Raw genomic sequence first — 58231 nt, 5'->3', positions numbered from 1 at the left:
GGGGGGGGGGGGGGGGGGGGGGGGGGTGTGCCTCGGTCCCAGGACCCCCGAGATCATGACCTGAGCGGAAGGCAGAGGCTTTAACCCACTGAACCACCCAGGCACCCCAATAAATAAATTTAAAAAAAAAAGAAATGAGGGGCTCTCTGCTCAGCAGGGAGCCTGCTTCCCTTCCTCTCTCTCTGCCTGCCTCTCTGCCTACTTGTGATCTCTGTCAAATGAATAAATAAAATCTTAAAAAATAAATAAATAAAAATAAAATTAAAAAAGAAATGAAAAGGTAAACTTCACTACCAAATTTAAGGACATTAAAAACAAGAGGATATTATGAATAAATTTATGCCAAAATTTTAAAATTTTCTATAAAATGGACAAAGTCTTAGAAAATTATGACTTAAAGAAAAGAAAATTGGGGCATCTGGGTGGCTCAGTGGGTTGAGCCTCTGCCTTCCGCTCAGGTCATAATCTCAGGGTCCTGGGATCGAGCCTCATGCCTGGCTTTCTGCTTGGCAGGGAGCCTGCTTTCCCCCCACCCCCTGCCTACTTGTGTTCTTTGTCAAATAAATAAATGGAATCTTTAAAAAAAATAAAAATAAAGAAAAGAAAATTATGACTTCAACCAACTCAAGAATAGAAAAGGGAATTCTATCTCATCCTGATGGAGTTAGAAAGATTAGGCTTGCTGTCTTGCTGTAAACAACTAGAAAACTAGAAAAGATATATGAGACAACAGTTTTAGAGACTTATGCTAGGCAGTGCAGGGCCAGATCTCTAGAAGAATGGGGAAAAACAAATGAGCCCTGTGATTGTCCCAGTTTCTGCCTGGGGGCACTGTCGAGACCACAGTGCTGGGACGTTGTCCTAAAGTTGAGATGAGAGATCAGAGCTTGGGGAAGCTGTAACAACTGGAATTTGCAGAATGGAATACTAAAGAAAAAAGGAGCTATGCATGGAAAGAGCTCCAGAAATATGCATCAGATTACCCTAGAGACTGCTGTTGAATACTAAGCCATGAATATGAGGGTAAAATTCCTTACATCTGAGACAGTGAGTGGCCAGCTGTAAGCTAAGACTTCAGTAATTACAGAAGACTAGGATATAGTTAAGTTCTGGCCACCCAGAGTGGAGAATCCTTGTTAAAAACACTCAAGACACTCAGTAGAAACTCCAGAAAGGTAACAAACACTTTAGTAGTAGGGTCATTTTAACCTTAGAGTAAAGGCAAATTTAGACCTTCCCTGACATCTTAAAAATATGCTTCAAGGGGCGCCTGGGTGGCTCAGTGGATTAAAGCCTCTGCCTTCAGCTCAGGTCATGATCCCAGGGTCATGGGATCGAGCCCCGCATCATTGGGCTCTCTGCTCGGCAGGGAGCCTGCTTCCTCCTCTCTCCTCTCTCTCTGCCTGCCTCTCTGCCTACTTGTGATCTCTGTCTGTCAAATAAATAAATAAAATCTTAAAAAAAATACGCTTCAAAAGAATTAAGTTTATCATGAATAAGTTAATTAATTGCCTATTAGAACCAAGTCCAGCATTTTGGAAAACAAAAAAATCCAGCCCCTTGAGAAACGCAATAGGTCATGGTCTGAGAGAAAATGTTTGCAACATAGGTATCTGACAAAAGGCTTGTATATAGACTATGTAAAGAGCTCCTGCAACTCAATAATGAAAAAGGCAAACAACTCAGTGAAAAACATTGGCAAAAGACTTGAACAGATACATCATACATGCATAGAAATAAATGGCTAATAAGCTCATGAAAATCTCAACATCATGAGTCATCAGAGAAATGAAAATTAAGTCCACAATGAGATATCACTACATACTCACTTAAATGGCTAAAACACGAAGAGATCGACAGCACCAAGTATTGGAAAGGAGGTGGAGTATTGGACAGCTTACACTTTTATACATTGTACAAACTGTACAACCACTCTGGAAAACAGTTTGGCAGTTTCTTTAAAAGTTAATCATAGATTTATCTTATGATTCATTTATTCACTCCTAGATATTTATCCAAGAAGATACGAAATACATGTTCACAAAAACCTTGAATGAGAACATTCATCGAAGATTCGTTCATAACAACTGGAAAACTAGAAACAGTTCAAACGTCTATCAACAGGAGAATGATTAGACAAACTGCGGTATACTTCTCATCAATAAAAATAAACAACTGCCTCCCCAGCTTCGACATCGGTGAATTGCAAAAGCATCACACTGAATGAAAACAGCCAGTGTCAAAGAGTATTTATTTATTGTATGATTCCATTTATATAAGGTTCTAGAATAGGCAGAATTAATCTATGGTTCTAGAAATCAGTAGTTGCTTCTGTGGTAGTGGGGATTAACTGGGACAAAGCACAGGGGAATGTTCTTGGGGTTATGGAAATGTTCTGGGTTCTTAACTGGTATGTGGGATACTTGACTGCATCTACCTATTAAATTAGTGAATGGCGTGCTCAAAATCTAAACATTTTGCTATCTACAAATTACACCTCAATAAAGAAGAACCATGGTGGGGTACCACCGCCCACTTACCAGATTGGCTAAAATGAAAAAGGATATAAATACGAAATCTTGGCTATATGAAGCAAGTGGACCTCTTACACATTGATGATGGGGATGTAAAAAATGGTACAATCACTTCGGAAATTTCTTATAAAGTTAAGCACATACTTCCCCTATGATCTAGCAACTCCATTCCTAGGTTATACCCAAGAGAAACAAAAAACTTAATTACAAGTATTGAAAGTTTATACAATACTATTTGTAGTAGTGTTAGCCAAAATATTAAAAAAGAATCAAAATAATCCCAGGGGCGCCTGGGTGGCTCAGTGGGTTAAGCCTCTGCCTTCAGCTCAGGTCATGATCTCAGGGTCCTGGGATCAAGCCCCTGCATCGGGCTCTGCTCAGCGGGGAGCCTGCTTCCTCCCCTCTCTCTCTGCCTGCCTCTCTGCCTACTTGTGATCTCTGTCAAATGAATAAATAAAATCTTAAAAACAAACAAACAAACAAACAAAATAATCCCAATGTCCCAATCCCAAGTGAGCAGACAAATAAATTGTGTTACAGCCATACAGTGGAATAATACACATTACCCACTATATTTATCCATCGATCTCCACCAGCAATAATGAGGGCTGAGTTAATGATACTTGCAACAACATGAATGAATTTCCAAAATGTTACACTAAGTGAGAGAAGCTAGACACAAAATCTTGTCTCCTATATGATTCCATTTAAATGAAATTCTAAACAAAAATAAAAACTAGTCTACAGTGACAGAAAGTAGATAAATGGCTGCTTGAGGTGAGGTGTGATTCAGAGGATTGACAGGGAAGAGGCACAAAGAAATCTTTTTGGTTAAAAAAAAAACTTTCTGGTGATGGAAATATTCCGTATTTTTTGCTGTGGGTGTATATATCTGTCAAAACTCACTGACTTGTAAAATTAACATGGGCACATTTATTGTGTGTAAATTATTCTTCGGTGATGTTGATTTTTAAAAATGGAGACACCAAGTGACAAAGTCAAAATAAAACACTAAAGAGAATAGACAGAGTACCCAAATTATCCACAACAATTAAAGAAATTGGATCAGCAGTCAAAGACAGTTCCACGACCAGATAGTTTCATCACCAAATTCAGCCACATAGTCAAGAAGCAAATATTTCCGAAGATTCACAAATTGTTCCACAAAGCATAAAAAATAAGAGGGTATGTCTTTACTCATTTAACAGCATAATCTTAATACCTAAACCTGGCATGCATAGCACAAGGAAGGAAAATAACAGATCAATCTTACACATTAACATAAATTTTTATGGAATATATATTATATATGGAATATATAATATATATATATAAGATAATACACCATGACCAAATTGGCTTATCCTATAAATGGAATTTATAACATTAGAAAAATCAGTTAATGTAAATTGCCACATGAATATGAAAGTATGAAAACCATATATTCATCTCAGAAACAAAACGAATTTGATAAAATTTGCCATCCATTAATGATTAACACTTTGAGCAAACTAAGAATAGAAGGGAACTTCTGTAACCTGATAAGGAATATCTATAAAAAACCTATAGCAGGGATGCCTGGGTGGTTCTGTTGGTTGAGCGACTGCCTTCGGCTCAGGTCATGATCCTGGAGTCCTGGGATCGAGTCCCACATAGGGCTCCCTGCTTGGCGGGGTGTCTGCTTCTCCCACTGACCTCTCTCCTTCATGCTCTCTCTCTCTCTCTCTCAAATAAATAATTAAAACCTTTAAAAAAAAAAACCTATAGCAAACATTACACTTAATAACAAAATCTTTCCTTTTGAGCTCGGAAACAGGGCAAAGATGCTTGTTACTTAGTGAGGAAAAAACAAACCTGTTTTTGCAAATGACCTAATTGTGTCTAGACAATCCAAAAGAAGCTACAGGTCAATTATTTCAGCTTATAGAATTTTTTAGTAAATTAGCAGCATCAGCTTAAAAAGGAATTGCACGAAGACAACTCAATTTAAAAATTGTCAAAGGACTTGAATAGTGAAGATCTACAAATGGTCAATAAAAATATGAAAAAATATTCAACATCATTAGTCATTAGGAAAATGCAAATCAGAACCACTATGAGATACCACTTCATACCTGCTAGGATGACTATTATAAAAAATGAAAAGTAGCAAGTGTCAGTGGAGAAATTGGAACCCTCATATATGACTGGTGGGGATATAAAATGGTTCAGCCACTGTGGAAATGGTTTGGCTGTTCCTCAAAAAGTTAAACATAGAATAACCATATGACACAACAATGCAAAAGAATTGAAAATAGGGACTCACAAGAGATCCCAGATGGCCACTTTGGTCTTTCTGTCCATTACAGTAATTATGTCCACCTTGACTCTGGTGGTTAAGGGCCATCACTTGGCCTCTGTTCTGGGCTCCTGTTGTACCTGTTGACTCTCGGAAGCCCACTTCCACAGCAGTTTCCACTACCATCAACTTTCGCCTGGAGAGCAGAGCCACTACTGAGCTACAAATGGTGCCAGTACCCCACAACACCTAGCCCATTTCTCATCACTCTACTGAAGTTAGTATCTCTGAACCTTCATGAGGAGCACAGGAGGCTGGAGGGTTCTCTGGTCACATACGATAATAATTTCATTCCGGTGTGCCCACCTCTCTGTGCCTTTGAACCCCTTCCCCAGTACTCTGCCAAGGAAGTTCCAGCATCTCCTACTCATTTGCTGTAGTGCATAGATTTCCTAAACTTTGAAGATCTATGCCAGTAGCATATTGCAACTGGCTTTGGATGTCTTTGCCAAGCCTTTAAAATGTTGAAGTCTCAGTCATGGTAGCATATCCCAGATCAATAAACTCTCCATTATCCAGACTTATTTATATTCCACCCCCTGGCCCCAGTCCAGCACCCTCAAGATCCATTCCCAAGCATGTTCTCTCAATTTCTGCTGCTACAGGTTAGCCAGATCCTATAGTCTTTTGATGAATAATCCCTTTCTTCCCATTGCTGGGACAGTGCTTCCCCACTTGGTTCATGGTGACGCTTGACCACAGTTATTGGTTTAGAATCACAGAAGGGGTCAGGGTCCAATCTTGAAGAGGGCATGTATCATCTTGCAAGGCATTTGCCTCAGGGGAGAACTCTGCATGGTATCCAAGCAAGAAGAGGTTGCTCTTTCCACAAACGAGAAGAGGCCACTTCTGTTGGCCCAAAGGGTTCAGGAAAACCTGGGGCTTCCTAGACGGATGATCCCATACCAGGTCTGAGGATCCTACTCTTCCTCTACGAGGGTCATGTCTTGCTGCATCTTTAAACATATCATTCTGCTGTTCTCACATTCAGATTATGGGATTGATTCTCAGCACAGTCTGACCAGCACAAGCTGCAGATGAGAGTTCCCTTAAATGCTGCCATAAAGGCTTTCTGGCTCTTACACTGTACCGTGAGTTGATAGTTGGCTGAAGTGAGTCTCTCATTGTTGTCTTTTAGCACTTTGATGGCATTTAACAAATGCATTAACTGGCCAGTTCCACAATCATCGTAATCATCATTTCTCTCTTACATCTCAAATACTAGTAGTGCATCCCTACATTCACCATGGTGGCAGTGATGTGTGGCACTCTAGTGGATGTCAGGGCTCTGCTTACCTCAGCAATGGAATCCTTATTGCCATCTGGAAGGTGAGTGGTCCAATTCCAGAATCCTATTCTGGAGATCTGCTTCCTGGGACCACCTCAGACAACAGCTCTATTTTAGAGTTTGCCCTAGAAGTCTAACCTAAATCAAAGATTCAAAAGCAAGTATTTGAGAAACAATGCTAAGAACCACCAGGAAGCAGTTGGGAAAGTAACACTGGGAAGGAGAGGATGTCAATAAAGGGTACACTGTCAAGCAAGGCAAGCATGTGAACCACAAGAGCTTAAAATCCTGTTGGGAAACTCAAGGAACCAGTAATCATTGAGCCTCAGGACCTTCCCTCATGAAGGCTGAGGGAGGTGAGGTATTTATTCACTGATCCCCATCCAGTATTCCCTGAAGTTTGCTCTGGATGGGAGACCATTCCCCAGGACTTTCAGCCTGCCCAGTGTTAGTAAGGCAGGCTTCAGTGGCCAGAGAAAAGCCCTTAGGGAAAGAACTGCAGTTTTTCTGGCAGTTGGAGTTTCTTCCAGTGTACCCAAGGGCCTGGGGAATGGGGAAGGAGCATGGAGAACACTAACTACACCAAGGGAAGAATCCTTTTAAGAGATGAAACAATGGTTCCACTCAGCTGGAGATTAAGGTTTGCTTGGGGCTCAGCGCACAGAAGGAGGTTACCTTCTGGGGTAACTATCCCAATACCAAGGGTTATTGAGTTGTCGCTACACAATGAAGGTAGGGAGGACTATGTCTAGAACTCATGTGATTCTCTAGCATGGCTCTTTCTTCTTCCAAGTCCAATACCGAAAGTTAAAGAAAACAAACAAACAAACATAGGAACTCAATTCTGAGGACTTAGATTCATGAAGAAGGAAGGTTTGGTCACCTGACCTGGTTAAAAAACAGTAATAACAAACTGAGGTTTTGGCTAAGGGCAAAGTGAAAATGAAATGAGTAATGAGGGAAGAGAAGAGTTATAAAGATCAACTTATGACAAGTTAAGGAAATAAGGATTATAGAAGCTACTGGTATTTTCTTTTCCTTTTAAGATTTATTTGAGAGGAGCACCTGGGTGGCTCAGTTGGTTAAGCATCTGCCTTTGGCTCAGGTTATGATCACACGGTCCTGGGATCAAGCCCCTGCTCAGCGGGGAGTTTGCCAGTCTCCCTCTCCCTCTGCTTGCTCTCTGTCTCTCTCAAATAATCTTTTTTTAATAGGAGACACTAGAGAGAGATGGAACGTAGGAAGAAGGGAGAAGAAACTGTTTCCCCATTTTTCTGGTTTTGTTCAAAGTTGCTCTCTCTCTTTTTTTAAAAAAGATTTTATTTATTTATTTGACACAGAGAGAGATCACAAGTAGGCAGAGAGGCAGGCAGAGAGAGGGAGGGGGGAAGCAGGCTCCCTGCTGAGTAGAGAGCCCAATGCGGGGCTCGATCCCAGGACCCTGGGACCATGACCTGAGCTGAAGGCAGAGGCTTTAACCCACTGAGCCACCCAGGCACCCCTCAAAGTTGCTCCCTTGTTGGAAGTAGGCTCCAGCCTTCGGCTTCTTCCTGCATGCCAAGAATCAGCTTTGTAGATGGCTTCTTTGAGGACTAAGCAGCAGACCACTGATGACACTGCCTGAGTAGAGTCCTACCTGTGGTCTTCTTGGGTGTAGTAATCCCACCTCTTCTCTTTTGTTCCCTCAGCCCTTGTTGCTTCATCTAGTTACTAGTTCTTGTAACTAGTAGTCTCAGTGTTCTCTTTCTCTTTTTGCTTTTAGTCTTCTAACTCCTGTATAACCAATTCCCTGTATTAAATCTCCTCTATCTGAAATACATGATATAGTTTCTATTTTTCCTACTAGGCTCCAGCTGATACACAAAGTTACCCTCAATGGTAGAATGATAAACTGTAGTATTGACATGCATTGGAATAGTATACAAGGAAAATAACATGGAAAGAATAGAAAGAATAAAAAGAGAGAAATTTATTTTAATAAAGAAACATTAAACTATATTTTTATTGATGGACACATAGGTGATAACACTATTAAGAAAAGCAAGGAAACGATTATCGCAAAGGTAAGGGTCACGGTTATCTCTTGGGAGTACGGATGAAGACAAGATCTGGGAGAAGTACATGGGAAATCCTGAGTTCTTGACAACTTTCTATTTCTTGATCTTTAAGATGATGACACGGATGTTTGTTATGTAAATTTAAACTTTAAATTTTTAAATCTCTAAACCGAACCTATGTATTTTATGTGCTCTTACGTGCATATAACATATCCTGCAATTGAAAAACAGAAGACCATCCTGATTGGCATTGGCTCTGTATCTGGAGGCAGGAAGATGATAAGAGGGGCTTCTAGAAGTGAAGTAAGAGGGGAAAGGCAAAGGGGGAATGGAAAAGACCAAGTCTAAGGTCCCAGAAGCCAAGAATTGAGGCTGAGGTTGAGTGGGTATGAGATTTGTGCCGGAAGCCAGGACTTTTTGCCCTGCCCCCAGGGAGTCAGACCAGGGTTGTGAACTTGTACAGGCCTTTTATGTCTTCCTTCTCTGATCATGCCAACAGAGGGTCTCTGCCTGCTGATCGTATTCAGATGTTGGTGCACATCTGAATCAATGTGGAGACATAAGAAAATACGCTAGGAAAGTGGGGTAAATCTAGCATATGGGTAGAGTTGGTGATTAGGTATCAGCTGAGCCCTAGGATGGACATTCCTAAAGCCAGGTGGGGAAACTGGGTGGACCCCCTCTTAAACAACACAGAAAGATTTCTGTAGGAGCTGGGGATTTCAGTGTATGAAAGAGAACAGGTTGAGTAGAGGAATGGAGCAGGTGAGACCAGGGAAGAGAGAGCAACCGGGGGACAAGAAAGCCAGACCATGCATCCATCTCCTTCACCTTCCCCTAAAAGATGCAATCAGGTTTGGGGGCCCTCCTAGCCTTGCAGGGATTTGATGGCACCATGCAGCAATGCTGGCAGCCATGGGGTTAAACCTCAAGCCAGCTGCCCTGGGGTGATGTGAGGGGGTAGGACTCCAAGAGAAAGCAATGCCTTGGCACCACTATGGGTACCAGCCCTACTGCTGGGAATCGCCACAGAACCCAGGGCCGTAGCTGCCAGTCTAGTTTCATTGTCCTGAGTGGTTCCAGGCCCTGGGCTCCTACAGCTTGTTCGGGATTCCCATCCCCCACCCCAGGAGCAGTTGAATCCATCCGTTGGTGCTGACCAGTGAAACATTAGATATGCAGTCTCTCCGACTACCCCTTGGGCCACCTGCGCTCTCTGGACGTAGACCTGGCCCGGGCCTCGCTGAGATACACATACAGAACGGTTGGAGAGGCAGGGCTGGGATGAAGGTGAGGACCTCCTTTCTCCGGCCGCAGGAGAAAAACTGAGACACCACCGATCACAGGTCAGAAACAGGAGGGTTTCGTCGTCGGAACTCAGAGACGCGAGGCGAGGGGTCCCCCGCCCTAAGTGTGGGAGTGGAGAACAGGCCAGGTGCCCCCTCTTTCTCCTTCCAATCGCTGCCTCTTCCGGGGACCCCCTCCACCCTCCCTCGGGCCCCAGCCCCCACCCCCAAATTCTGCATCCTCTGCGGATTGGTGCCCGGCCTGCCAGGGGCGGGGCCCGAGGGCCCTGACGTCACCGGCCGAGGGGGGCGGGCAGTTAAGGGAGGGGGTGACGGGCCCCGGCTCAGCACCTCGGAGAGCTCCCTCCCCGGCCTTGTTTTGCTCTGGAATCGCCGCCGGGGGAGGGTGCCAGGGGGCCGGGCAGCGGGAGCAGCGGCAGGGGGATGGCCGTGCAGGGATCGAGGGGCCCCGGCGGGCAGAGGGCCCAGCTGTGATCCGGCGGGGGAGGGGGCCGGGGCTCCAGGCGGGGTTGGGGGGTCAGCTGGTGGCGGCAGCAGTGGCCGCACATCTGGATGGAAGCGAGCTTTGTCCAGACCACCATGGCTCTGGGGCTGTCCTCCAAGAAAGCGTCTTCCCGCAATGTGGCCGTGGAACGTAGGAACCTGATCACCGTGTGCAGGTGGGCGCCGCTGGCGGGGGGGTGGTCAGGGAGAGGCGTCGGGGCGGGCTGCGGAGATACAGACTGAGCCTGCCGGCGGGAGGACGCACGGCAGCCGCGGATAAAAGGGAGGAAGCACAGAGTTAAGATAAGCGCTTCCACTGCCCCTCAGGCCCAGACCAGGAGGGGCTTTGGAGGTCTAGTCCCTACCCTTCTAGGCCAAGTCAGGCCTATGCCCAGCCCGCGGCCTGGGGGGGTGAGGGGTGTTTAATTGGCACTGCAGCTTCCTGTGAAAACCAGGAAGTGACATTGTGTGTGAGGGGGAGGGGTGGGATGGCTGGCTCCCTTGTTGGGGGCGGGGGCGAGGTGGGCAGGGAAGCACTGAGGAGTAGCAGCGTGAGCGCCCTCGCCCTCCAAGCGTACCCTGACTCCCATCCGTGTCAGACTGGCCTCTCTGGGGTGGGGCTTCCTGAGAGATTTTCCCATGCTCCAATCCGGGAGCAGAGATCGGTGCCCTCCTCCATCTCTGGGCAGCTGCAGCCTGTGGCAGGGTCAACTGGGGATGTGGGCAAAGCCCCTGAATCCACCCAGTGAGGGGTAAGGGGCACTGGGCCTGCCATGGGAAGGACTGAGGGTCTGACTGTAGAAGCCTGGGTCTCCTGGGTTCAAGGGAGGAGACTGGGAGGGCAGGGCCATTGGTCCCTGAGGGTGGGGCTGTCGCAGTGTTGGGAAAGATTCATCTGCTTTTTGGGGGGCCCAGGAAGTGAACCTTCACACATCAGCCCTGCAGTGACTCACCCTCACTGCCCTGCCCTTAGCCACCAGTGGCCAGCTGCTCAGCCCCTGTCCCTCAGCTTCACCTGCCCTCCTTTCTCCCTCTAGGACCACTCCCGCCACCCCCATCCCCCTACCAGCTGCCTCTCCATCTGCAACCTCTCCACCCCCTGACATGCCACCTCTGAGGGCAGGGTGCTCCAAGTGCAGGGCTCAGCTGTCCTGCTTTGCCACCCCACCTGCCTACACACAGGCCTGGGCCCTGCTGCTTCCCCCAGGAATCAGCGCTCACCTGATGCCCTGGCTCCTGCCTCCCATAACTCCTTCCCAGGTTCCTGAGCCCACACCCAGCCATCCTGCCTCTGTCTCACATATATCCTAGTCCCTAGAACGGTGCTATGCACATCAAACCTCTATAAAAATGCCTGGAATGTTATAGAAGGAGTGAGTGCAGCAATGGCCCGCCCAGACCAAAGTACAGGCCAACGCTTCCATCCTCACCCCTCAAACCCTGCCAGTGTGGCATAAAACAAAGCTTTCTGCCTTTGGAGCCAGAGGATCCTAAAGTCAAGTTCTTACTTCATCCGTTATTAGCTGTGCAACTATGGGGAAGTTTCCTAACCACTCTGGGCTTTGGGTGCCTCATCTTCCCCACATTCCAGCCATGCTGGAATAGTAATGGCATAATTCTGGTAGGAGCCTAGCCCAGTGCCTGGCATATGGAAATAGCCCGGCCCTGATGATGTCCTTTCTGTCCCTGAGAAGAAGATACTTCTTTCTCTTGCCTGCCTTCCCCAGTGTCAGGGAAGTGGGGATCTCCCTTTGGCGTACCCCAGAGCACCAGAGGTTCTGGTGGATTGGAAGTGGGCTTAGAGCTGCAGTGGGAGGGATAGTTTAAGAGGTGATTGGGGGCACGGTAAAGGCTCAGAAACCCCTTGGGCCTCTGCCACCTCATCGCCATCATGTGGTTCGCCTCCAGCTCCCAGAACAGTTCCCTTTAGCAGGCCAAGGGCTCCCCTGGGCCCTGGCCTCCCTGTCTCCATGGTAACCTGCAGCAGCCGCTGCACCTCCTAACAGGGAACACACCATGGGGCTCCTGGGGGCGATGGCCAGTTCTACAGCACCCCTGATGAGGGATGGCAGATGGCCGCCGTGCTGAAACCAGCCCCAGGCCCCCACTGAGGGCTGACCCAGATGACCAGAAAATACCACGATAGGGGGGTGATGTGTGCTACACAATGAGGCCCAGCTAATGTCCCAAACACAGCCTCTTTCTGGTGGGGCCAACCTTCCCATTAATGGCCCTGCTCCTCGACACCCCTGCCCAATGGACTATACACATGCTCCTTCTCCCAGTCCTTCCTGGAGCCTGGGGCAGGTATTATTATTCCCATTTGGGTCTCGGAGAGGTTAAATGACTTGTCCAAGGCACAAGGGTATCACAAGGGAACAGGATCTGAGCCCAGCAGTCCGCCTCCCCCCTACTACAACCCCACACTTGATCTGGCTCTGATTTCAGGCCGGACCAGCTCTAAGCCCAAAGAGAAGGGAAGGAGGTCCATTGCCTCAAGTCTGCCATTGGCCTGAGAGACTCAGAGGCCACTGCAGAGTGGAAGGCAGAGGAGGCAGGGGCTTCTCCCAGACCTCTGTGATCGTGACAGCCAGCAGGAGGCCCCAGGATGTAGCGGAAGGAGCAAGGGCTTTGAGGTCAGACATCCATACTTGACTCCTCACAAGCCCTATGACTCTGAACAGATCAGTAAACCTCTTGAACCCTTGGTCACCTTATCTGTAACATGGGGAGGATGCTAAGAGGACCTACCCTAGAGCTGTTGTAAGGCTGGGTGAGGAGTACATGCTGTGCTTGGCACGTCACAGGGCTTGATAAGCTTCCAGGGGAAAGGGCAGTTCCAAGCAGCCCCCGTATCCCTGGGTACCCCACTCCAGCTCTGCCGCCCACAATAGGGCAATAATGGGAGGTTGGGAGCCGCGTCCTCATTCCAGCCCCACCCACTGCAGGGATGGCAGGTGGAGATCGCAGAGGGAGGGACTGCAGAGGTAGCTGAGGCTCCAAGCAGGACTGCAGAGAGGGATAAGGGGTACTGGTCTCCATTGCCTTCCTTTGTTCCCCTCCTCTCTGAGAAGCCAGGTGTCTGGGCCCCTAAAACCCCTCCCAGAGATTTGCTGCCAATGCCCCCTCCCACCCAGTGTGTGTGTCAGACCTACACCCTGCACACACACACACGCACACACACACACACACCCCGCTCCAGCCCAGCTCTGCACCGCCCGGTTCTGGGCAGCTGGTGTGTGGGCGACCAAGTTGGGAAGGAGAAGGGGGGGAAGGGGGGCATCCGTGTGCTAAGAGCCCACCTGGCCACCCCTGCAGGCCCACGCCCCATGTGCTCAGCTTCAACTCACATGCCCTGGCCCAAGTGACCCCCCCCAGGGAGGGACAGGAATTTATTCCAGCAATAGCAGAAGATAGCTCCAGGCAGGGGTACGAGCCCACTTTCTAACTCCTAGCTGACCCCCAACACACACCCATCAAAAACGCAACTCCAAAGCAAGGGCAGGAAAGAAGGGGGTCTGGGACAGTCCCCTGACTCCAAGGGCCTCCTCTGCCTACCTACTGTTCTGTCCCCTCTTGTACCTTATTCCTGAAGCTTCCTTTCTCTGGCTGTCAGCTCTCCTGTCACCTGTTTGTCCATCGGTCTCCCGCCTGCCACTCTATCACTCCCATGTCATAGCACCTCTGTGGTCACTGTGTACCTCCCCTGCCTCTCACCTCCCTTTCCTGTGCCTCCCCACATGACCTCCCTCTTCATGACCTCTCCTCTGCCCTTCTCTCCCTCTCTTCGCCTAACACCCCTCCTCTAAAAATCCATTACTCTGTCTTCTCACTGGACACGCCGCTGTCCCCTTTCCCGACCTCCTGCCAGGTTCTCTGTGAAAACGCTGCTGGAGAAATACACAGCGGAGCCCATCGATGACTCATCCGAGGAGTTTGTGAATTTTGCAGCCATCTTAGAGCAGATCCTCAGCCACCGCTTCAAAGGTGGGCCCAGCTCCCTGTCTCCCCTTGTCCAGCCCTCCCATCTCCCAGGCTTTAGCTTCCAGCCACCCACTCTGATCTTTCTCGTGGCTTTCTGAACCCCATCATTGATCCTGGCCCCAGTTCTGGCTAGGCCATGCACACAGCTGGGAAAAGGGGAGGGGGTCTTCTGGCCACATAGGTGGGTGCACACAAGCCCCATCAGTGGGCGTGCTGGTACATGCTAGCGTGCCTTCTGTGTACAGGTATGTGGGCGCATGTGTTTGGGATAGGAGCTTTGTGCAGGTGGGGCTGTTAATACTTAGCATGTGTGTACCCCATCACACGGACCCTCTACAAACTCCCTGGTTTTGCTGAGCCCCCTCCCTGCCCTGGCTCAGCCTGTGCCCCAGCAGGTCCGGTGAGCTGGTTCAGCTCAGACGGGCAGCGGGGCTTCTGGGACTATATCCGGCTGGCCTGCAGCAAAGTGCCCAACAATTGTGTAAGCAGCATCGAGAACATGGAGAACATCAGCACAGCCCGAGCCAAGGTGAGGGGCCTTGATGGGCGGGGCCGGGCCAGCTGTTGCTTGCAGGGGATACAGGTGGGAATTGTCTGCTCCTTGTTCCTCAACTCTGCCTACAGTCACTGGGTGGAAGAACCACAGGAGGTCTAGACCCAATGGTGCACCCCTGGGTCCCTTCAGGGCAACAAGTAAAGTTGAATGTGCTTTCCAGGGCCGGGCGTGGATCCGGGTGGCACTGATGGAGAAACGAATGTCAGAATATATCACCACAGCTCTGCGGGACACCCGGACCACCAGGTCAGACCCTCTCCATCGGCTCAGACCACAGGTCCCAGTGAGCGTGCTCGAGGCCTAAACATACTTGATCCTTAAGTTTCTGGAGCAAACTTCAGTTTGCAAACTTCCCAGCATGCCCTGCTAGCTTCCCTCTCCCAGACTATCCTCTGGCTGAGGAGCTTGCAGTCCCAGACAGCCTTTAGCATCACCACCATTTCTTCCAAGTCACATTCATTCTTCTCTATCACTCCACAGTACTGATCTCATGCACAGCTCTAACCTCGACATGCCTCTGAACAAGCCTCAACTATGCATCATTTTATCTGTTGGCCTTGTTCCATGACCTGTGACACAGAGCCCTACCTACTTCCCAAACAGTAGCAGCAGTCTGTACTTGCCGCCTGTGGACTAAAGTCCTGGTGTGCAGAGCCTGAGTCCCTGCACTGTGGGTTTGCAGAGAGATTGGGTCTCAGGGGCAGGGGTCACAGGCAGGATGAGTGTTTGCAACTGAGTACAGTCCGCAGTATGCGTCTCCCCGCCCTGCCCCGCCACCCAGTGGTCACGTGTAACCTGATGGTTTTACTCCGTTCTATCTCTAGTCTGACCTCACATTTCAGAGTTCACAACAACACGCTTTTGAGCACCTTCTGTATGTCAAGCACTAACGATGAGAACTTGTTTCCTGACTGTATGGATCTGAATGATCCCATAACTGGTGGAAAAGGGGTAGTTCAGAGGATGGGGGAGAGTCTTCTCGGGGAGCACACGTTCTAGTACACAGGAGACACAGTGGGCGCCACTCTGAGGGAGAGCCGAGATCCACACTGAAGGGTGAGCAGGAGAGACATACCTCCTTCCTCTAGGAAAGGTTTGTAGTGAGCCAACAGGAGAAGTCCTGAGGACTGGGGCCTCCCTGGGCGGATGAGGCTGCGGCACCGACAGTCCCTCGATACCCAGCCTTCCCCCACCCCCAACCCTCTACCCCCGCAGACGTTTCTATGACTCGGGAGCCATCATGCTGCGGGAGGAAGCCACCGTCCTCACCGGGATGCTGATCGGACTGAGCGCCATAGACTTCAGGTGGGGTCTCGGGGTCGGGGGCTGAGGGAGTTGAGCCGAGGATGTCCACCATACTCGCATTCCGTCATGCCCGCCCCCCACCCTGTGGTTCTCTCGCCCCCAGCTTCTGTCTCAAGGGCGAAGTGCTGGACGGGAAGAGCCCCGTGGTGATCGATTACACACCCTACCTAAAGTTCACCCAGAGGTGAGCCGCGCGTGGGTGCGGGGCTGACGGAGGGCGGGGAGGGGCAGGCAGGGCGGGCCGTGCCCACTGCGCCTTCCCCCCCAAGCTACGACTACCTGACGGACGAGGAGGAGCGGCACAGCGCCGAGAGCAGTACGAGCGAGGACAACTCGCCCGAGCACCCGTACCTGCCGCTCGTCACCGACGAGGACAGCTGGTACAGCAAATGGCACAAGATGGAACAGAAGTTCCGCATCGTCTACGCGCAGAAGGTGCGTGCCGCGCGCCGGGGGAGCAGGGTGGGGGGGCCGGCGGGCGGGCGGGCGGCGTCCGCGGGGACACCCGCGTCCCGCCGCCGGCGCTGAACCCGCGTCCCGCAGGGTTACCTGGAGGAGCTGGTGCGCCTGCGCGAGTCCCAACTGAAGGACCTGGAGGCGGAGAACCGGCGGCTGCAGCTGCAGCTGGAGGAGGCGGCGGCGCAGAACCAGCGCGAGAAGCGGGAGCTGGAAGGCGTGATCCTGGAGCTGCAAGAGCAGCTGTGAGCGCCGCCGCCGCCCAACCCCTGTCCTCCCGCCCGCCCCCCAACCTTGCCGCGTCCCGGCCACCCCGACCACATCGCCCCCGCTTTCTTGGTAACAGCAGCCAGCGCCACCCACCGCCAGCATCAAACCACTGATCCCCTCACCTCCACCCCAAGAACCCCTCCCCGGTGAACTAAATTGCCCTCAACATAAGATCCAGCGACCCGACCCCCCAAAAACCGGCTCCCCACTTACTCCATCAGCTAGCATGGCTACAGAACGTTACTCAGAAAGACCCCATTTGTTACTCAGAAACTGTGGACATGATCGCTTTCCCTCTGTTCAGCACCCCTCTGATCTGCAACCACTATCATCCCCACAGTGCCCCCCCGCCGGGGACTTCACTGTTATTCATCCTTCTGATAGCTTCTACCTGAAACTTTTCATCACCGTGTGACCTCCCAGCATGATCCCCAGAGATGCTCCGTTACCTTTCAGGATTCCCACTCTATTTTCAACCCACTCCATCTCCCTAACTTGAGTCCCACAGCACCCCATCATTCCCTCCAGCTCCCATCATGAGCATGAGCGCACTAGATCCCCATCTCCTCCCTGACCTCAGTACCCTCCACTGACTCCCAGGAACTGCCCTACTGGTCCACAACATTCTGTCCCCATTTCCGCTGCCCAGATTTCATTCGTAACTACCCACCCCCGTTGAGCCCCCTTTCCCCACTTCTGTGCCCTCTCCTAGTCAGGCCTGACCCCTCCTCCCCATCCCAGGACAGGTCTGATCCCCGGTGACCACGTTCCCCTGGCCCAGGGTTCCAAAGACCTCACCACGCCTCTGGTCAACCAATGGCCATCCCTGGGAACGCTCAGTGGGGCAGAGGGCACCAACAATCCCAAGCTGTACCGGAGGTAAGCCTCAGCAGGGCTCAGCTTGGGTCTCAGTGCTGGTCCTTACTGGGGAAGTGGGGCTGGTAGGGGGGCTGGGGCGGGCTGCAGGCCTCTGCCTGCACATCGGCCCTCTGCTCTGCTGCAGACACAGTTTCATGAGCACGGAGCCACTGTCAGCTGAAGCCAGCCTGAGCTCGGACTCCCAGCGCCTGGGAGAGGGCAAACGGGACGAGGAGCCCTGGGGCCCCATCGGTGAGCCCCCTAATCCAGCACCCAACATTCTTCCAAGACGGGCTGAGGCCAGGCCTTGGGGCCTGCGGTGACCCTGGCCGAGTCCCTCCTTCACTGAGCCCTTCCAGAGAGCTTAGCATCGCATTTAAGAGCTTGCTTTGGGGTGTCGGGCAGACCCTGCTGCAAACCCCAGGCAGCGCCTCTTCCAGTTGTTGGAGCTTGGGTCCCTGGCCCAGCACTTCCGGTGCTGGTTAATCCCCAGGGTAGCATTGTTGGGGGCTCCGTGGCTCACAGGTTCTCGGGGAAATTCTTTGCCTAACTAATTTGCTCTTATCTCACGTGCTCTGTGAACCGCTTGCCTGACCCTTGTTTCCCCCTTTTCTTTGGCTGCCAGGAAGCTCAGAGCCAAATTAGTGGCTCCCTTCAAGCGAATGTCCGGGACTTCAACGCATGCATTTTGTGTTGCCCTCCCCTGGCTTCACCTTGGTTCCCCACCCTAGTTTCCCTGGGGCCTGGACTCCTGCCTTTTCTTTCCCAACACCACACTGTTCTGGATGACTTTAGATCTTCTTTGAGACAAGGCAGGCTGTGGACGTGGAACCCCGCCACACTGTGTTTGTGATTGTCTGTGTGTCTGTCTCCCCCACCAGACTGTGAGCTCCATGAGGGCAGGGACCGTGTCTCGTCCGTTCTCTGTATCCCCAGTGCTTGGAACGGAACAAGTGCTCACCGTGTGTTTAATAAACAGACAGAGAGGATGAACCTCAGGGGGAGACAGAGACATAAACTGACGATTACAATACAGTGTCCCGGCACTGGGCATGGCATGGCCAGCTGCTTACCCCGGTTTACTCGAAAATGCCAGATCCTCCAGAAATGAGGAAAATCTCCAGGGGGAGTTGGGGGGGGTGCTGACCTGAGGGCTACCCTTCCCTCACCTTCGCCTGCACCCCGCTTCCCCAGCTCACACACAGGCAGACCGGTTGGCTCGGCCTCACCCGCCCTCTCTCCTCAGGGAAGGACCCCACGCCCTCCATGCTGGGCCTCTGCGGCTCCCTGGCCTCCATCCCCAGCTGCAAGTCCCTGGCGAGCTTCAAATCCAACGAGTGCCTGGTGAGCGACAGTCCAGAGGGCAGCCCGGCACTGAGTCCCAGCTGAGGAGCGGCGTGGGCAGTGCTGGCCCCCTCTTCCGGGGGCACAGGCACAAAGTCCCCCAATCCAGGCCACTTTTCCAGAGAACTCTGGCCACCCAGCCATGGGTCTCTTGCCAAAGGCACCCTTTGCTTCTTGCCCGTTTTAACTTTCTGCCCAAGGGAGCAGGAGCTGCAAAGGGGAAGCTGCCTGGGCCGGGACGCAGGGGCACCACAGGCCACAGGGTGCCCTGGGGAAAGCTTGTATCATTCTTCTGGTGACCCTGGCACCTGGCTGGCTTCCTACCGGACTCTTCGCTCATCCCTACCGCCCTCCTCAGGAGCTGATGGCCCAGCCTCAGCACCCCACCCCCCTGCCTCTCCAGTCTGACCCTGTGTATACCCCAGAGTCACTCCGTCCTCGGCCCCAGGGAAGGGGCTCTGAGGGGATCCGGCAAATAAAAATCAGAAGACTGAGGGCAACTTTGTCTGTGGGGGGTTGGGACTGGGAGCTGACCTAAGGTGGCACAATTCAGTAGAGCCCATGCTGGGTCCATAACTGGGGTGATGGTAGACCAGACACCACGGGGGTGTGCCCCACGGGAGCAAACCAGTCAGAACGATTGAGGAAGTGGGGTGCTTTTGTCCTGTCTGTCCAGGGAAAGACCAGGGAAAGACCAATGACTGTCCCATTCAACCTGACACTCTTAGTAATTTGATTAGCCCCCAGCAGGGAAGACATTGAACAGCCCAAGGGCGGGACAGAGGAGGCCAGCCCTGGCAGGGCCCTGTTCTCTGAGACTTTACTCATCTTGAAGGATTCAGCTTTGGCCCAAAGTTGCACCCCCAGTGAAGCATCCTCCCTCTGTTGTCACTTGGAAGGTATCCGTGGGGAGAGGTCTTGCCACCCTCCCCCGTGGCTCTAACACTACCCGTCACCCCCTCAACTCTGGGTCCTCACCCTGACCCAGCTCTAAGTTGGCAGGGTGTCCTCTCTATGGATAGCACCTGGGTTGTCAGAGCCAACCTCCAGGTCCCTTCCAGGCCTCCTCTGTGCAAGCCACTCACCAAGTTCTCCTACTCTCCACCCCTCCCCATCCCTCCCCACCCCACAGTCACAGGCGCTAGTGAGAGGTTCATCGTCTTTAGATTCAAGGAATTCACAGGGACAGGGGCAGACTACACCAGGCCCAGGGTTTGGTGGCTCCCAGGAGCAGACCCCACTACAGCAAACACACAGGGAAACGGAAAGGGAGGGGACAAATAGCAGATTTGGTCTTGAACTTGGGGTAGGGGTGGTGGTGGTGGAAAAGTGATTATCCTTGGGGCTTGGGAATGAGAAACAGCAGGAAGAAAGCTGTTTTTGGGAAGGTGCCTGGGCAGGCCTCGAAGGGCAAGCCCCTACCCCTAGGACTCATAGTTGAGGGGGATGGGAAATGAGGCCCCTCCCCTCAGTGCTGAGGACAAGGCACTTGGCTCAGTCTCCTTCGGCACCCCCCAGCCACGGAAGAGATGGGGTCCTTGTCCCCTGGCTCCTTCTAAGAGCCCAGAGGCTGTTCTCTGTTGAGCCTCTGGAAGAAGCCTTTGCCAAACTCGTAGGTGCTGATCATGATGGCACAGGAGGGAGCAGCCTTGATGATCCTTGGGAGAAATCCTGCAATGGGAGTGGGGGTTAGGGTCAGAAGTCAGGACTCCAGGGGGCCCCAATCCGTCCTGAGCTTGGACACATACACACACACACTCACCTGCAAAGAGGCCCCTGGTGCCCGACTCAGCCTGGATCCTCCGCAGCAGCAGCCACGTGGAGTCGGCGCGTGGGGGCGTCACTGCAAACGTGAGGCACAGCCAGGTCAGGACCCCACCTGGGTCCCCACCCGCGCGGCCCCGCACCAGCCAGAACCTTCACCTCTCACAGCCTCCACCGCTCCCAGCGCGACCTGGCGCTGAGTCTTCACCACGTCGAAGGGTAGAGTCAGGATGGCCGCCACCTGGTGGGGTGGGGAGAGGGCTGGTCTCCGGTTCCAGGACCCCCTCCCTCGTGTCCAGCCGAGCTCTGCCAGCCTTAGCTAGGGCTTCATTAGGCAGGGCAAGCTTGCTCCTCAAGAGGGAGCTACCCGAGCCCATCTCCCTGGAGCGCCTCCCACAGCTCTCCCACACGCACTGGCTCTGTCCGGGCCCAATCAACTCACCGTCCCTGAGATGCCGCCAGCCACAAAGCTGATGCCCACAGACGGCTGGTCTTTTGGTCTGAGCCCACTCAACCAGCTCTTCACCAACTCATAGTTGAACCAGTACAGGGCTTGGGGATGTTGGGGAAACACTCATTAGAGTCAGGAAGGGCAGCAAGGTGGCCTCAAACCTCCCATTTTTCACCCCCGCACAATGCAACGAGCCCTTCCTCTGGAGAATGAGGACTGTCTGTGGCGGGCCGGTCTCTGTGACAGATCCTCCGTGAGAATTTTCTCCTGGAAACCTGGGTGACTACCCCACCCGCTGAACCCATTTCGCAGATGAGATATTCAAGGTCCAGAAAAGCAACTTCAAAGTCACTGCACTGTAGACCACTTGTATGTCATCCGGAGGCTCCCTTACCCCACCCCCCGCACCCGACTCCTACCTGAAAAGGGCACATCCCGAAGGGCAGTGGGGCCCCAGCCTAGCCACAGTGAGCGCCAGCCACCCTGGGCCATGGCGGCTCGAACACAGGATCCCAGCTCCCGGTAGGACACGTGCTGAGCCTGCAGCTTTGTCCGCACCAGCTCCAAGGGGCTGATCACAGTCACGGTGCCCACTGCGGGGGAACAGGAGGGAGGGGTCAGCTCACAGCCCGACAGACACCACCTCTCCCGGGATCTAGGGGCCCAAGAGATCCCTCCACCCCTAAGCTGCCGGACACTAGAGCTGGAAGCCAGGACCGGGCTCCGGCAGAGCGGTGGGTCAGAGAGAGATCAAGGGCCCCGGACTGTCCTCACAGCGGGCTAGTGCGCCAGCCACCATGGGGGCGTAGAGATCAGAAGTCAGGGCTCGACCACAGAGGAAGGTCTTGAGTTGGTCATACGCGGTGAAGTAGATGGCAGTGGCCGGCACAGTCATAACCCTGGGAGCGTGAACAGACGTTAGCTGGGACTCCCAAAGGCTCCCAACCTCCCGGGTGCCCCCGCCCCAGCCACCATGACAGGAGAGCAGGAGAGCAGGGAAAAGCAATGTGCGGGACCAGGAGACTCACAAGGTGGCTGGAAGGCCGCTCCACAGGGTCCTGGTGCCCTCGTGTCTCACGATCTTCACAAAGGCGTCCTGGCCACACAGATACCAGAATGAACCCTGTGATGGGGCCCACCTGGACTCGGCCCCAGCCTGATGCCCTCTCCTCTGCCCGCAGCCCTGGGTCCTGCTGGGAGGCAAGAGCCCCTCAGGCCAGCACACGTGCAATCGCCCGTTTAGCTCCCAACAGACTCCTGCTCACCCTTCAAACCGCAGAGAGGCACCACCTCCGCCGGAGAGCCCTTCCCAAGCCGACCCGGCTACTGCTACTTGCTTTTCACCACCCACTCCTCCTTGGGTCTCCCACCCGACCGATGTGAATCCCTCCAGAGCACCCAGATTCCAGGCGGGGGCCCAGCCGCTCCTCACCACAGTGCCAGTGAAGCGGGTGGGGTCCTGAAACCAGGTGGCACAGCGGGTGCCGTTCGGGCACAAGTAGAGGGGCTCCAAGACCCCATTGCAGTACAGGAGGCACTTCCCTGTGGATCGGAGAGAGGAGGGCACTGGGGAAGGGAAGAGGGTATTAGGAGGACATTGCCCTGGAACCCCGCAGGGAGGGGGGGTGAGTCCCATCCCTTGGAGGCCAGCACAGGCCATGGTCCCCGGGTGGACATTCTTGTCCAGGACACAGGGCTCGCTGGTAGGACCTGGAAGAGTATGGTAGGGCTGTGGGCACTCAAATCCCCTGGGCCACTCTATCCCCTGGACCTTCACAAGCTCCCTGTGGTTCGGGGAACTCACATTTCACGTAGGGGAGGCTCCAGAGTCTGGAGGGAGGCATCAGCTCTAAAACACAAGGCAGTCCTTTAAGTCAGAAGGGCCCCCACTCTGACCTGTCCCGGGGACCCCATCTCTGGAAGATCTTGGTTTTGCCCAGGCCCCTTCTGGGCTCCATGGCTAGGCACTCACCACTGGCCGTCGAGGGGCGCTGAGACTGCAGGCGAACTTTCACCACGTCCAGGGGTGTCACTGGAGGAGGAGGGCAGGTCTGAAGGCTCCTTTCAGGACCCCTCCCCTTGACCCCACCACAGGACCAAGTCGCCTCCAATCTCTGGCCTGCCCCAGTCCCCAGCTGCCCCCTCTCCACCTCCCCAGATCTTACTGAAAAGGGAGGTGACCACAGCCCCAGTGCCCGAGGCCACCATTTGTTGGAGGGGGCTAATGCCCCCAGGGTCCTGGTCAGCCATCTTGTAGCTTCAATTCTGAAAAACAAACAAGTCCATTGGAACCGCCACTCACAAAACAAAAACCACTGGGAAGAGGAGACACGAGGCAGGGCACTTTGGGATCTGACCCAGCCCTTTACCTAAATTCACCCACTAAATATGAACTCAGACAATCCTCACAATTACCTTTTATTTTTATTTTTGAAGACTATTCATTTGAGAGAAAGAGACAGCACCAGCGGGGAGGAAAGTGAGAACCAGGATCAGGGAGCCCAATCGGGGCGGGATCCCAGGACCCTGGAATCATGACCTGAGCGGAAGGCAGAAGTTTAACAGACTTAGCCACCCAGGCCCCCTCACAATTACCTTTTAAAGCAATTTAGTCAGCTCTACTTTGCCAGTGGAGAAACAGATTCAGAGAGGTGAAACGACCTGAACAAGGTCACTCTGGGAGTAGATAGGAAGGAAACTTGCGTAGTTACTCATTGGTTAAGAAACAACAACGGTCCACTGTCATTCCCCCTTGTGAGTAATACGGAATTACTGTGCCCCCTCATTGGGGAAGGCGCCCCGTCTGGCCCTGAGAACCCAAAGATCGATCAAACGCCTGAGCCATCCTTCTAAGCCCCCCACTCCCGAGGCGGGCACTTCTGTGCCCCGTCACCGGGAGTGGAAGGTGGGGCCGAGCGATGGGGGAAACATGTAAACAAATCTGATGGCCGCGAAAAGACCGCCCGCTCTCCGCTCTCGGAACTGAAGGCTGGGTTCCCGGCCCTCCCTCCCGCACCCTCCCGAGGCCGGAAGGGCCAGTCCCTCAGGCCTGGAGGGGAAGGACAATCTCTGCTCTCTCTCCCCAAGACAGAGGCCGGAGGTTCGGCCACGAGAGCAGGAAAAAGGTGTGCGAAGACAGGATCTCCCCTTGCTCCTCGGAGCAATCCCGGCCCCGCGCGCAGCGGACGCCCGATAGGACGACCAGGTCTGCCTGACGTCTCGAGAGTCTGGGACCCCAGCCCAACACCGGGTCAGGTTCCCCGGGTCCTCCGGAGGCCCATCTCCGCCCCCGCCCCCTGCCAGGCCCTCAACCCCGGTCCAGCTCCGCCCACCTGACTCCAGGCCAGTGCTCGCGCCGCACGGCGCCCGGGGCCCAGCGGGCCCATGGCGGCTCCGCGGCCGGTGTGCGGTCCGCGTGCGCTCGCCCCGCACCAAGGCAGTCTCTGAAAGCGCCCAAGCCCTCCCCGCTCCCCGGACAGCGCCGCGAGGCTCCGCCCTCATCGGCCGACCAGCTACATGCCCGGAGTTCCACCGGCCCCGCCCACCAGCCGCGGCTCCCGGACCCGCCGCGCCCCCCTCCCAGCGCTGCTGCTGCGCCGCGGGTACCCGGCCCGGCCAGCGCTCCAAGCAAGGTCGTGGGTCTCCAATTTGCGCGTGACCGGCGGTAGCACCGCAGTTAACAGTGTATTCTCACAAACTCCATCCCACCAGTGCCCTGGTCGAGCGTTGCCCCGAGAGTCCCGGCGCTCCTCTTATCTTGCCGGGCCAGCGTGGATAACGCGCTCTCCGCCTCTTCCTCAGTGTCCTCATCTGTGAGGAGGCAGGGATTTGAATCAGTTCTTCCAAGGCCACGGGGATATCAAATAGTGATGACAAACAGTTACCCGCCAGGCTCCCTGCTGAGGCTTTACAACATAATGGCGACCTACCAAATAGGAATTAGCATTATCCCCATTTTACAGGTGATCCATTGAGGCGCAGTTCCAAAACCAGTCGGCGGACCGCTGGGTCCTGTGAGCCCATGGGCGCTGGGATTAGACGAGCTGCGACTCGGGCCAGCCAGGCTGGGACAGGGAAAAGGTTGGCCCGGGAGCCAGGAAGCCGGGAAGCCCGGGGTCAGCCCGACTCAACTTAGTCTTAGTCCCACCACCGCGTGACCTTGGGCAAGTGACACCACCACTCTGGGCCTCGGGTTCCTCCTTCGCACAGTGAGAGGACTGAGTACGGAAGAAGGGGCCTGATATTTTTTCCTTTGGTTACTCTCACAACATTACTTCTAAGCCCCCAAACTTTTAGAAGTATATTATTATTTGGTTCCTTTTTACAGCAGATGAAACTGAGGCTCGAAGTTTAAGTGCCTGGAGTTCGAACCTTCCAGGTACTTTACCCTGCACCAGGCTGCCTCCCTGCGCGACAGGTGGGCTTAGATCCTGCGCCGACGTCTCTGATCGCGCTTCTCAGGGAGACAAATCTGTTTCCCATGCAAGTCCCGCACCAGAAAGCCCGCCACCTGCCTCGCCTTTAAAACTTTTGGGCGGTCCTAATTATTTGTCCGAACACAGAAAAACGAACACGGGGTGCGAGCCTGCGCCTTTAAGAAGGGCAGACCTTGACTTTGACGTCACCAGGTTCTCGGGCTTAAGCCGCCCAGCCATTCAGCGCCCGCGAGGTTTGCACGTGGATTCTAAGGGGCCAACCATCAGCTTTCCCTGAAACTGGCTTTACGGCTCGGAGAGGCTTGGCAGCCGAGATCGGGGGCGAGAGTGCAAACTTTCACTGGTGAAGGGGCCGCTGGTCGAAAGGGCAGGACAGAAGGTGCCCTTTGCATTCCCTTTCCCCCATCCAGTGGAGGTCTGAAATTACACAAAATCATTTTATCAACTGTATGTTAAGGCCATAACCCAGTTTCTATTTCGGTCTTTCACAGCCTCAAAGTTATGGCTTACCTGAACAGTTCCCAGCCCACAGCCACTCTCCCCATTTTACAGAGGAGGAAACTGAGGGTCAGGGGCATAGTGATTCCTAGTGTATAACAGAACCAAGACTTCTCCTGCACAATCTCCGTTTTATCCATGAGAAAATGGAGGCCTAAGAGATCAATCGCACCAAGGTCACTGAAATGAAAGAGCCAGAATTCAAACCCAGAATTGCCTGAGTCCGGAGGAGCTGCCACCCACCCCATGTTCAGCCTGGGTTCTCTGCTCGCCTGTGAAGTTTTTATCTAGTCAGGCCTCAGGCTTCAAGAACTCCAAGAATACAGCCCATAGGGTGACAGCCTTTGTCTGCCTCAAGGTCAGAGCCGCTGGAAGGCAGGGACCTGGCTGTTTCCTGCAGGAGCTGAGCGACCCTTAGCAAACGTCTTACCTCCTCGAAGCCCGAGTTTCCCCCTTTATAAAATGAGCTGATGGGGATAATAATGCACCCACCTCACAGGAATTGTTTGAGAATTCAATTAGTAGCTGTAATGTGTTTGGATCCTTGTCTATCATATGGCAAACACTCAATGACTATTATTATTATTGCTGTCATCATTATTATTGATTCCCCCAAACACCAACACCAACACCACCACTTGAACTGTATCACAGAAAGTTCTGGAAAGGCCCTTTAGAGAACCAGGTTCTGGTCCTACCTCTGACTCCAAAATAGGCACAGAGAGTAATTAATAATTCCCTTCACCCCTTCCTGCCCTGTAACGTAGTGGTCAGGAACCAGGTCTGGTGATCTCTGAGCCTCAGTTTCCCCCCCACAGCAGAATAAGGAGCTTGCATTCCATTTCTGGTTTTCTTCTTGCGATAGGATGCTTTTGAGATTTGTTGCTACACCTCAGTTTCCTTATCTGCAAATAATCCCACCCAATTTACAAACTCTAACTAAACTCTGGTCTGTGAAAGCCCTGTCAAGAGTCGACAAAAGGTTCTGTGGCCCCCTCAGGACCCCAGAGATGATCAGATCACAGTCCCCGCCTTCTGCCACAGAGGAATGCGTTGAGGCATCACTGGTTCGACCAAAGCCCATTGTGGCAGCCATCTGGGCAGGTAGGAGAGGTGATCTTTGGGCAATGAGGCACCGCTGGAGCCGGTGGCTGTCTCTCCCAAGGATGGTCATGGCGGCTGCAGGCGGGAGCAGGAGCCTTGAGATGCCCAAGCCTGGAGACCTGAGGAGGAAACAGCCACTGTCTTGGCTCACTTGGCCATGGTTCACACTGACCACGCACCCATTGGTCCTTCCAGAGGCAGCATGTGGCCCCCTGTGGCCATCACTGGCCTCCTCATCAGATGGAAAAACAGAAACGCCTTTCAATCGTAAAAGGGGAGAAAACAGTACCAGCGCCAGGAGCTGTTGTGGGGATGGATGGACAAGTCCTTGCCTGACACTGAAAAAGGGACAGAAACGGAAGGTAATTTATTGTGAGAATGAATTCTTCCCCAGCAAGCCCAGCGGCGGGACAGTATCCTCCCCAACCCCACTCCCAGCTTGCACCCCCAGGGCCTAGAAAGACATGTGTGGGGTTCGAGTAGGGCTTAGGTTCCTCTCGTGGACCCCACCTGCACCTGTGAGTTCATGGCCAGCACTGTTCCCACCTGGAGCTGCCTTCCTGGAGGCCGGCCCCACAGCAGCAGGCCCACCGAGCTGCAGAGGAGAAATCCAAACTCCCGGCTTAGAGCTAAATGCCAAGTCAGGTTTTTTTTTTTTTAAGATATTTATTTCTTTATTTATTTGTCAGAGAGAGAGAGAGAGAGCAAGTGCACAAGGAGGCAGAGTGGCAGGGAGAGTGGCAGACAGAGGTGGAGAGAGAAGCAGGCTCCCTGCCGAGCAAGGAGCCCAATACAGGATTTATCCCAGGACCCTGGGACCATGACCTCAGCAGAAGGCAGCGGCTTAACTGACCTCGAGGGCAGGGAGGCGTGGGTGAGTTACAGAAAACTTATTGGGCCAACTGGAGAAAATGTAATAAGACCTGTACAGTAGATCTTACGTCATCAAGGTTAAATTTCTTGAGTGTGATAACCAGACTGTGGTTTTGCCAGAAAATGTCCTTGTTCTTAGAAAAGGCACACTAAGGTGTTTAGGGCTGAGTGGCTGCAACTTAGTCTCAAACGGTTCAGCAAAATAGAGAGAGATAAAGCCAGTGTAGCAAAATGTGAACAATGCGTGAATCAAGGTAAAGGGTATATGGGTGCTCATTGTACCATTCTTGCAATTTGTCTGAAGTTTTTAGTTTTCAAAACAAAAAGTTGGGAAAACAAAGTTGGGGGGAAATAAATTTTTCCCTCTGAAATACTTAAAGAATCAGAAAGCAACAAAGTTGTCTTTTTTTTTTTTTCTTTGAAGGTTAAAAAGATACCCATAATAGCTAGGATCAAACCACTCGGGAAGGGACATCTCTACTCACCAACCCTCCCCCCACCACCCCACCTCCCCACCCCAGGCCTGAGAGGGTGGGTTGGGGAGTTTCTGAACACCGAAGGCTTCATTGAGGGGACCCTGGATGTGGTCTGAGGAGGCGGCCCCCAGAAAGGAAAGGTCCTGACTAAGACCTTCTAGAATTGTCTCCCTCCATTCCCACCCCCAGCTTGACTCCCATAGCTCTGGGCAGGGCTCATTCCTGCTCTGCTCAGGGAATGTAGATTCATCTACTTCCGTGGAAGGCAGATTTGGCTGTAACTATGAAAATTCCACATGCCCAACCCTGTGAGCCAGCCAGGCCACTTCTAAGAATTCCTCTGCTGACGGGCTTCCACAGGTGTGAAATGACACCCCAACTCTGCAGTCCTTGTAACCTTGTTTGTAACAGCGGAATGCCATCCAGAGGGACCTGAGTGACAGTACGTCTACACGACAATCACCACCCAGTCTGGAAAGAGATGCAGAGTTCCACATTATGATATAAAACAGTCTCAAAGACAGAGTTAAATTAAAAAGCAGGGAGCTGGTGCCAGCTCGTCGTTTTCGACCAGAGCGCTACCGCCCCCTAGAGGACGTCTTGTAAATGTTGGAGGCCAGTCTGTAGTTGTTACAAGACCGGGGCCCCTGGCGTTTGACAGATGGCAGGCCAGGGATGCTATGTCCTTTAAAGTATAGGACACCCTGACACAACAAAAAATTGTCCCGCACACCACTCAGTTTTCCTTTGTCTTTCTAGCCAGCCACATACTTTAGAAACACGTTCGTAATTATGGGACCTGGAGGCTAGCTCTCTATCCCACCCACAACTTTTTAAAAAAAATTGTTTTTAGAATATATTGAATTTCTCAGAAATAAAACTACCATGCAGTCCTACAGAAGATTTGACTTTGTCTCCATTAGAACTTCATCAAAGATAATTCACTGTTTTGGAAAATCTTTTCTCGGTGGCCTCCTGGCCCATGTGAGCTGAATTGCTAATAGGACACTCCAGCACCGAGCCGAGATGGGGACATTCACGGTTCTCCAGTGCCAGTGAGTCGTGGGCACATGCAAGCTCCTATTCTCTCGTGGGGTCAAGCCTGAGCTTTCACATACAGAAATACATATTATTTTATTATAAATTCCTTTCTTTTTACTTTTCTTTTTTTACTTTTACTTACTTTTTACTTTTACTCTTTTACAATTCAGCCCACTCTGAATTGTCTGTAAATGTCTAAAAACACTGTGCATAGGAAAATTACATTATCTTTGAATTTCTTTTCTGAAGATTTGTTAGAATACAACACATATGTGACCAAAAGCAGACTTTGGATCAGATTCGACTGAGAACCTCAGAAAGGACCATGAGCTCACCAGGCACAGCCCAGTCCCTTGTAGTAACATGGCCTTCTGGGGGCGGGGGGGCTTCTGCTTCTCAGAGCTACCAGTGCTATCTGGAGAATGTTGGCCACAGGACCAGCGAGGCCCCGTCAGAGCTGAGTGCCAGTCACTGGGGGCCAAAAGGAGGAGGAGCTGGTCCAGCGGGGCCTGGACCAAAGGGCTGGCTGGCGTGCATCTCCCTTTTTTTTTATTTACTGAGTCTTTCTCTCTCTCTCTTTTTTTCTTTTTAGCAATTTTTGAGTGTTTTGTGCCAAATAGTGTTGTAGGCACTGGGAGACAGCAGGGAACGAGTCACATAAGGTCCCTGCTGCAAGAGACACAAACAAATGAGTACATAAGACAGTGGAAAACAGGGAGAACATCCCTGCGAGCAAGACAACAGGTCACGTGACAGAGGGGGCCTGAACTTGGCCCAGAGACCAACCGGGAGAACTAGGGGGTCCAGAGCACCCATTGGGAGGAGCTGAGGGAGGCTGGAGCGGGTTGGGATGAAAGGAAGTGCCCAGATGGGGGCCAGAGATGTCCTAGTAACTTCCAGGGGAAGAATATTGTGATGGGCACAAACACAGGCTCCGGGGCCGACTGGATGCAAATTCTGGCTTCACCCCTTCCCAGCTCCGTGGCCTTAGATATTTGCTGAACCTTTCTGGGTCTGTTTTCCTTCACTGTAAGGCAGGGATCATAACTGTAGCTACCTGGGGCAGTTACGTTAAAGATTAAAGGGGAATCTCATACAAAACCTGGCACAATGGAAACTTTCGAGAAAACATTAGCAGGACCCAGTTCTTAATTTTTTAAAAGATTTTATCTATTTATTCAAGGGGCTCAGTGGGTTCAGCCTCTGCCTTTCGCTCAGGTTATGATCTCGGGGTCCTGAGGGGCTCAGTGGGTTCAGCCTCTGCCTTTCGCTCAGGTTATGATCTTGGGGTCCTGGGATTGCGTCCCGCATCGGGCTCTCTGCTCAACGAGGAGCCTGCTTCCCCCACCACCCGCCTCTCTCTCTGCCTGCCTCTCTGCCTACTTGTGATGTCTCTCTGTGTCAAATAAATCTTAAAAAAAAAAAACAAAACTTAAACAAGATTTTATCTATTTATTTGAGAGAGAGAGAGAGAGTGAGAGCAAGCAAGCGCACAGCCAGAGGGAGGGGTGAAGGGACACAGAGAAGCCGACTCTCCTCTAACCCAGGACCTGAGATCACGACCTAAACTGAAGGCAGACACTTAACCAACTCAGCCACCCGGGTGCCCCAGGACCCACCTCTTTAAAACACTGAAATCAAGTACAACACCAACCATCCTGGCATTAACGATTAAGTCAAAGTCCCCGGAAGCGCGCATGCGTACAGATTTCTCTGCTAGCTTGTTGGAGGACTTTGTCTCCTTTCCGTGCCTCTGTTTCTTCTTCTTTATGGTAGAATAACATTCCTGGTCCTGCTTCCCTCTTGGGACTCCTGAGTGGTGAAGACACATGAGAGGTGTAAAAGGGACTTATGACCTGGAAAGGGTGATGAGGGGGAGCAGTTCCCTCCACCCCTCCCACCCTCCCTGCCACCGCCTCCTCTGCTCCCCCTCAGCTCCTGGAGAAGGTGACTGTGACTTCACTTCTCTGAGCTGCCTGGGGAGAGCCATTTTCTCACCCAGGCCCCCTTGGCCTGGCACTTCAGGGATAGATCATCAGATGAACAAGAGGAACTCCTTTGATGTCCTAAAAAGGCTTCCTCCCAGTTCTAATGTGCTAGTTTACAAGGCCTCTTGGCATCCGTCATTCCGTTTGAACCTCGCATACCTGTGGAGAGGGCACACAGAGGTTACTGTGTACCCATTTTACAGATGAGGAAACTGAATCTTGGAGAAGTCAAGTGACCTGTCCCAGCACCTTGAAGTGGGTATGTCTTGGCCCCTGTGGGGTCTGCCTGGAGAAGGGACAGGGGCACTCAGTAGGCTGGAAGGGCTGGGAGGGCAGACCGAGCTGAGCTTGTGTCAGCTTCTGGTGGAGCCTGGTGCTTTGGGCAAAAGCTCTGGGATCTGAATGACTTGGACTCAGCCCTGACTCCCCTGCTTTGGAGCCGAGCAGTCCTGGACAAGGCCTCATAACTACCACTACCCTGCAGTGTGGTTACAAGAACTCAGTGAGCTGGCACAGGGTAGGCATTCAAAATACTGTCCTAATTCTTCTTGTCTCCATTCTGCTCCCAGGTATCTAAGCTCATTATCCTCCCAGCTCTAATGGTCGATGAGTCAACAACCCAGGCTGTCCTCCCCTTTCCACCACCCAACCTGTCCACTTGCTGCCCTTGACAAGCTGGGCTCCAACTCCTGAACTCCATCAGCCGTGCACCAGCCACTCGGCATGGCTGTCCCTGGGGGTGTCTTAAGTTCAGAAGAAGGCCCAAGGTGGGAAGGGTACTCCAGGTACCTACGGGGAGGCAGGACAATGGCCAGACCACTGGCAGGGCCCAGATCTTCTCACACCTCCCAGCTCAGGGACCACTGCCTCCCAGGGCTGGAGCACGGTGTCCTTATCTATGGGCCCAGGACCTGCCCCCTAGAGGAGCTTGGGAAGGGTTTGGAGGACCTGAGCCCCTGTCTGGGTTTGGCTGGATTCCTTTCTTCCCCCCTCCAGCAAGGCCAGATTTTGTATCACGGATTTTGTAAATTAGAACAGAAAAATGAATTCCTTGGTCCTGAGTAAATGCAGTTTGGTTGTAAAATTTTTTTTCTTTTTTTAAAACGTTTTATTTATATATTTATTTGAGAGAAAGAGAGAGCATGAGGGGATTGTGTATGTGGAGGGAACCCAAGGGAGAGAGAGAGCAGACTCCCTGCTGAGCTGGTGGGAGCCCATTGAGGGGCTCGATCCCAGGACACCAAGATCACCATCTGAGCTGAAGACAGCCGCTTAACCAACAGAGCCACCCGGATGCCCCAAAGTTCTTTCAAACATAGGTGTGATGGAGAAGGAAGTGAGGATTTATTAAGGAACGACTGTGTGTGTTTGTGTGTGTGTGTGTGTGTGTGTGTGTGTGTGTGTGACTTTCCACAGGTCCATCAGCACATTCGGTCCTCCCGAACTCCCCAGCGGGTGATTACAGTCACTCTATCACATTTAGGGTCAAAGAAATAAGCCCAAGTCACCCAGCAGGTTGGAGGCAGAGCTGGAATTGAAGGTCAGCAGGCAATGACAAGGTCCCTTGGCTGCTCAGATCCCAGCTCATTGTCCAGGTTTCCAGGAAAGACCTGGCTCCTATACCCTGCCACCTGTCACCTGCCGGTCCCAAAGGCTGCTCTGGCTTCCTGGAGACTTGCTGGCATCAGTCCTTGCCTTCACCCGGAAGTTCATCTCCAGATCACCCCACCGGTCTCAGAATGGAAGAAGCTGTTACTTTAACCCAGGAATGTGCCCCCTTCTCCTGCTGGAGGCAGAGGCCTGGATGGGAGGAGTGAATCAGCACAGGGATCAGGACCGGGTGCCTGTGGCCCCAGGGGAACAGAGCTCTGGCAGGCAGACCAGCAGGATGGGATGGGGGGGGCAGCCCCAGCGAGGATCCAGAGGTTTCTGGGAGGAGATCGTGAGATGGGCTTGAGGGGCAGGGGGACAGTCTCCCAAACTATAGTTGGGGGCTGCATTGGGAGGGCCTGAGGAATCACCACAATGAGGCAGCTCCCTGGGTTGGGCTGTGTGCCCAGGGCCCTAAAGGCATTCATTCCCTCCGTGGGGGAAACTGCCTCAAACTCAAAGTCCATAATGTACAGACAGACCGGGCTGCTGTGGCATCGGGTCACGCAGCCCAGCTCGTAAGAGGAAGAGGAACTGGAGAATAGTTTCCTCCCTGAGAACCAGGTTCCTCATTCCATAGAGGGAGGCTTGAGCAAGGTAAGGGGTTCTCAGACCTCAGCACTTTGGGGCTGCAGAAGCTCCCCAGGTGATTCCAACAGATAGCTGGGGATGAAAGAAAGCATGGGCTAGCGATCCCCGAAGACCCCTCCAGCCAGGCCCCACGCAGAGCCAAGGAATCCGCTTCCTCTACCCGCCTTCCCCTCCCGCATTCATCAGTCTCCTCCCCATCTCCTCCCTCCAGCGCGCAGGCACCTCACGGCTGGTTTTTAGGGTACTACCCAGCCTCCCTCTCCCCAGCACTAGGGGGGTCGCCGCTGCTCACTGTAGACTCAGAATTTCCCAGCAGACAGGGAGCAGGGCAGCGCTCACTCACTGCTCAGGTGAACACACCCAGCCCAGAGGCAAAGCGAGAATTCCCAAACCCACACTGATGTAGAAATGCAAGTTTCACAGAAGTTTAGAAATGTAAGTTTCACAGAACAAACTTACAGGATTTGAAAGTGGATCTCTGGGGTAGGAAAACAGAGAGGGTGAGAGTGCTGCTTTGTGTTATAATTTGAATAGCATTTACTTGTTACTTTCAGTTAAAATTAATGATTGATTTGGAGCTCCTGATTGGCTAAGTTGGCGGACCGTGCGACTCTGGACCTCAAGGTTGTGAGTTTGAGCCCCACACTGGGCATAGAGATTACTTGAGGAAGAAAAAAAAAGCAGTAATTGATTAAAACACAACAACAACAAGGAAAGTGGCGTGCCCACCGGCACTGGGCAAGCTCGAAGCCTATGGTGGGACAGGAACCAAGGTCTCTCCTGATTTCATCCAGTACTTCTGTTGCCAAATATCCTCCCACAGCCTCTGGCCAGGTCACTGGCCCAGTCCCAAATCCCTTCCCCCACACCACCCAGACAGCTTGGAGGACCTAGCAGAGCCCTGCAGGCTCACCAGTCAGGTGCCCGATGATGAGGGCAGGCGCTAACAATTGCTCACCCAAGGTGACTCAGGCAGGAAGGGGAAGGAGTAGGTGTGAGCCAGGAGAGGCTGTTTCTGTGCCCTCACTCCAACCTCAGCCTTTAGGGCTGCCAGATTTAGCAAACAAAAATGCAAGGTGCTCAGTTAAATGTGAATTTCAGATACATAATGAATGCTTTTTACGTGTATGTATGTCTCACATAATGCACGAGACATACTTACACTAAAAAAATTCATTTCCAGTCTGAAATTCAAATTTAACTGGACATCCCATGTTTTGTCTGGCAACTCAGGATCTTGGGAGGAAAGGCCCCAGCCCTGGGGTCCCTGTGACTCTTCCAGAATAGTTACTCTGAATGAAGAAAACCCTGAGGGACAATTGGAAGAATCAAGGAGAGGCTGGGAAAACTGGGAGGAAGGAGAGAGAAGGAACCTTCGCCCAGACCACCACCTCGGAAAGTAGCCTTGGGGCTAACCTGGAGGAACCCCTTGGCCAGGGAGATACGTCCAGAAGCCTCTCCATGCCAGGTTTCTCAGTGAAACCTCCTGTTATTACTTCTGGTGCCACTGAGGTCATGCAGCTGGGGGTGTAAGAGGAATAGAAACAGACCACATTGGGGCACCCGGGTGGCTCAGTCAGTTAAGTGTCTGCCTTCTGCTCAGGTCGTGATCTCGGGGTTCTGGGATGGAGCCTTGAGTCTGGCTCCCTGCTCAGTGGCGGGGGTGGGGGGCTGCTTCTCCTTCTCCCTCTACCCCTTCTCCCCAGCTTGTTCTCTGTCTCTCTCTCTTGCAAATAAATAAATAAAATCTTTCTTAAAAAAAGAAACAGACCCTATTTATAGCAGAACATATTTATAACGTCTTTTTTATTAAGATTTTTGTTTATTTATTTGACAGACAGGGATCAAAAGTAGGCAGAGAGGCAGGCAGAGAGAGAGGGGGAAGCAGGCTCCCCGCTGAGCAGAGAGGCCCACGTGGGGCTTGATCCCAGGACCCTGGAATCGTGACCTGAGCCAAAGGCAGAGGCTTTAACCCACTGGGCCACCCAGACGCCCCTATTTATAATTTCTTAAGCAAGAGGTGGGGGAAAGGCAGAAACCATAAAGGAAAAGATTGATTACTAGATTTCAGATAGCACAACAACGACACAACTTCTGACCACAAAAGAAACCATAAACAATGCTGAAAGACAAAATGACCCATGGGGAGAAAATATTTGCAATATAGATAATATCCAGAATATACAAAGAGTTCCCACAGTTGAACAAGAAAAAGACAAACACTAAAGAAAAATAACCAAGAATAACGTAATGGTTAGTTTTATGTGTCAACTTGGTGGATGTTTTTGGGTGAGATTAACATTTGAATGGAGAATTTTGGCCAAAGCAAATTGTCCTCCATAATGTGAGTGGGCCTCATCCACTCCACTGAAGACCTGAATAGAACACAAAAAACCTGGCCTTTCCAAACAAGGAGACATTCTCCAGTGACTGCCTTTGGACTTCCTCTACACCTTTGGCTCTTCTGAGTCTCCAGCCTGCTGGCCCACACTTCAGCTGTTGGACTTGTCAGCTTCCATAATCACATGAGTCAATTACTTTCAATAAATGTCTTTCTACATACACAGCAATTGGTTCTGTCTCTCTGGAGAACCCCAATACAAACAAGAACAGGCAATTTACAGGAGAAACACATACGCAGAATAAGCATCTGAAAAAATGCTCAGCTTCTTTAGAATCAAGGAAATACGCATAAAACAACCACAGGCTATCTTTTGTCATTAGATTGGCAAAATCTCTTTTGTTATTTATTTATTTACTTAAAGTTTATTTAATTAAATAATCTCTACACCCAACGTGGGGCTCAAATTCACCACCCTGAAATCAAGAGCTGCACGCATTCTTCTGACTGAGCCAGCCAGGTGGCCCTGGTAAGACATCTTTTGAACTGGCGTATTCAGGATGCCTGAGTGGCTCAGTCGATTAGGCATCTAACTGCTGATTTTGACTCATGATCTCAAGGTTATGAGATCGAACCCCACATCAGGCTCCGCCCTCAGTAAGGAGTCTGCTTGATATTCTCTCTCCCTCTCCCTCTGCCCCTCCCCCTGCTTGAGCACTCTTGGTGTTTCTTTTAAATAAATAAATATCTTAAAAAGTAAACTGGCTTATTCAATGTTGATGAGTGTATGGGAAATAAGTTCCTCCAAATACTGTGGCTGGGAGTGTAAATTGGAAAAATTTTAAAGCAGTTTGGCATTAGCATTTCAAAAATACTTTTATTTTTATTTATTTATTTGACATGCACAGAGAGAGAGAGAGAGAGACAGAGAGCTCACAAGTAGGCAGAGAGGCAGGCAGAGAGAAAGGGGGAAGCAGGCTCCCTGCCAAGCAAAGAGCCCAATGAGGGGCTCGATCCCAGGACCCTGAGACTATGACCTGAACCAAAGGCAGAGGCTTAACCCACTGAACCTCCCAGGTGCCCCTTGGCGTTAGCATTTCAAATGTGCATACTCTTTACCCAACAATATTACTTTTAGGGGTTTAACCCCCACATGTGCACTCAGAGACATGTTCACACACATTTATTGCATAATTATTTGTAACTGCAAAGAAAATGGAAACACACAAAAATCCATTAAATGAGACTGGTTAAGTAAACTATGTAACATCTATAGCATAGAATACTTGGCAAATGTCAAACTAATAAATAAATGTAAAGATATCCCATGTTCATGGATGGGAAGATTTAAACTGTTATGCTGGCAACACACCCCAAATTGACCTGTAGATTTAGTGCATTCCCTACCAAAATTTCAGCTGTCACCTTTGGAGAAACTGATCCTAAAATTCATATAGAAATTTGAGGGACCCAAAATAGCCAAAACAATTTTGAAAAAAGAAATTGAAGGACCCCTCTTCTTCCAGTTTCAAAACTTTCTACAAAACTATAGTAATCAAGACTATGTCATACTGGCATAAGGACAGACATATGGATCAATGGAATAGAATTGAGAGTCCAGAAATAAACCCTCACATTTACAATCAATTGATTTCATCAAAATTTAAAAACACAAGGCCTGGCCAAAGGGGGCTGGGAGGGCTCTGGGAATGGGGCAAATGGGGATGGGGGTGGACCTTTTGATGTCATATTTCTTTGTGACTCTGAAGTTTGCTTCTTTTTAGTCCTATTTTTAAAAATGATGCAAACTCCTTAAAAGCAAAAAGCAGAGAGAGAGAGATTCCTAAATTGGAGAGTTTGAGGACTCTGGAGTGTTTCTTGAGGAATGTGAGAGATGTTCTGCAGTCCTCGGGGAACTGTACCCTCTCCACTAGAGTGGAATTTCACTGCATCCATTTGACAAGGAAATACATTTTGCTTAATAAATACATTTAAGGGACGCCTGGGTGGCTCAGTTGGTTGGACGACTGCCTTCGGCTCAGGTCATGACCCCGGAGTCCTGGGATTGAGTCCCGCATCGGGCTCCCAGCTCCACGGGGAGTCTGCTTCTCTCTCTGACCTTCTCCTCGCTCATACTCTCTCTCACTGTGTCTCTCTCAAATAAATAAATAAAATATTTTAAAAAAATAAATACATTTAATATTTCTTTGCCATAGTAATCAGAGTACTGCATATGATTCAGATTTTTCTAAAGCTTGGGCTCACACCTAGACTATTACCTTGTCCCTTGAGAGTGAAGCCTACAAGGCCCATGGATTCATCAAGGACTGTTTGCCCCTACCCTATGTTCCCAGGATGTTGCACTTCTAGGTTCTTCAGTCTGCCTTTTGCATTTTTTTCCCGTTAAATACTTTTAATCCTTGCTAAACTCTAAGCGACTGCTTCTAGAAACTTCAATGCACACATCCCCTGATCTTTCTTTAACCTATTGTTGCTTGGAAATCAGATAACATTAATTAAAAATAGCTGAAATATGTGAGGCCCCTGGCTGGCTCAGTTGGTTGAGCACACAACTCTTGATCTCAGGGTTGTGAGTTCAAGCCCCATGTTGGGTGTAGCGTTCTATATATATATTTACATATGAAATAAGAGAAAAGAAGCTGTGTGAAGGAAACGTTGAGCTCTTTCACAGAGACAGGACAACTCATATTTTGTTGTGGGGGCGCCCTTTGCGTTGTGGGATGTAGCAGCCTCCTTGGCCTGTGCCCACTGGAGGCCGGTAGCACATCACCCTAGTTGACAACCCAGGCTATCTCTGCTCACTGCCGAATGTCCCTGGTGGGCAAATCACTCCTTTAAGGATACTTTCCGTGATACTTGTTTTAGTCACTCCAGTTTTATCTCCCGCATTTATTTATTATTTGGTTCTCTGTAGTTGTGATGAATAGACTTATTTACTGATTACCCTAACATTTCATGATAAGGGTGAGTGCACGTGCTCTGATAACGGAGGCATAGGCTGGACCCCCTTGTGTCAGGATACACAGGAGGGAAACTGCACAAATGTCCCCCAGCAGGAGCCTCACGCATTCTCCATACCCTTTGAGGCTGAGCACTGCTGCCAAACACAGAGTGCTGTCACCCCTGAATTAGGCTGTTTGTCCCCTCCCCCAGGCTCCCCCTCAGCTCCAGCTCTTTGTTGAGCCCGCAATACTCTCCAGCCACTCAGTATAACCAAACACTGCCTGTCCTCCCAGGTCTGGCACCAGGCTTTCTCTGGGGCTCTCCTCCCTCCTGGTGCATCTATCATTTTGGCCAGAGCCGGGCACTTTGGCACCAAGCAGCCTGGCTCTTGTTCCTGGCCAATCTGGTCTGTGCCCCAGGTTTCTCTCCTCCCCGGTTATGTCTATTCCTGGAAGGCAGGGCTGACTCAAAGGAGGAAGCCACTTCCACTATACACCTACCCCCCAGCACAGCCTTGTGTCAGGCACCCAACAGCTCCTTAAGCCCACTATGTTGAACATGGCATTTAATCCTTGCCCAAGGCTGCTCTTCCCATCTGGTTTCTGAATACTCTTCCCAACACCCCCTGTCGGGGCATTTCTCCAACCCTTCTCCACCTGCCAGTTAATATCCTCCCAGATTCAGCTCAAAAAGGTGACCTTAAGGGGCGCCTGGGTGGCTCAGTCGGTTAAGCATCTGCCTTTGGCTCAGGTCATGATCTCCGGTCCTGGGATCAAGCCCCGAGTGGGGCTCCCTGCTCAGCGGGGAGTCTGCTTCTCCCTCTGCCTCTCCCCTCCTGCTGCTCATGCTCCTTCTCAAATAAATAAATAAAATCTTGAAGAAAAAAGGTGCCCTTAAGGTGGAATTAAATATTTTCCTCCCTGCCCAGAGCCAACCTATCACTTCTGACCTACACACACACGTCCGTAACACCTGGCACACGACCTTGCACCTTAAATTAGATTTAATGTGATACTGTCTCATCTCTCCACCCACTCACACCCCGCTATGAGCACCCTGAGGAACGCGCCCGAGAGCTATCCTTGCCCTCACAACCCTCCTTCAACCCGTATGGGGCCTGGCTGCCCAGCCTGTATTCTGAGTTTGCTGAACAGAGTAGAGACGGGATGCACGAATGTCCCTAACCCAGAAGCAGACATCCCGTGAACGCCCTGGAAGGCGCCCTGGAAGGGGCGGCTGCCTTGTCCGTCACGGTCTTTACACAGGCGAAGCCCCACCTCGGGCAAACTCTATCCGGCGCCCGCAGCCGGGCTGACCCGGGCCAGGACGTCACATGATTCTCCAATCACATGATCCCGTAAAAAAAGAGGGGGGAGAGTGGGAAGAGAGACGAAGGGAGGGAGGAAAGAGAATTGAGTAAGAAAAAAAGGCACGGCTTTCCAGGCTGGCCCCGCCTCTACGTCGACTAGTAGCCAGTAGGAGCGCGACAGCCCGGACACCTGGCCAATGGAAACTGAGGTAGGCGGGCCATCGCGCTGCCAGGCCCTAGTCGGTGAGCTTCCCCGGCCGCGGCTACCCAGCGAGCGCGGAGCCGGTCGCAGGTAAGGAGGGCGGCCGCGCAGACCTCTCTCTTCTTCCAGGGGTCCGGCCGGGCGGACGTGAGGACTTGAGGTTCTTCCGGAGTTTCAGCCGGGAGGCAAGAGAAGGCTGGCTTAGGGAAGCTCCTTTGGGGGTTTCCGATGGCACTGGAGGCAGTTTTACGGGGTGGGGTGGGGGGAGTAAGCAGTGATTGCAGTGACCCCCAATAGAAGGCGGCTGTCTCCCTCTCCAGCGTCCCCGGAAGCTGCAACCCCTTCCCCCAAAGCAGGGACTACTCCATTCTCGAGCCGGCTTCGCGCCGGCCCAGGTGCTGCTGCGGGTGGTGGTGGTGGGTGGTCCCCGGGATGCTTGGGAGCGAGAGAGGCGCCCGCCCTGGTCCCGGAGCTCAGACGGCTGCGAGTGCGCTGGAGACCCTGCCCTCCTCCAAGGCAGCAGGGGCTGGGGAGTAGTGACCGAACGCCTGGGTTGTGTCTGGCTCTCCCTTACTTCCTCTCGTGGGGGGTAGGACCAGCCAACTTCCGCCTCTCCCTGCCACTTTTCCTGCTCACTCGCAGTTGAGTTCGTTCACCTTTTGGGAATCTCTCTCCTGACACTCGGAGTTGGGGGCTGCCACCTAGTGGGAGATGGCAGAGCTGGGGGCTTGAGGCTTCTGTTCCTCTCTCTACTGTGGCATTGTGGGGTGAGAGTGAGAGAGGCCGCTGCTCAGAACCCTACTGAGAGGAATTGGGTCCCTTCTTCCTTGGCCCCAAGTGGGTGTGCGCCTGTACTTCGCTATTCCCTAGAAGCACACGCTATACTCCCTAACCTTAGGACACCAATGATATGACACCAATGATAGGAAAGTATGCATAAATGTTACTAGGGTGCCCTGTGGACCCAGATTTGTGCAGATAGGCACCCCTTCTGGGCCAACCCAGGACAGCTGGACAGCCTCTGGAGGGTTGAGGTTTGACTCCCAAGAAGCAGGTGGGACCAGCCTTGCCTGGGAGCTGTGAGTGTAGAGGGGAGGGTGAAAGGGGCCAAGGTCCAGGACCAGCCAGTCGGGGGCCTCCTGGTAATGGTATTTGAGCTGAGAATGGGGCACTGAAGAGAGCCAGGTGAGGGAGAGAAGGATGCTAGTGACTGGGTGGGTGTAAGTCCTCACCACACCTAGTGTCAGTGTCCACACAGAGACTCATGAGGTAACTGAGCCCCAGAGACAGCAATTTCTGAGGCTCTCACCATCAGTGGTGGTGATTTGAGGACTAGCACCCAAGTGCAGTATCCCGGCAGCCCCCGAGCTTCTCGTTTCTGTCCTCCCTTGCCTACCTGCTCAGAAAATGCTTCTGTCTCCCACCTCTGCTTGGACCCCAGGCCTCTACTCTCTCCGGGGTCTGGGGTCCGTTCCCGGGCACTGTCCATGGTGCCACTTTGTCACATGAACCCAGGTCCAGTATGCTTTGGAGCCCTCAAAGCCTGTCATCTCCATGACTGGATGTATGACATGCGATGTTACTTCTCTGAGCCTCAGTTTCCTCCTTTGAAAAGTAAATGTATTACAACTACTTTGGATGATTGTTGCAAGGAAGGAAGAAAATAGTATTGAAGTTGGGCCCAGGAGATGTTACCCTGCCTAGTAATGTTTGTGGAGCTTCTCCTGGCCCTTCCCATTGAACTAATGAGTCTGTGTGAGTTGGGGAAGAGTCATTTAAGAAGTGAGAGCCTACTCCCCACAGAGCTTCATAATCTGTTCCTTCTGCTGGTGAGGCGGGGTGGGCTCATACGGTCCTCTCCCGGTACTGCTGAGTTTCGGCTTCTGGGTAGGGGGATAGGCAGAGTTTGGGCAGGGGTTGGGGTGGTATATCTGGGGAATCTGAAAGGGTTTGGTTGGTATTGGGGGGGGGCCTGAGAACACAGGTGTCTCAAAGGCTGTCCCAGCCTGTGCACCCCTTCCCTGGGTGGTTTGGGGACGGTTGGGGGGGCAGGTGTGGCTGGCCTCTGGGGATGGCAGCCCAGATTCCACTGGCTACCACACTTCCCTTTTCACAACTTTCTCAACCCCATGATTTCCCATGTCATCATGTGACACCCCTTCCCCCAACAGGCCTTGGCAGGTGTGAACACAGCATCAGCTGGGGAGGGAAGTGCAACCCTGTGTTTTCTTCAAGGGGGACTCCCCCTTTGCTGCCCACCCCAGTCCTGCCATGGTTCCTGAGGCCTCACCCACTCCCTGGAGGTGACCCATATCTCTATAGACCAGACCCACAAAACCCGCAAATTCTCCTTTCACACACCTGCATCTTTACACACTCACCCGCAGAGACTGAGGCATTTGGCCACATTTTGGGGACACAGACTGACACCCATCCTTGTGTCCGTGCTCATCACTGTCTACATGTGGGTGCACAAGTGAACACACACACAGGAAACTGAATCTCGGGCCCCACATCTCTCTTCCTGCCTGGATCAGGAGGCTTGGGTGGTATCTGGCCTGCACCTGGGGGAGTGACTGGCCCCCGAATCCAGGGTCCCATGGGCTTCAGCTCATTGCCAAGTGCCTCTTGGTATTTTGCAGGCAGACCATGTGGACCGTGGTGAGCTGGGTGGCCTTAGTGGCAGGGCTGGTGGCTGGAACACAGTGCCCAGATGGTCAGTTCTGCCCTGGGGCCTGCTGCCTGGACCCAGGAGGAGCAAGCTACAGTTGCTGCCATCCTGTTCCGGTGAGCGCCCTGCAGCCCAGGCAAGAGCTGGCTGGGATCTCCCGAAGGGGCATCTCGGCGCAGCCAGAGGAGGGGGCCGGGCTTGGGTCCTTCATTTTGTCATCTCTCACTTTCCAGGGCCAGTGGCCCACAGTGCTGAGCGGGCAGCTGGGGCGCCCCTGCCAGGTAGAGGCCCACTGCTCTCCTGGCTACTCCTGCCTCCTCACCGTCTCTGGGACCTCCAGCTGCTGCCCGTTCCCAGAGGTGAGGGTGCCATGGGCTCAACAGAGGGGCTCAGGTCTGTGTTTGGACTCTCCCCCGACTCACCCCAGGTAAAAGCTGAGCCAGCGTGGGTGTCTCTGTGTCCCACAGGCCGTGTCATGTGCTGATGGCCACCACTGCTGCCCTCGGGGCTACCACTGCAGCGCCGATGGGCGGTCCTGCTTCCAGAGATCAGGTGTGGTAGGGGTGGAGGTGGAGGGCAGGCAGATGGGCCGCTGGTGGAGGCTGGTCAGCCCAGGAATCCAGCCAGCTGGGTGACCTTGTTCCTGCCCTCATTCCTGTGGCATCTGTACTAAGCAACCCCTTTGCTCGGGACAGAGGAAGAGCGCGAGACTAGGAAGGAGCAGAAGAGAGAATGCCAGACTCCAGGCCCCAGGCCAAGCTTTGGGAGGGTGGAGAGAGGCCAAGCTGGGCTGGTTCAAGGGCAGCCTAGTCGGTGGAGGCCCCTGCCTTGTGCCATACTGCTGAGGCAAGGACTGGCTGGTGGGGAGAGTGAGTTAGTGGTGCCTGGGAGAGCGCCGAGCCCTAGTGTGGGACCACCAGCCCCCGTCAGCTGGGCCTGCAGGCCATGGTGTCAGCAGGTAATGGGGGCGATGGCCTTCGCTAACTGGGTTGACGGAATCCTGGGTTGTCCTATCCACAGATACCAATCCCTTGGGTGCCATCCAGTGCCCTGACAGCCGGTTCGAATGCCCCAACTCCTCCACGTGCTGCACTATGCGAGATGGCTCCTGGGGGTGCTGCCCCATGCCCCAGGTACCTGTCTGGGAAGATAGGGGGTGGGGGCAGCAGTCGGGGCAGAGCAGCAGGCTGGAGGGGGCAAAGACAGAGTCGGAAGCTTCTCTCGGCAGGCTTCTTGCTGCGAAGACAAGGTGCACTGCTGTCCCCATGGGACATCCTGCGACCTGGCTCATGCCCGCTGCCTCACGGCCACAGGCTCCCACCCCCTAGCAAAGAAGATCCCCGCACAGAGGAGTAATGGGGCAGGTAAGGAGGTGGGAGAGCATCTAGGGTGCAGCTTGGAAAGGAGGTAAGGCCTCTTGCGGCTCCCAGCCTGGGGAAGAGTTCCTCACAGCCCAGCTCTCTCCCCTTGCAGTGATCTTATGCCCAGATGGGCAGTCCCAGTGTCCTGATGGTTCTACCTGCTGCCAGCTGCCCAATGGGAAGTATGGCTGCTGCCCAATGCCTAATGTGAGTGAGGGGCTGCGTGCCCACAGCCACCTGGCGGGGACACCTACCTCCAAAGGACTCCCTGGGGTGGGGTGGGCTGGCAGGCCGGTTAGAGCCTGGCTGCTGAGGACTCATGCTGCCCCCTAGTGGGGGATTGGGGCAGTGTCCACTGTCACTGGGCTGCTCCCTGAGCTCGGAGGAGACTGGAAGTTCCGGAGACCCTCCCCCACCGCCCTTCCTCCCCGCAGGCCATCTGTTGCTCGGACCACCTGCACTGTTGCCCCCAAGACACTGTGTGCGACCTAGTCCAGAGTAAGTGCCTCTCCAAGGAGAACGCTACGGACCTCCTCACCAAGCTGCCCGCAACTGCAGGTACCAGACGCAGGCTGCTGGCCCCATCGCAGCGGCTCCGTGTGCAGGAACTCTCCACTGAATTGTTCCAGGAACACAGGCAGGGGTGGGGGACTGAGGGCCGCATGGAGGTGACAGGGCATGTACAACCCCTTTTCCTCCACACTCATCATTGCCTTCGTGTCACTGCTGGGGGTGAGTGGTGCTCAGTATACTGTCCATCCTTAGCATTGGTTCTGGCTGTGGAGCCGGCCAAGGGTGGGATTTCTCAGGGCTCCCCTGCACCACTGCTGACCTGTCCCCTGTGCCTTTGTCACAGTGCAGGAGGTGAAATGTGACATGGAGGTGAGCTGCCCAGATGGCTACACCTGCTGCCGCCTGCAGTCGGGGGCCTGGGGCTGCTGCCCTTTCGCCCAGGTACGCAGGAGTGCTGGGTGGGCTGGGCAGGAAGCGGCGGCCAGCAAGGCCCCTGTGCCCACTGTCCCCTGTCCACCCACCCTAGGCTGTGTGCTGTGCAGACCACGTACACTGCTGCCCGGCTGGGTTTAAATGTGACACAGCGAAGGGCACCTGTGAACAGAAGGCCCGCCAGATGCCCTGGGTGGTGCGGACCCCAGCCGGCCTTCGCCGGCCAATCCCCCAGGCCGTGGAGAATGATGTCCCCTGTGATAACATCACCAGCTGTTCCTCTTCCAGTACCTGCTGTCGACTGGCATCTGGGGAGTGGGGCTGCTGTCCTGCCCCAGAGGTGTGTGGGAGGGGGGACAGTACGGAGCAGGGTGGCGGGGGGGGGGCGGGGAGGGCAACGACGGTGTCTTGGCCTGGGCAGGTGGTCAGACTCCTGTTGCTTTGCTCTTCAGTCCTCTGCCCGGCCTGCAGCTGGCCCACCGGCTCGGTCAGGTTCATTCCCAGCTGGAGGAGCTGTGAGCAGGAGAGGGCGTCAGGGGTAGGCCAGGGCTCAGCTTCTGTCCCACAAAGCAGCTTCCCAGGCCATCGTATGCTGCCCCCCGCCCCCCAGGCTGTCTGCTGCTCAGACCACAAGCATTGCTGCCCCCATGGCTACACGTGCTTGGCCGAGGGCCAGTGTCAGAAGGGAAGCAAGACGGTGACTGGATTGGAGAAGATGCCTGCCCGCCAGGCCTCCCTGTCTCACCGCAGAGACATGGGCTGTGACCAGCACACCAGCTGCCCCGTGGGGCAGACCTGCTGCCCCAGCCTGGGTGGGGGCTGGGCCTGCTGCCAGTTGCCTCACGTGAGTGCCCACCTGTCTGCCCTGGACAGGGGAACCGAGTCCTCCGTGGGGGCTGGGAGGTGGGTGGGGGAGGAGAGACGTGAAGGCCACCCTGTCCCTCACAGGCTGTGTGCTGTGAGGACCGCCAGCACTGCTGTCCGGCTGGGTACACGTGCAACGTGAGGGCCCGATCCTGCGAGAAGGAGGCGGACTCGGCCCACCTGGCTGCCCGCCTGGCCCGTGGCTCTCGCGTGGCTGTGGGAAATGTGGAGTGTGGGGCAGGGCACTTTTGCCACGATAACCAGACCTGCTGTCGAGACAGCCAAGGGGGCTGGGCCTGCTGTCCCTATCGCCAGGTGAGTGCCACCCCCCCCCTCCCCCAGTCGGGGACTGGCTATCTGTGGAAGCCAGGGTCGTCCGTGGGAGCCAGGTCCCACCATACCCGACTCTGACTCCCTGCCCTCCCCCTGGCTGTCAGGGTGTCTGCTGTGCAGATCAGCGTCACTGTTGCCCGGCGGGCTTCCGTTGTGGGGCCAAGGGCACCAAGTGTCTGCGGAGGGAGAGCCTGCGCTGGGACATGCCACTGAGGGACCCAGCCCCGAGACAGCTGCTGTGAGGCGACACTAAGGACTGAAGACAGTTTGCAGCCCTCGGGACCCTGGTCAGAGGGTTCCCACTGCTCAGGCCTCCCCAGCACCTCTCCCCCACCAAATTCTCCTGGAGTCCCCCATTCTGATGCCCCACCCCCACCAGGGGAGGCGGGGTCTCAATCTAAGGCCTTCCCTATCTCAAGGGGGGCTATGGCGAAAGCCGTGTAACAAGCTGCCATCCCCTCCCCCGATTTCCGTGGACCCTGTGGCCAGGTGCTCTATCCACAGGCGTGCGTGTGTGTATGTGCTGCAGTAAAGTTTGTACACTTTCTTAACAGTGTCTGATTTGACCACCCTGCCCGCCCCCCTCTGAGCAAGGGCCCCCAACCCCACAGAAAGATACACACGCAGTTCATCTCACCAGTTTTATATTTGCTGTTACCCACAGCAATCCCATCACATCCCCTAATCCCCAGAGCCGCCCCAGCCACCAGCCCTGTGACATCCTAGCCCAAAGGTGGGCTAGTCAGCAGGCAGCACCCCCTCCCCTCCCGGAGGGTCCCCAGAGAAGGCCCCTTCCCAGCCCTCACACGAGCAGCTGAGGCCCGGTCGCCCCTCCTGCTTTCCCACAATAGATCTTTCTATGTACAGCCACGTTTATACAGGCACTGCTTCCCCACCCCCAGCCCTCCTTCCCCAGCAACTCCCAATGGGGGTCTGGACCCCTCCCACCTCCCTCTCGGAGGCCAACTGGGTCCCTCCCGAGACATTACCCAGCACATACCACTGGACAGCTCCGCAGCCCCCTGGGCCCCTCTTCAGGCGGGGGGAGGGGTGGCCTGGGGGGGGCTAAGAGCGAGGGCCCCGGCCGCTCCCCGGGCGCGTAGCCTGGGGGCGGGGCGGGGCGGAGGGGGTGGGGGCCGACGTGGGGGAGGCGGTGCCAGGCCGGACGGGGGCGCTACTTGACGTTGAACACCATGAGCGGCCGCTCCTCCCGCCGCTGCCACGGGCTCTTCTTGTCGCCCGCCTCGTCGCCCACCTCCGCCCCCAGCTCGTCCTCCGGGCTGGTGAGCGAGTCGCGCCGCAGCTCGCTCGCGCTGCTGCGGGAACTGTCCCCGCGGCTGCGGCCCCGACCCCGGGGTACCGTGGCCGCCCGGCCCTCGGGCGCCGCCACTTCGTCCAGCAGCGGCGTCAGCGAGTTGTCCTCGGGCGAGCAGAGGCCCGTGCGGCTCTCGCTGCTGCTCGGCTCGGTGTCCTCGCTGAGCGCCAGGCGCGGGGGCGCGGGCGGCGGGGGCGGGGCGGCCGGGGGGGGCGCGCTCCCGCTCCTCGCGCAGGGGTCGCCGGCGCGCGGGCCGCGCCTCGTGCACGTCGACGCCGGAGTCCAGGCTGGCGTCGGTGCTGCGGCCGCCCCCGCCCGCCTGCAGGTCGATGTAGGAGTGGCGCACCTGCGAGTTGGAGCGCCCGTCCAGGGAAACGAACCAGGCGCGCGGGTGAGGCTTCACGCCCAGTTCGAGCAGCTTCTTCTCGGTCAGCGCCTGCAGCTCCCCGTTGAGCTGCGCCATGGTGGACTCGTTGAACAGCACCGGGATGGTGACCGAGCCGCTGACCGGCGCCGAGCGCCCGCCTCCCCAGCCCTCGCCGCCGCCGCCGCCGCCACCGCTACCACCACCACTGCCGCCGCCCTCGACCCCCGCGCCCGAGTGGCCCTGCAGCAGCGGGCGCTGGGGGTCGGCCGGGGGGAAAGGGCGCGCGGGGCCGGAGCCCGTGCCCTCCGGCGGGGCTGGCTCGTCGCCCGCCCCCGCAGCGCCCGCCTCGCCGCCCAGGCGCACGTAGTGCGCGGGGATCACCAGGGTGGGCATGACGTTGCGGTAAACACTGTCCTTGAGATGGTCGATGGAGCCGCAGAAGATGAGCTGCCCGGCCTGGCTGAGCGACGGCGGCCGCGCCAGCTGGTCCACCGACTGCGACAGCAGGAAGTCGGGGGGCTTGCTCTCGGCCGCCCCCTTGTGGCCCAGGTAGTGCTCGAAGGGCGGCGGCGGCGAGGGCGGCTCCTGCAGGAAGGCCGGGGTCGCCGAGGCTCCCCGCCGGTACTCCTCCAGGCCTGGCTCCAACCCGCCGGGACCCTCGACGGAGCGGGCGCCCTTGAGCCCCGCGCCCTCGCCCCCGCGGGAGCCCCCAGGCTCGGCTGCCGGACGGCTGGCAGAGCGCGGCTTGGCGCGGAAGAAGTCGTCCCGGGAGGCTGCCAAGTCTCGGGAGCTGGAGAAGGCTGAGTGCAGGGGGCCTGGGGGCGGGGCCTCAGGATCCCCCGACGGGGCGGGCTCCAGGGGTCCCCCACATATGAGGTGGAGCTGGGACATCGAGGTGGCCTGGTCTCGTTTGTTACCGTCAGAGGGCCCGGACAGCTGCAGCTTGCGGTGCTGTTGCCTCGGCTTCAGGCAGCGCCTCCTGGAAGGTATTTGGGGTGGAGGGAGTGACCCAGGACCTCAGGAAAGGGTAGGGAGGCCTGAGCAGCTCCCTAACTCCGCAGTGGCAAGATGAGGGATGGACAGTGTTGGAGGGATGAGACGAATGGCTGGGACCCGGGGAGAGATGTTGGGGCAGCTGGATAGGGCTTGGGAGAGGTTTGTGGAAAGAACCTTGAGTGTCTGTGGGAGGGCCAGCCCCCCTGAAGGGAGCTGCACTCCTTCACATGCAGGAGGTGCTGTGAGAGCCTGGGAGGAGCATGTCCAGCCAGGGGTCCCCTGGAGGGGCCTGGCCTGTAGGTCCTGCCTCCTCTCCCCCTACTTCAGCCCCCCGGGTGCCTTGTCAGTGCCTTAAAGACTAGAATTGTACTTTATGCCTCTTTGGGCCTAGCACCCAGCCCCACCCCAGGCGGAGGGTAGGCCTCTGCTGCAGGGGATGAGCAGAGGCTGGGGGACGGGGGGGAGGGGTGGTGGGGGTGGGGGGACGCAGGGGTGAGGCACTCACCGGCAGTAGTAGATGAGCAGACACAGCAGAATGAGCACCAGCAGGGCCAGGGCTGCCAGGATGGTGAGCAGGAAGATGGTGTGGTAGGTGCCAATGTCCTGAATGCCCGATGTGATGGTGACCAGTCCTGTGCCAGGCAAGGGGTTAGCTCTCTGGGTGTGGCTGCCCTTCCTTCAGGAGTCCACACTCCCAGCCTCCCTTTCCCCCACGGCTCCTGGTCCCAGCCATCCCCCTAGTCTCTCACCAGCGGTGGGGGAAGCCATGGCAGCTGCCCAGTACCCCAGCTGGGGGGGAGACGAAGGTCCAGTAGAGCTGTCGGCCTTCCTTCCGGATCACACCAGTGCCGTTGCGTACCCACAGCCCTGGAAGAGGCAGGATTTTCATGAAACCCAATGCCCCCCCCCACCCATCTAAGTCCCACTTGCTTTCCCCAAACTCCAGCAGCCGCAGCCCCTTGAGGCACTCACCACTCTTGGGGTCAAACCTCCAGGCTGGAATGCTGGTGCCTGCAGTCAGGGCGCGAGACTCGGAGGGCACAGGCAGGGACAGGTGAATGGGGCCCGAAAGCGGCACTTCTGTTCCATTGCCCGTCAGCAGATGCACGCTCACAGCAGCCAGTGGCATCAGCTCTAGCCAGGAACCATTGCCTGGGGGAAAGGAGACACAGGGGCTGAGGGCTAAATCCTGGGGGTGGGATGGGGGGAAACGTCCCTTCCATGCTGGACACCCAGCCTACCTGAACTGGAGGCCTCAGTGCCCAGGAAGGTAGGGAAAGCGCGCATTTCTTGCTGGGTGCTGGCAGGTGTGAGGGAGGCCCAGAGCTGGCTGTAGGTGGAGCTGACAGGCAGGCGGGCAGCCCGGCGCTGGAACTGCACCCAGGGCTGGGAGCGGGCACCTGGACGGAGAAGGGGGCTGCTGTGGCTTGCCCAGGGACCAGAGCAGAAAGCAAGTATTTGAGGAGAAGGGGGTCACTGGGTCAGGCCACTTGGGAAGGTCAGGGAGCTTGGTGACTCGGGGAGAGAACTGCATTCATAGATTGTTAACATGGAAAAAGGACTTGGACCTGAAATCTAGTCCTGGCTGTGTGACCCTGAGCAAGTTACTTGCTCTCTCTGAAACACCATTTCCTCAGTAATCTATAAAATGATGAGGTTCGGGTCCTCAAACAATGTTGCCAGCTGTGTGGCGGGCACTGTGTTAGGTGCTGGAGATACAAAGATGAATAAGACGTAGTCCTCAGTTCCCTGCCTTCAAGTTCACAGTCTTGTGCAGGGCTGTCCCTTCTGGTACCCATCAGAACTTTCTGCTGTGTTGCATGGAAATGTTCTCTCTCTGTGCTGCCCATTACCCACTAGACACCCATGGCTATTAGGCACTTGAAAGGTGGCTAGTGTGACTCAGACACTGGATTTATTTTTAATTTTTCAAAATTTAATGAATTTGGGGGCGCCTGGGTGGCTCAGTCATTAAGCGTCTGCCTTCCGCTCAGGTCATGATCCCAGGGTCCTGGGATCAAGCCCCATGTCAGGTTCCTTGTTCAGCAGGGAACCTGCTTCTCCCTCCCTCACTCCTCCTGCTCGTCTCTTTCTCGCTCTGTCAAATAAATAAAATCTTTAAAAAAATTAATGTAACTTTTAATTTATTTAAATAGCCACATGTTGCTAGTGGCTACTGTATTACACAGCTTAGGTTGTGTGTGTGTGTGTGTCTGTCTGTCTGTCTTGGGGTGGAGGGGGCGTATAAACAGAATTCTAATACAATATGGTCGTAGCTAACATGTATTAAGCTTTAAGATACGCTGGACACCATCTAAGTCTTCCTGTGTTAACCCCTGTAATTAGTACAAAAGCCCTGAAGTAGGTGCTTTCATTATCGACCTTGTTGTATACACGAAGAAATGGAGGGTTAGGGAGTTGAGCGACTTGCCCAAGGTCACAGTCCTGGAGCCTGACCGAAACCCAGGAAGTGTGGTGCTGGCCCATCTTCTCAGCACCTTTCCATCCTAACTTGTTATTAAAATGGTGGGACGCCAGGTGCGCTTGGCCCACCCAGCTGGGGAAGGCCCAATGGAGTCTTTTTTTTTTTTTTTTTTAAGATTATTTATTTATTTGACAGAGTGAGAGATCACAAGGCGGCAGAGTGGCTCTCAGAGAGAGGAAGGGATGCAGGCTCCCCACCGAGCAGAGAGCCCTGGGCTCGATCCCAAGACGCTGGGCTCAATCCCAAGACCCTGGGATCACGACCTAAGCCAAAGGCAGAGGCTTTAACCCACCAAGCCACCCAGGCACCCCCAATGGAGTTTTGCAGGATGAGGATGAGTAAGACTCCTGCAGGAAGGAAGGTGCAAAGGGACCTCCAAAAGAACAGAAGAGAGAAAGGCCCAAAGGTACGGGGCAGCGGGCCGGTCCATGGACACGGGTGACTGAGTGGCAGACCCCACAGGGTGTGGTCAGCTTTGTGAAGGACTCGAGGCTTTACTCTGAAAGCCATGGGAGCCATGGGATGGTTGTAAGCCAGGGGCCACAAAAGGATCATTTGGCCTTTTATTTTATTATTTATTTACTATTACTTTTGAAAGTAGGCTCTGTGCCCCAAAGTGGGGCTTGAACTCACGAGATCAAGAGTTGCACTCTACTGACTGAGCCAGCCCTGCACCCCTCACTTGGCATTGTAGAAACCTCCAAAGACAGTTTAGAAGCCTCTGGTTCAGGACCAGGGAGATGAAGACAGGCAAACGAGCACCTTAGAGACAAGGGCTCAAGCTAAGAATATAAATTGGGGAGGCAGGTTTTCTCTTTCCCAAGCCCACCATGACTCCCTAGTATTAGCCAGATCAACCAGTCTGCACCAGGCACCCCTCCTGCAGAGCCAGTCAGGCGCCCCCCTGCACCCTGGCTGTCCCCTTCTCCCCCTGCATCTTGATTCCTCTCCAGTGCGGGTGTCTGTGCCCCCCTTTAATTCTTGAGCCCACAAGGTCCCATAGCTCCCTTCCCCAAATTCTCTTGCCCTGCTACACTCACAGGTCAGGCTTGTCTCAGTGCTGAAGCCCGCTGCCCTCTACTCCACTGTTCCACCTGCCTTGTAATTAGGTTAGGGTTGGTAGCAATGTGTTTGTCTGTCTTCCTACTTGTCCGTGAACTCCACAAGACAGGGAGTGGGTCTGTTCTTCCTTCCCACTGTTCCCCAGCACCAGACACAATGCCTGGCGCGGTTAAGGATTGGTTTGGTGAGACTGAAGCCATGAGCAGATACTGTGGTGTTGGTCCAGGCCTTGCACTTGAGAATTGCTCAGTTCCTATGGAATGACCCTCCCATGGCCTTCTAACATTGCCAGGCACCCAGTTAGGTGCACAAGTAGTATGTGTAGATCCACTGATGAAACAGGTGGCAGGGAACAGGAATGCTAATGGTAGGAGTAGAGGGAGAATAGAAACCACGAGAAGCCCCAATAACAAAAACATTTATTGACCATCTTCCGTGCTGTTTTTTCATACTTGATATTTAGTCCTTACTTCAATTTGATGATATAGCTCCAATTGATGATATTATAGATAATATCCGTATCTTACAGATGAACAAACTAAGGCTCAGAGAGGTTAGGTGACTTGCTCAAGGGCACCCAGCACTCATACGTAGAAGAGTGGAGCTCTCTGTACCCAGGTCAGAGGGAAGGAAGAGGAGCGGGCATGAGTTGGGAGGTTAAAGAGGAGCCTTACCAGGAGAGCCCAAAAGGATGTGCACCAGGTCCTCGTACAGGATGAGAGTGGCCGGCCGCTCCGGGAGCAGGTAGAGGCTGACTGAGGCATACACTGTGGGAGGGGTGGCCCATCAGCTCCAGAAAAAGCCCTCCCACCCCCCCAACCCCAGGGCCGGGCACTCCCTCCATCTGAATCCCAGTGACTTCATCCTCCTTCAGCCCCCTCTGCGTACCCCAGCCCGGGCAGCAGCTGCTGGAGAGCCTGCCCCCTCCACCCCCAAGGACTATTTTGGGAAGGGGCTGATGGGGTCAGCTGCCACCCGCCCCCCTCCGCCTGCCCCTGCACTCACAGGGCAGCTTGTCAACACGCCAGGGCACAGAGTTGGTGAGGAAGCCAGGGCGGGCAGCAGTGACCAGCACCCAGGTGCCCAAGCGGTAACTGAGGGGCAGTATGGCCACGCCCTCCGAGTCCGTGGTGCCAGCGGCCAGCAGCATCCGGTTCCCAAACACATCCACGGAGGCCCGGGCCAAGGGCACCAGCTCCCCGCTCACATATACCTGCACCTTGATCAGGATCTCTGTGGACAAGATGGGGTGAGGGAGGAGGAGGGGGGGGGGGGTGGGGAAGATAACTGGGGGGAGTCCCGAGATCGGAGGAGGAGGAGGCTGTGGGTTGGGAGGGGCTTTGGGGCCCAGGCTAGACAAGAATCTGGAAGAGTCAGCATTGCTAGCGACCTCTTTTAAACCCCACATCAGCCTATGAGACAGGTGGTGCTACTACTATATTTCAAGTCTCACTCACGCACTTTCCCACATTTTTACATTTCTGAACTCAGAATATGCTTCTCACTGAGGATATCATCATCAGGATTGGCAGTATTTTTTTTTTTCTTTTCTTCCTGGCACATGAAATAATTGTGCGTCTTACAGTCAATGATGCATTAGACCCCATAAAATATGTTCTGAAGCCCATTTTGCAGATAAAGCAGCTGAGGCTCAGAGTTTAGATACTCTCACTGCCGCTGGGGGGGGGGCGGGGGAGGAGCTGGGATCCAGACCTGGGAGTCTGCCTCTAGACCCAAATTATTATTATTTTTTTAAGATTTTATTTATTTGGCAGAGAGAGAGAGAGCTTGCATAAGCAGTGGAAACCACAGGCAGAGAGAGAGGGGGAAGCAGGCTCCCCACCGAGCAGGGAGCCCGATGCAGGGCTCGATCCCAGGACCCCAGGATCATGACCTGAGCCAAAGGCAAATGCCCAAACGACTGAGCCACCCAGGTGCCCCTAGACCCAAATTCTTAACCACTGGACCCCATGGGGCTGGTGTCAGGGAGGGGAGAGGGAAGAGGGCTGAGAAAGGAGGAATAAGTGGAAGACGAAGGGTCTACGGATGGAGAGGAGAGAGGTCAGAATTCAGCCAATGAGAAGGGTTGCAAGGGGGGCTGGGTCAGAGTTTTGGTTCTGAAGAAAAAGCTGAGAAGGGGACACTAGGGAGCTGGTCTTTCCCCCTTATTCATCCTCTTCCCAGAATCCTTTGCACAAGCCTGTTTCCTTTCAGATTTAGGGACTCACCCCAACCCCTAAACCTGAACAAGTACCTCCTGACCCCTCCCCCTAACAGGGACTGCCTGCCCCCTCCCAGCTGGTCAGCTACAAGTCAGTCACCATGGCAACGCCCTCATTCCTCCCAGGAGATGGGCAGAGAGCTGGGGCCCCGGCAAGGGGAAGGAGATCTGGGGGGGCCGACCCAGGCCCAAGGGAAACTGGTGTGGAGAGGCCTAGGAAGGGAAGTCCAGCTGTCTCTGCTCCCAGCCCCAGGAGAGCTTGGCCAGGATGGGCGTGCAGGTGTCCTGAGCTCAGATGGGGTGACCAGGCAGGGACCAGGCCTAGAGTTGTTCTCATGGGTTTCCCCAGGCAGCCTCTCTGATCCACAGCACCATCTACTTCTTCCCACTCAGCACGGCCCCACCCTCAAGAACCTGGCTCACCCCTACCTTGCTGCTAATGATGGGAGTAGGTGTCCATGCCTAGAAAGGTACAGAGGCCTCAGTGCAGGCCCCGGAGGCAGGTGGGGACACAAACCTGGGAGAGTCCAGGTACAGAAAGAAGAGCCTGGGGCAGCAGGGCACGGGGTGGTCACGGCGTGGGGCGGGGGCCCTCATGCATGGAGCCTGACACTCAAGGGAGACAGGTGTCTCATCTCAAGCTTCCAGCCCTGAGGCCAGCGCCACGCCTGGCCCTGGCATCCCCTCCAGCTGTTCGCCTGAACCCACCTCCCTCACCCCTCCCAGGCCAAAGCCCAACTTGGCAGGGTGGGTGCACACACTTGATTCTTTCCTACTCTCTGGTTTTCCCAGGAGCTGGCAATCTTCCTGCCCCTCCTCCCCCACTACCCAGGAGGAATTCTGAGAAGCTAGAGAGGCCTGGCTACTCCCCACCCCTACCCCGGCGAGGAGCAGCTGGATGGAGCAGCTGGAAAGAGGGGACCCAGGAGTCTGGAATACGGTCATTTGAAGGAATGCTTGGGGTTCAAGGGCCAGAGCCTCAAAAGAGGGGAGGGGGCCCAAGGAACAACACGGGGTGGGCAGGTAGGCCCGAAGGACATGTCAGTGGGAAGGGGTAGGCAGGTGCCCAGCAGATTCTTTTCCCCTTCCCCTCGACCTGGGCTCTCAGCCAGGGGCCTGGGAGAGCCCTGTCTCCTGGCTCCATTTCAGCTAATTCTCTGGACACCCTCCCCTGGAGAACAGGACTTGAAGGAAAAGCTTTTTGAGAAACCAGGGCCCTTTTCTACCCATCAAAGCCTCCTCTCCTCCTGCAGAGAGCAGGGAAGACTGAGGCCGGAGGTGAGCCTTCCCCATTTCTCAAGCCTGACATTCCATACTGTATCCGCCTCTCCAGGCTTCAGCTCTGCCTCATTCCAGGAGGAAATCCGACCCCCTCCCTTCATCCGGACCCCACTTCCCTCAACCAGACACCCCCCCACCCTGGTTTTCCTGTCAGCTCCTTGGTGGAGAGGAGTGGAGAGCACGGTTTCAGGCAGGGATGGGGCCCAGAGGCGACAGAGGGAACGGTAGCTGGGGTGGTGGGCGCAGGGCTGGAGTGGGCGGAGGCCCCCCCGCGAGAACCCAGGAGTCAGAGTCTAGCTCTCCCACCCTCTCCCGCTGCAAGAGCCTCCCCCGCCCCCACCTCACACACCCACCTGGGCCCGTGAGGCGCCGGGAGGCTTGCTTCACGGCTACCAAAAGGTTAGATGAGGAGGGGGTGACCGGGGATGGGCTGGGGATAGGAGCGGCCGGAGGTCTGCTGGACGGGGACCCAGGCACCTGCCCTCCCAGCGGGCACAGCCCAGAGCCAGCTAGCCAGCTCAGCATGGCTCCGCCACCACAGCCCTGCCATGCGCTTTGGCTGGGAATCACCACGTACCCCTTTTTCCAGAAACCCCCAAACTGCAGCCCCTACCCCCTCAAGGGCCGACAGCGTTTCTTCGGTACACCCCCAATTCTGAACCCGGGGGGCCGGCCGGGGGCTGTCAAGCTCCAGGACGAAGAACCCCATTCGAGCAGTCAATCCGCCCACCGCCTCACCCCCTCCCCCTCCCCCCTTCCAGCCCAGCTCAAGGCGCCCAGCCCCCGTCCGGGTCCAAGGTGGCAGCCGGTGCTGGCGCCCCCACCCAGCCCGGGTCCGGAGCGAGGAACCCGCAGGGGGCTGCGGAGCGGGCGCCCGCCCCAGCCCGCCCCTGGGCGGGTGTCTTCGGTAGACAATGGCTCAGGCAGCAGCGCCTCGCGGACCCGAAGAGAGAAAAACAAGGCGAGAGGGGGCGGCGGCGCGGAGCCCGGGGACCCCCGCTCTCCCCATTGTGTCTCCCCAAGACCCCCGCCCCGGCAGTCGCCCTCTCCCTCCCTCCTCTCCCCCGTAAGCGCCGACCCGAAGTCGCCGGGCTCCCCCCACCCAAACCCAGGGAACAGAGTACCCCCAGTTCACGAGCGCCGCGAAGAGGGGGCTGGCGGGCGGGGGCCCGATCGAGGGGGCGCAGGCCCGCGATCGCTGCCCCTCCTGGCCGAGACTCACCCTGCGGGCTGGGGGGCTCCGGCGGCGACTTGCCGGGAGCCCGGGAGGCGCCGCCGAGCAGCAGTCCCAGCAGCGGCAGCAGCCGCGCGAGGACGCTGGGGCCACTCGGCGGCGGCATCGCGGGGCTCGGCCGGGCCCTAGCGGCCCATGGCTCCCGCCCGGCCCCGCTCGGCCGGCCCCGCTCAGCCCCAGCTCTGCGCCGCGCCGCGCCTCTCGGGCTCCAGCTCTGGCTGCGGCGGCAGCTCGGCGCGATTGTCTCCGCCCGGAGCCGCCGCCAGCGCCCCCTGCAGGCGGCGCCCCACCCCCGCGGACCTCGGGGCGCCGCCCCCTCACCGCCCTGCTCCGCGCACCGCGCGCGGGCCCTGCCCGCCCTCCGCCCACCCTGCAGACCTCACCCCGCGCGCCCAGACCAGAGCTGCAAGGGAGTGCGACGGACCTGGTCTAGTCACCCGGGTTCCTGGAGGTCCGGAGCCCTCGAAATTTGGTGGAAAATTTGGGAGGGAGGAGAGGCTACTGCTTACAACACACTCAAAGAGGTGGTACGGTCAGGAGCGTCTCCAAAAAGTGTAGGAACTGCCCTGTTCTATCCGCACAAACGCCTACGCAGTGGGAATCGCTCAGTCCCAGACTAGCTTCTGCC

At 54.6% G+C, this 58231-nt stretch overlaps 4 protein-coding genes across 13 annotated transcripts; 2 read left to right on the top strand and 2 right to left on the bottom strand.

The window, feature by feature from the left end:
- Positions 1–9921: 9921 nt before the first annotated feature.
- RUNDC3A (RUN domain containing 3A) lies at positions 9922–19269 on the top strand. 5 transcript variants are annotated; one of them, XM_032849042.1, is made up of 11 exons: positions 9922–10183; positions 13879–13994; positions 14387–14520; positions 14708–14793; positions 15763–15852; positions 15956–16036; positions 16122–16287; positions 16396–16553; positions 17320–17457; positions 17582–17688; positions 18683–19269. In XM_032849042.1, the coding sequence occupies exons 1-11, from the start codon at positions 10077–10079 to the stop codon at positions 18823–18825; spliced, it is 1326 nt and encodes a 441-aa protein (XP_032704933.1). In that variant the 5' UTR covers positions 9922–10076; the 3' UTR covers positions 18826–19269. The 5 variants fall into 5 exon arrangements, with proteins under 5 accessions (XP_032704933.1, XP_032704932.1, XP_032704931.1 ...); XM_032849041.1 differs by having other exon boundaries at positions 14384–14520; XM_032849040.1 differs by having other exon boundaries at positions 14372–14520.
- A 656-nt stretch (positions 19270–19925) lies between these two features.
- Positions 19926–24449, bottom strand: SLC25A39 (solute carrier family 25 member 39). 4 transcript variants are annotated; one of them, XM_032849035.1, is made up of 12 exons: positions 24328–24449; positions 23161–23260; positions 22968–23027; positions 22800–22844; positions 22428–22561; positions 22024–22091; positions 21770–21894; positions 21415–21588; positions 20987–21096; positions 20704–20785; positions 20543–20623; positions 19926–20451 (listed from the first exon to the last, which is right to left on the bottom strand). In XM_032849035.1, exons 2-12 carry the CDS (start codon positions 23243–23245, stop codon positions 20336–20338), a joined length of 1080 nt encoding a protein of 359 aa, XP_032704926.1. In that variant the 5' UTR covers positions 23246–23260; positions 24328–24449; the 3' UTR covers positions 19926–20335. The 4 variants fall into 4 exon arrangements, with proteins under 4 accessions (XP_032704926.1, XP_032704929.1, XP_032704928.1 ...); XM_032849038.1 differs by having other exon boundaries at positions 22428–22537; XM_032849037.1 differs by lacking the exon at positions 24328–24449 and adding an exon at positions 23591–23818.
- A 16004-nt stretch (positions 24450–40453) lies between these two features.
- Positions 40454–47189, top strand: GRN (granulin precursor). 3 transcript variants are annotated; one of them, XM_032849019.1, is made up of 13 exons: positions 40454–40558; positions 43111–43255; positions 43373–43498; positions 43607–43691; positions 44160–44272; positions 44368–44503; positions 44613–44707; positions 44935–45058; positions 45357–45454; positions 45540–45785; positions 46056–46289; positions 46394–46624; positions 46747–47189. In XM_032849019.1, exons 1-13 carry the CDS (start codon positions 40464–40466, stop codon positions 46882–46884), a joined length of 1866 nt encoding a protein of 621 aa, XP_032704910.1. In that variant the 5' UTR covers positions 40454–40463; the 3' UTR covers positions 46885–47189. The 3 variants fall into 3 exon arrangements, with proteins under 3 accessions (XP_032704910.1, XP_032704912.1, XP_032704911.1); XM_032849020.1 differs by lacking the exon at positions 40454–40558 and adding an exon at positions 42877–43036; XM_032849021.1 differs by lacking the exons at positions 45540–45785; positions 46056–46289 and having other exon boundaries at positions 40455–40558.
- Positions 47190–47752: 563 nt separating this feature from the next.
- FAM171A2 (family with sequence similarity 171 member A2) lies at positions 47753–57849 on the bottom strand. The gene is given in 10 exon segments (XM_032849034.1): positions 47753–48167; positions 48169–49303; positions 49826–49952; positions 50070–50115; positions 50117–50187; positions 50293–50472; positions 50562–50720; positions 53542–53634; positions 53873–54100; positions 57592–57849. Coding segments are annotated over 10 exon segments (2508 nt in total). The 5' UTR covers positions 57710–57849; the 3' UTR covers positions 47753–47816.
- Between the last annotated feature and the right edge of the window lie 382 nt (positions 57850–58231).

This window comes from Lontra canadensis, unplaced genomic scaffold (assembly GCF_010015895.1).
Source record: "Lontra canadensis isolate GAN:19392208 unplaced genomic scaffold, GSC_riverotter_1.0 scaffold218, whole genome shotgun sequence".
In the NCBI taxonomy this organism is placed as follows: domain Eukaryota; kingdom Metazoa; phylum Chordata; class Mammalia; order Carnivora; family Mustelidae; genus Lontra; species Lontra canadensis.
The sequence above is the reverse complement of the archived record's forward strand: the minus strand, read 5'-3'. Positions and strand labels throughout refer to the sequence as shown.

Coding starts and splice junctions, on each gene's coding strand:
- SLC25A39 (XM_032849035.1), bottom strand. CDS start 23,245: ATGGCTGACCAGGACCCTGGGGGCATTAGCCCCCTCCAACAAATGGTG. Junction 23,028..23,160: donor TGTGGTCACCTCCCTTTTCA/GTAAGATCTGGG, acceptor CTCCTCCTCCAG/TGACACCCCTGGACGTGGTG. Junction 22,562..22,799: donor GAGCCTCCCCTACGTGAAAT/GTGAGTTCCCCG, acceptor TCCCTTCCCCAG/TGCCCTCCTCTCTCCGATCC.
- RUNDC3A (XM_032849040.1), top strand. CDS start 10,077: ATGGAAGCGAGCTTTGTCCAGACCACCATGGCTCTGGGGCTGTCCTCC. Junction 10,184..13,878: donor AACCTGATCACCGTGTGCAG/GTGGGCGCCGCT, acceptor ACCTCCTGCCAG/GTTCTCTGTGAAAACGCTGC. Junction 16,554..17,319: donor CTGGAGCTGCAAGAGCAGCT/GTGAGCGCCGCC, acceptor TCCCCATCCCAG/GACAGGTCTGATCCCCGGTG.
- GRN (XM_032849019.1), top strand. CDS start 40,464: ATGGAAACTGAGGTAGGCGGGCCATCGCGCTGCCAGGCCCTAGTCGGT. Junction 44,504..44,612: donor ACAGAGGAGTAATGGGGCAG/GTAAGGAGGTGG, acceptor CTCCCCTTGCAG/TGATCTTATGCCCAGATGGG. Junction 44,708..44,934: donor GCTGCTGCCCAATGCCTAAT/GTGAGTGAGGGG, acceptor TCCTCCCCGCAG/GCCATCTGTTGCTCGGACCA.